This window comes from Zea mays, chromosome 10 (assembly GCF_902167145.1).
Source record: "Zea mays cultivar B73 chromosome 10, Zm-B73-REFERENCE-NAM-5.0, whole genome shotgun sequence".
Lineage (NCBI taxonomy): Eukaryota > Viridiplantae > Streptophyta > Magnoliopsida > Poales > Poaceae > Zea > Zea mays.
The window spans coordinates 111923659-111995747 of record NC_050105.1 but is presented as its reverse complement, the minus strand read 5'-3'; the positions used below and the strand labels follow the sequence as shown (position 1 = coordinate 111995747).

Below are 72089 nucleotides of genomic sequence, written 5' to 3'. Positions count from 1 at the left end.
AGCCACGTCACCAGGCCGTTGGGTTCCGACCGTTGGAGCTCTGACGTGTGGGCCCGCCTGGCTGTCCGGTGGCGCACCGGACACGTCCTGTAGACTGTCCGGTGTGCCACCCGCGTGTGCTCTGCTCCTCTGCGCGCGCTGGCGCGCATTTAATGCGTTGCAGTCGACCGTTGGCGTGAAGTAGCCGTTGCTCCGCTGGCTCACCGGACAGTCCGGTGTGCACCGGACATGTCCGGTGAATTATAGCGGAGCGGATTCCCGAAGCTGGCGAGTTCAGAGTTGCTCTCCCCTGGAGCACCGGACAGTCCGGTGAATTATAGCGGAGCCCTCTGAAAATTCCCGAAGGTGAAGAGTTGGGTGTCGAGTTCCCTGGTGCACCGGACACTGTCCGGTGGTGCACCGGACAGTCCGGTGCGCCAGACCAGGGCAGCCTTCGGTTATCCCTTGCTCTCTTTGTTGAACCCATTTCTTGTTCTTTTTATTGGCTTAGTGTGAACCTTTGGCACTTGTATAACTTATAGACTAGAGCAAACTTAGTTAGTCCAATTATTTGTGTTGGGCAATTCAACCACCAAAATCAATTAGGAGCTAGGTGTAAGCCTAATTCCCTTTCAATCTCCCCCTTTTTGGTGATTGATGCCAACACAAACCAAAGCAAATGTGTAAGTGCATAATTGAACTAGTTTGCATAATGTAAGTGCAAAGGTTACTTAGAATTGAGCCAATATAAATACTTATAAGATACACATGGATTGTTTCTTTATTTTTAACATTTTGGACCATGCTTGCACCACATGTTTTGTTTTTGCAAATTCTTTTGTAAATCCTTTTCAAAGTTCTTTTGCAAATAGTCAAAGGTAAATGAATAAGATTTTGCGAAGCATTTTCAAGATTTGAAATTTTCTCCCCCTGTTTCAAATGCTTTTCCTTTGACTATACAAAACTCCCCCTCAATGAAATCTCCTCTTAGTGTTCAAGAGGGTTTTAAGATATCAATTTTGAAAATACTACTTTCTCCCCCTTTTGAACACAATGAGATACCAAATTGAAAATCATATCAATTGAAAAACTCTTTTTAAAATTAGTGGTGGTGCAGTCCTTTTGCTTTGGGCTAATACTTTCTCCCCCTTTGGCATGAATCGCCAAAAACGGATACTTAGAATGAAATATAAGCCCTTTTAAGCTACTTTCTCCCCCTTTGGTAAAGAACATATGAGTGAAGATTATACCAAAGACGAAGAGTTGCCCGGAGCGCCGGCGAAGGATGAGTTATGGAGTGGAGTGGAAGCCTTTGTCTTCGCCGAAGACTCCAATTCCCTTTCAATACACCTATGACTTGGTTTGATATATACTTGAAAACACATTAGTCATAGCATATAAAAGAGACATGATCAAAAGTATATTAATGTGCTATGTATGCAAGACTTCAAAAGAAATTCCTAGAATCGAGGATATTTAGCTCATGCCTAAGTTTGTTAAAAGTTTGTTCATCAAGTGGCTTGGTAAAGATCTTGGCTAATTGATCTTTAGTATTGATATATGCAATCTCGATATCTCCCTTTTGTTGGTGATCCCTTAAGAAGTGATACCGAATGGCTATGTGTTTAGTGCGGCTATGCTCAACGGGATTATCCGCCATGCAGATTGCACTCTCATTATCACATAGAAGAGGAACTTTGGTTAATTTGTAACCATAGTCCCTAAGGGTTTGCCTCATCCAAAGTAGTTGTGCGCAACAATGGCCTGCGGCAATGTACTCGGCTTCGGCGGTAGAAAGAGCTACGGAATTTTGCTTCTTTGAAGCCCAAGACACCAAGGATCTTCCCAAAAACTAGCAAGTCCCTGATGTGCTCTTTCTATTAATTTTACACCCCGCCCAATCGGCATCCAAATAACCAATTAAATCAAAAGTGGATCCCCTAGGATACCAAAGCCCAAACTTAGGAGTATAAACTAAATATCTCAAGATTCGTTTTACGGCCGTAAGGTGAGCTTCCTTAGGGTCGGCTTGGAATCTTGCACACATGCATACAGAAAAGCATAATATCCGGTCGAGATGCACATAAATAGAGTAAAGAGCCAATCATCGACCGATATACCTTTTGATCGACGGATTTACCTTCCGTGTCGAGGTCGAGATGCCCATTGGTTCCCATGGGTGTCTTGATGGGTTTGGCATCCTTCATCCCAAATTTGCTTAGAATATCTTGAGTATACTTCGTTTGGCTTAGGAAGGTGCCCTCTTGGAGTTGCTTCACTTGAAATCCTAAGAAGTACTTCAACTCCCCCATCATAGACATCTCGAATTTTTGTGTCATGATCCTACTAAATTCTTCACAGGTGGACTCGTTAGTAGACCCAAATATGATATCATCAACATAAATTTGGCATACAAACAAGTCATTTTCAAGAGTTTTAGTGAATAAAGTAGGATCGGTCTTTCCGACTTTGAAGCCATTATCTATAAGGAAATCTCTAAGGCATTCATACCATGCTCTTGGGGCTTGCTTGAGCCCATAAAGTGCCTTAGAGAGTTTATAAACATGGTTAGGGTACTTACTATCTTCAAAGCCGGGAGGTTGCTCAACATAGACCTCTTCTTTGATCGGTCCATTGAGGAAGGCACTCTTCACGTCCATTTGGTAAAGCTTGAAGCCATGGTAAGTAGCATAGGCCAATAATATACGAATTGACTCAAGCCTAGCTACGGGTGCATAGGTTTCACCGAAATCCAAACCTTCGACTTGGGAGTATCCCTTGGCCACAAGTCGAGCTTTGTTCCTTGTCACCACACCATGCTCGTCTTGCTTGTTGCGGAAGACCCATTTGGTTCCTACAACATTTTGATTAGGACGTGGAACTAAATGTCATACCTCATTCCTAGTGAAGTTGTTGAGCTCCTCTTGCATCGCCACCACCCAATCCGAATCTTTAAGTGCTTCCTCTACCCTATGTGGCTCAATAGAGGAAACAAAAGAGTAATGTTCACAAAAATGTGCAACACGAGATCTAGTGGTTACCCCCTTATGAATGTCGCCGAGGATGGTGTCGACGGGGTGATCTCGTTGGATTGCTTGGTGGACTCTTGGGTGTGGCGGCCTTGGTTTATCATCCTCCTTGTCTTGATCATTTGCATCTCCCCCTTGATCAATGCCGTCATCTTGAGGTGGCTCATCTCTTTGATCTTCTCCTTCATCAACTTGAGCCTCATCCTCATTTTGAGTTGGTGGAGATGCTTGCGTGGAGGAGAATGGTTGATCTTGTGCATTTGGAGGCTCTTCGGATTCCTTAGGACACACATCCCCAATGGACATGTTCCTTAGCGCGATGCACGGAGCCTCTTCATCACCTATATCATCAAGATCAACTTGCTCTACTTGAGAGCCGTTAGTCTCATCAAACACAACGTCACAAGAAACTTCAACTTTTCCAGAGGACTTGTTAAAGACTCTATATGCCCTTGTGTTTGAACCATATCCTAGTAAAAAGCCTTCTACAGTCTTAGGAGCAAATTTAGATTTTCTACCTCTTTTAACAAGTATAAAGCATTTGCTACCAAAGACTCTAAAATATGAAATATTTGGCTTTTTATCGGTTAGGAGTTCGTATGATGTCTTCTTGAGGATTCGGTGTAGATATAACCGGTTCATGGCGTAGCAAGTGGTGTTGACCGCCTCGGCCCAAAACCGATCCGAAGTCTTGTATTCATCAAGCATGGTTCTTGCCATGTCCAATAGAGTTCTATTCTTCCTCTCCACTACACCATTTTGTTGTGGGGTGTAGGGAGAAGAGAACTCATGCTTGATGCCCTCCTCCTCAAGGAAGCATTCGATTTGTGAGTTCTTGAACTCCGTCCCGTTATCGCTTCTAACTTTCTTGATCCTTAAGCCGAACTCATTTTGAGCCCGTCTCAAGAATCCTTTTAAGGTCTCTTGGGTATGAGATTTTTCCTGCAAAAAGAATACCCAAGTGAAGCGAGAGTAATCATCCACAATAACTAGACGGTACTTACTCTCGCCGATGCTTATGTAAGCAATCGGGCCGAATAGGTCCATGTGTAGGAGCTCCAGCGGCCTGTCAGTCGTCATGATGTTCTTGTGTGGATGATGAGCACCAACTTGCTTTCCTACTTGGCATGCGCTACAAATCCTGTCTTTCTCAAAATGAACATTTGTTAATCCTAAAATGTGCTCTCCCTTTAGAAGCTTATGAAGATTCTTCATTCCAACATGGGCTAGTCGGCGGTGCCAGAGCCAACCCATATTAGTATTAGCAATTAAGCAGGTGTCGAGTTCAGCTCTATCAAAATCTACTAAGTATAGCTGACCCTCTAACACTCCCTTAAATGCTATTGAATCATCACTTCTTCTAAAGACAGTGACACCTATATCAGTAAAAAGACAGTTGTAGCCCATTTGACATAATTGAGATACGAAAAGCAAATTGTAATCTAATAAATCAACAAGAAAAACATTGGAAATGGAATGGTCAGGTGAAATAGCAATTTTACCCAATCCTTTGACCAAACCTTGATTTCCATCCCCGAATGTGATAGCTCGTTGGGGATCTTGGTTTTTCTCGTAGGAGGAGAACATCTTTTTCTCCCCTGTCATGTGGTTTGTGCACCCGCTGTCGATGATCCAACTTGAGCCCCCGGATGCATAAACCTACAAAACAAGTTTAGTTCTTGACTTTAGGTACCCAAATGGTTTTGGGTCCTTTGGCATTAGACATAATAACTTTGGGTACCCAAACACAAGTCTTTGATCCCTTGTGTTTACCCCCAACATACTTGGCAACTACCTTGCCGGATTTGTTAGTTAACACATAGGATGCATCAAAAGTTTTAAATGAAATGCTATGTTCATTTGATGCACTAGGAGTTTTCTTCTTAGACAACTTAGCACGGGTTGGTTGCCTAGAACTAGATGTCTCACCCTTATACATAAAAGCATGGTTAGGGCCAGAGTGAGACTTCCTAGAATGAATTCTCCTAATTTTGCTCTCGGGGTAACCGGCAGGGTACAAAATGTAACCCTCGTTATCCTGAGGCATGGGAGCCTTGCCCTTAACAAAGTTAGACAATTTCTTAGGAGGGGCATTAAGTTTGACATTGCCTCCCTGTTGGAAGCCAATGCCATCCTTAATGCCAGGGTGTCTCCCTCTATAAAGCATACTACGAGCAAACTTAAATTTTTCATTTTCTAATTCATGCTCGGCAATTTTAGCATCTAATTTTGCTATATGATCATTTTGTTGCATAATTAATACCATATGATCATGAATAGCATCAATATCAACATCTCTACATCTAGTGCAAATAGTGACATGCTCAGTGGTGGATGTAGAGGATTTGCAAGAATTAAGTTCAACAATCTTAGCACGCAATATATCATTTTTATCTCTAAGATCGGAAATTGTAACATTGCAAACATCTAGTTCTTTAGCCTTAGCAATTAATTTTTCATTTTCATTTCTAAGGCTAGCAAGAGACATGTTCAATTCTTCAATCTTAGCAAGCAAATCATCATTATTTTTTCTAAGATTGGGAATTGGAACATCACAAGCATTTGAATCAACCTTAGCTAACAAATTAGCATTCTCATTTCTAAGGTTGTCTATAGTCTCATGGCAAGTGCTTAGCTCACTAGATAGTTTTTCACATTTTTCTACTTCTAGAGCATAAGCATTTTTACCTTAACATGCTTTCTGTTTTCTTTAATAAGGAAGTCCTCTTGAGAGTCCAAGAGATCATCCTTTTCATGGATAGCACTAATAAATTCATTTAATTTTTCCTTTTGTTGCATGTTTAGGTTGGCAAAAAGAGTACGCAAATTATCTTCCTCATCACTAGCATTTTCTTCATCACTAGAGGATTCATATCTAGTGGAGGATTTAGATTTAGCCTTCTTCTTTTTGCCGTCCTTTGCCATGAGGCACTTGTGACCGACGTTGGGAAAGAGAAGTCCCTTGGTGACGGCGATGTTGGCGGCGTCCTCGTCGAAGGAGGAGTCGCTAGAGCTTTCGTCGGAGTCCCACTCGCGACATACATGGGCATCGCCGCCCTTCTTCTTGTAGTATCTCTTCTTCTCCTTTCTTCTCCCCTTCTTGTCGTCGCCCCTGTCACTATCACTAGATAATGGACATTTTGTGATAAAATGACCGGGCTTACCACATTTGTAGCAAACCTTCTTGGAGCAGGGTTTGTAATCTTTCCCCCTCCTTTGCTTGAGGATTTGGCGGAAGCTCTTGATGACGAGCGCCATTTCCTCATTGTCGAGCTTTGAGGCATCGATTGGTTGTCTACTTGATGTAGACTCCTCCTTCTTTTCCTCCGTTGCCTTGAATGCAACCGGTTGTGCTTCGGATGTTGAGGGATCATCTAGCTCATTGATTTTCTTTGAGCCCTTGATCATATACTCAAAGCTCACAAAATTCCCGATTACTTCCTCGGGAGTCATTAGTGTATATCTAGGATTACCACGAATTAATTGAACTTGAGTAGGGTTAAGGAAAATAAGTGATCTAAGAATAACCTTAACCATCTCGTGGTCATCCCACTTTTTGCTCCCGAGGTTGCGCACTTGGTTCACCAATGTTTTGAGCCGGTTGTACATGTCTTGTGGCTCTTCCCCTTTGTGAAGCCGGAAGCGACCGAGCTCCCCCTCGATTGTCTCCCGCTTGGTGATCTTGGTTAGCTCATCTCCTTCGTGCGCAGTTTTGAGCACGTCCCAAATTTCCTTGGCGCTCTTTAATCCTTGCACCTTGTTATACTCCTCTCTACTTAAAGAGGCGAGGAGTATGGTTGTGGCTTGGGAGTTGAAGTGCTCGATTTGGGCCACTTCGTCCTCATCATAGTCTTCATCCCCTACGGATGGTACCTGTACACCAAACTCAACAACATTCCACATACTTTTGTGGAGTGAGGTTAGGTGAAATCGCATCAAATCGCTCCACCTAGCATAATCTTCACCATCAAATGTTGGCGGTTTGCCTAATGGGACGGAAAGTAAAGGTGTATGTTTAGGAATGCGAGGGTAGCGTAGGGGGATCTTACTAAACTTCTTGCGCTCATGGCGCTTAGAAGTTATGGAGGGCGCGTCGGAGTCGGAGGTGGAAGGTGATGAAGTATCGGTCTCGTAGTAGACCACCTTCCTCATCTTCTTTTTCTTGTCGCCACTCCGATGCGACTTGTGGGAAGAGGCTTTCTTCTCCTTTCCCTTCCCTTTGTTGCGGGACTCTTCCGATGTAGCCTTCCCGTGGCTTGTAGTAGGCTTTTCGCCGGTCTCCATCTCCTTCTTGGCGTGATCTCCCGACATCACTTCGAGCGGTTAAGCTCTAATGAAGCACCGGGCTCTGATACCAATTGAAAGTCGCCTAGAGGGGGGTGAATAGGGCGAAACTGAAATTTACAAAATTAATCACAACTACAAGCCGAGTTAGCGTTAGAAATATAATCGAGTCCGCGAGAGAGGGTGCAAAACAAATCGCAAGATAATAAAGAGTGTGACACGCGGATTTGTTTTACCGAGGTTCGGTTCTCGCAAACCTACTCCCCGTTGAGGTGGTCACAAAGACCGGGTCTCTTTCAACCCTTTCCCTCTCTCAAATGGTCCCTCGGACCGAGTGAGCTTCTCTTCTCAAATCAATTGGGAACCAAACTTTCCGCAAGGACCACCACACGATTGGTGTCTCTTGCCTTGCTTACAAATGAGATGATCGCAAGAAAGAATGAAAGAAGGAAGCAATCCAAGCGCAAGAGCTCAAAAGAACACAACAAATCTCTCTCACTTAACACTAAAGCTTTTGTGGAATTGGGAGAGGATTTGATCACTTTGGGTGTGTCTAGAATTGAATGCTAGAGCTCTTGTAAGTAGTTGGAAGGTGGGAAACTTGGATGACTTGAATGTGAGGTGGTTGGGGGTATTTATAACCCCAACCACCAAACTAGCCGTTTGGTGGAGGCTGCTGTCGCATGGCGCACCGGACAGTCCGGTGCGCCACCGGACAGTGTCCGGTGCGCCAGCCACGTCACCAGGCCGTTGGGTTCCGACCGTTGGAGCTCTGACATGTGGGCCCACCTGGCTGTCCGGTGGCGCACCGGACACGTCCTGTAGACTGTCCGGTGTGCCACCCGCGCGTGCTCTACTCCTCTGCGCGCGCTGGCGCGCATTTAATGCGTTGCAGTCGACCGTTGGCGCGAAGTAGCCGTTGCTCCGCTAGCTCACCAGACAGTCCGGTGTGCACCGGACATTTCCGGTGAATTATAGCGGAGCGGATTCCCGAAGCTGGCGAGTTCAGAGTTGCTCTCCCCTGGAGCACCGGACACTGTCCGGTGGTGCACCAGACAGTCCAGTGAATTATAGCGGAGCCCCCTGAAAATTCCCGAAGGTGAAGAGTTGGGCGTCGAGTTCCCTGGTGCATCGGACACTGTCCGATGGTGCACCGGACACTGTCCGGTGGCACACCGGACAGTCCGGTGCGCCAGATCAGGGCAGCCTTCGGTTATCCCTTGCTCTCTTTGTTGAACCCATTTCTTGTTCTTTTTATTGGCTTAGTGTGAACCTTTGGCACCTGTATAACTTATAGACTAGAGCAAACTTAGTTAGTCCAATTATTTGTGTTGGGCAATTCAACCACCAAAATCAATTAGGAGCTAGGTGTAAGCCTAATTCCCTTTCACCTACTCCATGTTGTGGTGACCTCCTTCGGTCAAGGATTGCACTCAATCCCTCTCAAGTGATCCAACGATCAAACTTGAGTACCACGGTTTTCTTCCTTTTATCTAGTGTTTCCCTTTGTGAGGAATCTCCACAAGTTGGAGCCTCTCACCCTTACAAGATTGATCACAATTAAACCACAAGGGTAATGGAGGGAATAGAAACACACACAAGAGCTAGAGTCATAGCAACGACATGCACACAAGTCAAGAAACAAGCACACGAAACAACGCAGTGAAGTCACAACTCAAAAAAGTGCTCAAATCTCAATTGCAATGAACCAAATGCATGCTTGCGGTGTCTAGGCGTCTTAGGATGTTCAATGAAGGCTTGGTGTGCCGCTCCATGCACCTAGGGGTCCCTTTTATAGCCCCAAGAGAGCTACGAGCCGTTGGAGCTCCATTTAGAAGGCCATTGTTGCCTTCTGTCCGCTAGCGCACCGGACTGTCCGGTGTGCACCGGACAATGAACAGAACACGCACGAGACGCGACAAAGAATCCTCTGATTGGCTAGTTTCGGATTCTGGGGGGCACCGGACTGTCCAGTGCGTCTATTGACCGTTGGCCAGCGCTGACGTGGCCACTAGCCGTTGCGCGACTGGAGCACTGGATTGTCTGGCGCCACGTACGGACTGTCCGATCAATTTTAGTCGACGTAGGCTAAAAATGCGAGAGCAGCGAGTTTGGCCGGACCATGCACCGGACTGTCTCGTGCACACCGGACTGTCCGGTGGGTGGCACCGGACCATCCGATGCTACGCAGTCCAGCAGCTTTTCCCTGTTTCTTCTTTTGTCTTCTTTTGTTTCTTTCGGACTTGACTTAGCCGAGTCCCTGGCACTTAGACAAATATGATTAGCACACAAATCAATTGACTCAGTGTCTAGAACATACCTTTTTGCTTGAACCATATAGATTTTTTTACTAAGTCCTCTTCCGAGCTCATTTTGCCTCAAACACTTTTGCTCAACATCATGTTAGTTCAAATATAATGTGTTGTGCATCTAATCACCAAAACAATATAGAAATGGCACAAGGGCACATTTCCCTTTCAAAAAGGAAATGGAGAAAAACATCGAGGAAAAAACTAGGCATGGTAGTGGGTAAGATACCCATACAAAGCCATATACATACCCACTAGAGAAAGAATGATCCATTCCTATACCTCACTACCCATTATGGGTACAAAATTATGCCCTACTCATACCCACCATGGGTAGCGGGTACCCATACCATTAACATTACAGTAGATGTGGTCATTTGAATCGCAAAAGTAAGTACATGTTGAAATCCCATACCTCACTAAGACTGTCTCCAGTGGGTAATGTAAAATAGGGGAGATGGCACTATTTACAGAGTGAAGTTTGAAATAGGGGATGAGATAGGGGATGTGATTAGAGACATGTTGGAGATAGCCTAATATTGAAAGATGCTAACATAACATATTACCTTTGTGCAAGTATGACAAATTCATCGAAACCAACACAATTTTATCACAAGTTCAACAACATTAAACATTAAATGGCAACATCATACCATCAAATTACACAAAATACATGAAACACCTTAATCCGGACCCACATGTCATATGTTAGAGAGTTTCCGATCAGGTAGCGTGTATGGGTCAAGAAGGAATATACCTATTGAGAACCAAAAGTGACATGGCGGATCGTTCGTGCGTGCGCAGAGTCAATTAGGGTTTCGGTTTTCTTGCAGGATTTGTTAGCTAAACCTGCGGGATTAACTCGAGAACCGACTTGTAACGGGTCCAGACCTCCTCCCTTTATGTAGATGAAGGGCTACGGCCGATTGAACCCCCATAATCGATCAAATCTAATCTACTTATTGTTTTACCTTATGCATTAGGAGTAGCTCTAGTTTAGCCCTAGTTTAGCCTCCCTCTACCTCAAATCTTCACCTCTCTTCGGCTCTACGTTGACTAGAGGTGCCTTGAGTGGCCTACCGATGCCAAGACACACCATAGGATCTCTCCTCCCCGACAGGGTCCCTCTCGGGAGGTGAGATCTAGGTCTGCTGTGAAGAAGACCCTCTGCACCATCGCAGACCCCCCGAGCCCCAGGCGTGGACCGTCCGGATGTACGCATAGGAGGAGATGCTCTTGCGCAAGTCACAGATCGTCCAGCCTTGGGCCATGGACTGTCCGCGCCTCCACAGAGAGCACTGACAGGCGGTTCATCTCTAGTGTTTGGCGCTCAGATCGGTGCCAACACACTTTTTGGCGACTCCGCTGGGGACAGGTGTCTAGATCTACTAAAAATCAGGCCCTCAAATGGTCAGTTCTAAAGATCACACCGATATCTCCCCGAACAATATCCTGAAGTCGGTTGTTGAAAGTCTGACAACCGAGGGGCAACAACATTATGAAGACTACATGCGTCAAGTGAAGGAGAAATTCTTGTCACAATACACGATGGATCGCCACTAGAAGGTTATCAAACATGGAGAGACCGACGTCACATATCTTCTATCTTCGCTTCAAGTCCCCAACGTAAGTAAACCCAACGGCATCCAATATATTAAACATTATGTAGATCAACATCAAGATCAAATTAAATAGCAGATTGGAGGGTTAGAAGAATCAATTAGAAAATTAACACGTGCGTTGGAGAAATATGCTGCTCCTATTTTTCCATCATATGAAACTAGTAATAGGATATCTATGTCTAATACATCGTCAACAAATGGGGATTCACAGCCCCAGCCATTATATGGTATGCCGATGAACTCATATCTAGGACAAATACCACCAATGTCGTCTTTGCTTGGCAGATCAGCGCCCCTGGACACGGTCGGACCATCCGAGCTTTTGCTCGGACAGTCCGGCCCTTACGCGGACCGTCCGGCTTTCCCTACCAGACAGTTCGGGTCCGCACTAGGACCGCCACATGGCGCCCCAATAATAGCGAACACAACCAGACATATCGGATTTACCACCGGACAGACTGGAGACGCATATGCAGAACCTACTGTTGCACACTATGCACCAAATTATTACGTACACATCGATTACATAGATGGACATCATCACACATTGCTCAAAATAATAGAGGAAAATAGTACTTTATTATATCACGATGTCCAAGACATCCATAGAGTCATTAACATAAGTCATAATCAAAGTGTTGAACGAAACGTAGTACGATAAGGCCTTCACATGGGTTTGCCACTAAACTAATCTAGAACTCATAAAAGTCTTGAAACTCCTAAAAATCCTCCATGTTGCCTTCATCTTCTCCTGAGCATTGGTTGCAATAGAGACAACCTGGGGTTTTTGTGTTTTAAAGCAAGGGTGAGTACACATCAATGTACTCAGAAAAATGTCCTGTTTGGCTAAAGTGAACTAGCTATATGTGGAGTTAAGCTTAAAGCAGTTTCTTTTAGTTGGTCAGGTATTTATTACTAGTAGAAAGCCAAGTTTTATCAATAGTCCCAAGTTATTACCCAAATGGCACTCCCTCTAAGAGGAAATACCAAATACCATAAAGATAGTCATCATCATTAAGCATCATCATAAAAGTATCTAGAGTAACTCTAATCAAAGGAGCTCCCAAGGCTACTCATAACCGCAAGCACGACTGATATACCAGTTTCTAACACTTTGCAGAGGTTGCACACTTTACCCATGAGTCGTGATCCCTTCCCAGCCTGGGTTATACAGACCCGATCTTCACTACCGAGGTGAATGGCCAGGGATTGTAACACCTCAAAATCTCATTTTGAGAATTATGTAAAATTTTCCAAAGGTTTTGAGTTAGAATTTTTTTATCTCTTCTTTCAAAACTTTTGAAGTCACATCTCCTAAAAGTGTTTAATAATAAAGATTCAATAAAGGGATTCTTATATAAATTATCCTTTATTTAGGTTAATAGGTATTATATAAGGATAAATATTAGAGCACTCCTTAGAATTATTAGGATTCTTATTGGGTATATTCAGAAAGCCAATGTTCAAACCGAATTTAAATTTGAATTGAAGTTTTAAATTTGGAAAAGAATGGATAAAAGGAAAAAAAGGGATAAGAAACTGAGCTATGGGCCCTATTTTCCTGCTTGGCCCATGACTGAATCGCACCCCACTGGCCCATCAGCGCCCTTATCTTTTTCTCTGAGTCACTTACGCGTGGGGCCATCTTGTCATTCTCCCTCCTCATCCCTTACGCGTGGGCCACTCCTTCAGGTCGGTCTTCAACCTCACGGACTCTGCCCCAAATCTCAACTTGATGCCGACCTTCCGCTCGTGGATCTCGCTTCTCGTGCCCATGCTCGGACTTCGCTACCGGGGTATAAATCGGGCGTCGCGGTATCCTCGTTCTCCCCAACCCGATGTGTCGAGCCCTTCTCCTAGAACCTAAGCTTGTCTGTCGCCCGCACGAGCTTACGCCATGAATTCTCATCACCGCCGCCAGCCGAACCAAGCTTGACCGCAGCCTGTGCCTCGCTCTGGAATCGGGTGCGATACTTGGTACTCGACGCACTGGCCCTTCTCGCCTCCGCCGTAGCAACCATGGACGAACGGATCTCGACGTGTCAGACCACCGGTGGCCATCTCTGCGTGGGCAATAGCTTGGCTTCGGCGTGCCGGTGAGACCTCATCGGAACCATGGGAGCTCGCGCGTTGATTGCCTGACTTTGGGACCTTCTCCGGTGTGGGGATTTGCTCGCCAGAGCAATCCTTCTGCCTCGGGTCGCAGGTCACCGTGGGCGACCCAGCACTCTCCACCACTGCCGGTAAGACTACCCCTTGTGCATTCGCCATCTCCTGAGGTTTGTGTTGGGGCTCTCCGTTCCGCCCTTGGGGTACTGGATGTCGACCCAGGGCGCTAGATCACCATCACCGGCGTGCGCTCCACAGTGTTGAGCTCGGGCGCCGCCGCCCTGGGCACTCGGTGTGGAAGGCTGGACTTCAGCCGTTGATCCCCTGATGGACAGCTCTGGTAGACTCTAGGTTACCCCTTCGACCAAATTGAATCCGCGTCGTGGGATCTTGATCGGATGGCCACGGTGGTGTGTACGGGTTGTGTTTAAAGTGGGATCTAATCTGTGCCATTGGTTGTGGATCCAATGGTCCTGGCGCAGCGATACCCCTTCGTTGTGGCAGGTTAACATATGAGTCCCTCAGCTTCGTAGAAATAAACACGCAGTCCACCACGGGGGTAGCCTGTGTCTGGGGAAGTCTTGTAGTTTAGCCCCTGGCTTTTGGTTTATTTACGCGCGCAGTCCAGTAACCGAGGAAATTGAGAAAAACAATATAGAAATTGATTTTTAATACAAAAACAATTCTACAAACTTGTATAATTCATATTAAATTCATTTTAACTCCAAATTGAGTCATTCTAGTTGCAATAATTTTGTATTAAGATTGTCTATCAACTAGTAACACTATTTAGCCATGAAACTTAAATTAAAAATTGTTCATTTGGATTAATCTGTTCTAAGCACTAAATAATTTCAGAAATTCATAACTTAATAACCGTAGCTTCGAATTTAGTGGTTCTTATTTCTACGATCTCATTATGGCGAGTAGATTATTATCCCATAGTTTATTCTTATGTTTGGTGTAATGTTAATTTTTGCCTATACCATGTTTGTCTGTATTAATACGTTTAGCAGTGAGGACACGTGTCGTCTGAAGAGCAAAGTTGGTACCTGGAATCTCAAGTCCCAGGCAAGTTGTGCCCTTGATCACTTCTTTTACCCACTCATGTTCTAATTAATCATAATGATCTGCATAGGTTAATTTTGATGGGACCCAATAGGTTACCCTAGTTTGTCTATCTTTATGCCTTACCACTGAACTTTTTGGGTAGTACTTGCTAGTGCTATATGTGGTTTTGGGCATTGAGATACACATTATTCATGATTATACTTTTGTTATCCGTTGTTATTTACTGTTCATGTCAAGATCATTAATGTTAATTGGAACATAGAGCTTAACTTGAGAAACACGTGCCACCACAAGAGTTTATGGACGCCCTTGGCTGATTAATTAGGAAAGCTAGTGGAGGACTACCTTACCCGAAAGGGGCAAGGGCAGTAGGGGAGTGGTCAGTGTAGGGAGGTCCTTGGTTGATTTTGCTGCGATGGCGGTCAGGCAAGAACCCTGCATTGGAGCTTCCTATAAACTGTAGCGGGTTTTCTGAAGCTAGTGGAACTTTGTAAAGGCCTCATAGTGTTACCCTGCCTCGCCTCCTCGGTAGAGGTGTATGGGAAGTCGCGATCCCTTGGCATATGGGTAACATGACTTGTGGGTAAAGGGTACCACCTCTGCAGAGTGTAAAACTGGTATACTAGTCGAGCTCACGGTCATGAGCAGCTCAGGACTCTCTGATGATTAAATTATGGAACCTAAACTCAATTTGTCATATGCATTGCATCGCAGGTGAGGTTGTTACTTTTGTTCTACTACTTAATTGGGTTGGTATTTACTTATACTTAGTAATTGCTAATAAAATTTTGACCAACTTTAAAAGCAATGCTCAGCTCTAACCATCCTCTTTGGTAAGCCTTACACTTCACATGAACTCCCACCTTTGGCGAGTTCATTCACATTATTCCCCACAACTTGTTGAGCGATGAACGTATGTGAGCTCACTCTTGCTGTCTCACACCCCCCCCCACAGGTCAAGAACAGGTACCGCAGGATGAGGCGCATGGAGGATGCTGCGATGAGTTTGTGAGAGATCTAGGTCGTCGTCTCCCAGTCAACTTTGGGTTGTTGGACCGTTGTCTCCTTATAATGTAATTATTTATTTATTTTGTATAGAACTCCTGATATATAGTAAAGATGTGACATTCGACCCTGTGCCACTATGCATCATATGTGTGAGACTTGGTCCCAGCACACCTGGTGTTTATGTTCGCACCCGGGTTTTGGACCCCTAAAATCCGGGTGTGACAGAAGTGGTATCAGAGGAATGTTGACTATAGGACGAAACCTAGATAGAACTGGACAACCATTGTCTACTTACCTTTGCTACTCTGATTCTTTCTGAACTTTTCTTAATCTTTTCTCATCTATTTCCGCTTTACTCTGATTATTCTTACCTTTTCTTTCTAAAGACAAACTTGGATTTCACACTTTGAAGTCCTGTATCTAAAGTAACTTTTAGGAGTAGGAGACCTATTCCTAGGAACCAAAAAAAACACAACTATTTTTTATATAGATATCTATGAACTTGAATGCTTGTTCTTATGATACTTGTCTGATTTGGATCTTTGATTGAGTGTGATGGGTTGTGGAGTGATGTCCACAATTACATCTGCATATACATATAGGCATAAATATAAATAAAAAAAATTATAAGATGACTATACAAACTAAGAATACCTCATTAAATACATCTAGCTTCATAAGATCCATCTTATCTTCAAAGATACTTCATTAACTTAGTAGATTCATCTTATCTTGAAAAGATTTATCTCATCCTAATAGATCTAACTGACCTCAAAAGATTCTACCTTATGCTTATGGATTCATCTTGCCCTAATTAGCATATTTATCCCACTCTAGTTTAACAACCATGATCTAATGCAAATTAATTAGATCTTATCTAGTCAAACTAGTCACACCAATCTAACATAGATCTGATCTAATCTAAAGTGACTTACTAAACATGTTAGATAATACTTGTGAAATAGATTAGACCCTCTCCACATGTTTTAACTTAGTTCACCCTACACTAAATAAAGAATGAGAAACCAACCCAACCAATAGAGTCTTGATGGATTGCATGACCTGCCTATCCCCACCTAACATCAAACAAACGTTTGACCTACATCATGTAGTCTATCTCATCCATACCTATCTTAACCATATTCCCCAGCCCAATAATATACACTAACTCCTAATCAATGAGACAAGACCGAAGAAGATGATCAACTTCATCAAGAAAGGATGAGCACCAACTCAAGTCTTCAAGGATCAAGTGAGGTCACCAAGATGAGTCAAGATCCACAATCGTGGATGGAGTCTTTCTTTACCCCACTCTTTCTTGCCCAAACCTATATAGGCTTTAAAAGATATCTTTTATCCTGCATAATAAAGTGTCTATAACCATATATACCTATGCTCTCCTAATAACTAACTAATAAAAAAAGGACTCTTGATTTTTGAACTAACTAGAAACTGAAATCTAGACTACAAGCTAAATTTGTTGTATCATGTTCCTTACAAATCTCGAGGACGAGATTTTTGTTAAGGGGGTAGGATTTGTAACACCTCAAAATCTCATTTTGAGAATTATGTAAAATTTTCCAAAGGTTTTGAGTTAGAATTTTTTTATCTCTTCTTTCAAAACTTTTGAAGTCACATCTCCTAAAAGTGTTTAATAATAAAGATTCAATAAAGGGATTCTTATATAAATTATCCTTTATTTAGGTTAATAGGTATTATATAAGGATAAATATTAGAGCACTCCTTAGAATTATTAGGATTCTTATTGGGTATATTCAGAAAGCCAATGTTCAAACCGGATTTAAATTTGAATTGAAGTTTTAAATTTGGAAAAGAATGGATAAAAGGAAAAAAAGGGATAAGAAACTGAGCTATGGGCCCTATTTTCCTGCTTGGCCCATGACTGAATCGCACCCCACTGGCCCATCAGCGCCCTTATCTTTTTCTCTGAGTCACTTACGCGTGGGGCCATCTTGCCATTCTCCCTCCTCATCCCTTACGCGTGGGCCACTCCTTCAGGTCGGTCTTCAACCTCACGGACTCTGCCCCAAATCTCAACTTGATGTCGACCTTCCACCCGTGGATCTCGCTTCTCGTGCCCATGCTCGGACTTCGCTACCGGGGTATAAATCGGGCGTCGCGGTATCCTCGTTCTCCCCAACCCGATGTGTCGAGCCCTTCTCCTAGAACCTAAGCTTGTCTGTCGCCCGCACGAGCTTACGCCATGAATTCTCATCACCGCCGCCAGCCGAACCAAGCTTGACCGCAGCCTGTGCCTCGCTCTGGAATCGGGTGCGATACTTGGTACTCGACGCACTGGCCCTTCTCGCCTCCGCCGTAGCAACCATGGACGAACGGATCTCGACGTGTCAGACCACCGGTGGCCATCTCTGCGTGGGCAATAGCTTGGCTTCGGCGTGCCGGTGAGACCTCATCGGAACCACGGGAGCTCGCGCGTTGATTGCCTGACTTTGGGACCTTCTCCGGTGTGGGGATTTGCTCGCCGGAGCAATCCTTCCGCCTCGGGTCGCAGGTCACCGTGGGTGACCCAGCACTCTCCACCACTGCCGGTAAGACTACCCCTTGTGCATTCGCCATCTCCTGAGGTTTGTGTTGGGGCTCTCCGTTCCGCCCTTGGGGTACTGGATGTCGACCCAGGGCGCTAGATCACCATCACCGGCGTGCGCTCCACCGTGTTGAGCTCGGGCGCCGCCGCCCTGGGCACTCGGTGTGGAAGGCTGGACTTCAGCCGTTGATCCTCTGATGGACAGCTCTGGTAGACTCTAGGTTACCCCTTCGACCAAATTGAATCCGCGCCGTGGGATCTTGATCGGATGGCCACGGTGGTGTGTACGGGTTGTGTTTAAAGTGGGATCTAATCTGTGCCATTGGTTGTGGATCCAATGGTCCTGGCGCAGCGATACCCCTTCGTTGTGGCAGGTTAACATATGAGTCCCTGAGCTTCGTAGAAATAAACCCGCAGTCCACCACGGGGGTAGCCTGTGTCTGGGGAAGTCTTGTAGTTTAGCCCCTGGCTTTTGGTTTATTTACGCGCGCAGTCCAGTAACCGAGGAAATTGAGAAAAACAATATAGAAATTGATTTTTAATACAAAAACAATTCTACAAACTTGTATAATTCATATTAAATTCATTTTAACTCCAAATTGAGTCATTCTAGTTGCAATAATTTTGTATTAAGATTGTCTATCAACTAGTAACACTATTTAGCCATGAAACTTAAATTAAAAATTGTTCATTTGGATTAATCTGTTCTAAGCACTAAATAATTTCGGAAATTCATAACTTAATAACCGTAGCTTCGAATTTAGTGGTTCTTATTTCTACGATCTCATTATGGCGAGTAGATTATTATCCCATAGTTTATTCTTATGTTTGGTGTAATGTTAATTTTTGCCTATACCATGTTTGTCTGTATTGATACGTTTAGCAGTGAGGACACGTGTCGTCTGAAGAGCAAAGTTGGTACCTGGAATCTCAAGTCCCAGGCAAGTTGTGCCCTTGATCACTTCTTTTACCCACTCATGTTCTAATTAATCATAATGATCTGCATAGGTTAATTTTGATGGGACCCAATAGGTTACCCTAGTTTGTCTATCTTTATGCCTTACCACTGAACTTTTTGGGTAGTACTTGCTAGTGCTATATGTGGTTTTGGGCATTGAGATACACATTATTCATGATTATACTTTTGTTATCTGTTGTTATTTACTGTTCATGTCAAGATCATTAATGTTAATTGGAACATAGAGCTTAACTTGAGAAACACGTGCCACCACAAGGGTTTATGGACGCCCTTGGCTGATTAATTAGGAAAGCTAGTGGAGGACTACCTTACCCGAAAGGGGCAAGGGCAGTAGGGGAGTGGTCAGTGTAGGGAGGTCCTTGGTTGATTTTGCTGCGATGGCGGTCAGGCAAGAACCCTGCATTGGAGCTTCCTATAAACTGTAGCGGGTTTTCTGAAGCTAGTGGAACTTTGTAAAGGCCTCGTAGTGTTACCCTGCCTCGCCTCCTCGGTAGAGGTGTATGGGAAGTCGCGATCCCTTGGCAGATGGGTAACATGACTTGTGGGTAAAGGGTACCACCTCTGCAGAGTGTAAAACTGGTATACTAGCCGAGCTCACGGTCATGAGCAGCTCAGGACTCTCTGATGATTAAATTATGGAACCTAAACTCAATTTGTCATATGCATTGCATCGTAGGTGAGGTTGTTACTTTTGTTCTACTACTTAATTGGGTTGGTATTTACTTATACTTAGTAATTGCTAATAAAATTTTGACCAACTTTAAAAGCAATGCTCAGCTCTAACCATCCTCTTTGGTAAGCCTTACACTTCACATGAACTCCCACCTTTGGCGAGTTCATTCACATTATTCCCCACAACTTGTTGAGCGATGAACGTATGTGAGCTCACTCTTGCTGTCTCACACCCCCCCCCATAGGTCAAGAACAGGTACCGCAGGATGAGGCGCATGGAGGATGCTGCGATGAGTTCGTGAGAGATCTAGGCCGTCGTCTCCCAGTCAACTTTGGGTTGCTGGACCGTTGTCTCCTTATAATGTAATTATTTATTTATTTTGTACAGAACTCCTGATATATAGTAAAGATGTGACATTCGACCCTGTGCCACTATGCATCATATGTGTGAGACTTGGTCCCAGCACACCTGGTGTTTATGTTCGCACCCGAGTTTTGGACCCCTAAAATCCGGGTGTGACAGGGATACACTACGTAGCCTTACAAAGATTCCCCTGGTGTGTAGTCACTCGTTAGGTTTCGCTAGTCGTACAAACACAGTACTCCTCCCTAAGGTGGGTGACTAAAAAACCAAATCGAATGAACCTCGACACCCACCCTTAGCAGAGCAAGCACTATGCCTCGACCCCCATTGACGGCACTAAGGCGAAGCTAACTACACCCCAAGTTCCTCTAATTAATTAGCTAAGGGCGTACCATTCCACCCTCATGGTTGTATTGTTTTCCTGTGTGGTCATCCAACGAATAGGTCCTTTCGGAGAGGTACTCAAGAAACAACCCGAGCCCCCTAAAATATCACATGTTCATCATCATAATCAAGATATCGTCAACGTATCATAAATGTTCTCATCATGTTCATTGATTAAAGCAAAACAGTAGCATAATACTAATCATAGTGACCAATTCCCAAAGGGTAAACAAGGACAGGAAAATAAAATACTAGTCAATCTTTAGGATGTTCATGGTATGCAGGACAATGAATTATAAAGTAAATAGGACATAATGGGTCAGAGGACACTTGCCTTCACAAGGTTGCTGCTCAGGGAAGTCTCCTGCAACACACTCGGAAAGCTCGGACTGCTCGTTGTCTAAGAAAAACAATCATTCATTCAACACACTTGGGAAATGACAAAGGAACAATACACCAATCATATGCAACAGAGTAAACACTGGTTCAGTGGAAAAGTACAAACACACAAGTGAATCTCTAGGTTCTAAGGTAGGTTAATATACCTAGTGGTATGTTGTTCTCCAACTACTTCCTATCTTAGTAGATTAACTACCTAACTATGTCTATCCTAATGAGTTACTTATTTAGATAAAGTTATTCCCGAGATGGGATTACATTAACTGAGATTAAAATCTACAAATTTAGGCACATGGAAATTCACTAGGGTCCTACCTTTTATTTTAACCTTAATAAATATTCTACCACTTTAAGTTAACCTAGAGTCTAGTCACAAAATTGAGACATGCAATAGTGAATGAATATAATTTAAACAGATAGAGAATAACATTATGAACATTTTACAATTTGAACCACCCAGTTTGGAGTTCATATGCAAAAGATATAAAATTTACAAGTTTTATAATTCAAAACACTAAACTAAACCTATTCCTGTGATTAAAATAAAGTTAGGGGTCTCTTTGCAAGGAACCAGGGACTCGGGCACAAGAAAACTGGACTGCGGTTCTAATTCTAGGGAACCGTGGGTTTATTATACAAAACAACCAATCGAAGGGGTATCGGGCTCCCTCGACTGTTAGATCTCGAATCAACAACCGAGATTAGATCGACGAGCGAGCGCGCGGGCGCACATGGCTGATAGGTTGGCGAGGGCGGGCAACAGCCTAGGGTTAGCGGGGCTGACAGGCCAGGCCCGACGGCAGGGGAACAGGTGAGGGGAAATCCGAGCGGCCAGATCCCAAGCGAGCGGTTAGGATCAGGTTTGATTTAATTAAACCTGGGCCGCCTGATCCCAAGCGGGCGCCATCTGAGATCTAACGGCCAGCTCGGGGTCAGACTCCTTGGCCACCAGTGGTGGCTCGCTCGTGTCCATGGAGGAGACCCGCCAGAGACAAGGGCGCGTTGGGGGCCCTGGGGCGCCGGGAAGGGCTCTAGGAGGTTTAGGGCAACGTGGCGAACATGGGCGTGGGCATGGCGACAACGCAGAGGCCCCGGAAGGTAGCTGCTCACGAAGGGATGGCTCGACGGCGGCACAACCTTGCTCCGGCGAGCAATTGCGCACACCGAGGAAAAGAAAGGGGAAATTGGGGGCAGGGGAAGGTTGGTTACCTTGAGAGATGACTCTGGGACCCTTGAACGGCGGCAGGGATACGACGAGGGCTCGGGTCGACGACGATGGCACTCCGGCTGCACGGTGAAGGTCCAGTGAGCACGGGCAGAGAGAACCGGAGGGGGAGAGGATAAGTTGAGGCACGTCTCGAGTTGCGGATGTCAAAGCGGAACTCACCGAGGCAACGAGCACGGCGAGACCTCGATGGTGACAGCAGAACGAGCACGCGGACTCGGCGGACGGTGACAACGTTTCTCTTGCGCTCGCGCGGTGAGAGGTGGGTGCAGGAGCTCTACATGGGGTGCGACTAAGGGAGGGGGAGTGAGTGGGGGTGCGGGACGCTAGAAATGGCCGGGGTTGGGCAGTCGTAGCCTCAGCGTGCGTCGTGGAAGCGGAGTCCACGACGTGCACCGAGTCGTGCGCGCGGACGGTTGGGAGGGGGACGAGACTGACAGGTGAGGCCCACGGGTCAGCGGGAGGGAGCGCGTGAACGAGCGAGCAGCGCTGACAGGGGGGGCCCACCGGACAGAGAGAGAAAAGGGGAAGCGGGCGCGCGCGAGCGAGTAGATCGGCACCGACAGGTGGGACCCACGTGTAGAGTGATAGATTGGGCAACGAGTGCACGAGCACGGCTTGGCTGGCGTCGACAGGACAGGGCCGCTTGGCAGAGGGAGAGGGCGGGCAGGCGCGTGGGGTAGGCTAGGCCAAATGGGTCGAAAGGCCAAGGGAGAGGGAGGTTTGAGCTGCTTTCTGTTTTTCTTTTTCTTCTGAATTTTCTATTCCTTTTCTTTTTATTTTCTATTTTGAATTCAAATAAAATCAAACCACAAATTCAAATTTAAATATTTCAAACATGTGCATCACCAAAAACAAAGTTTGAGCTCAGCATGATGCAACAATTCATGTCTCCCGTAGGTTTTAATATTCTAAAGAAATAACACACCTCTCAAATAAATACCTAAAATTCTATTAAAAGGAAGAGAAAGGAAATCTATAGAGATGAGAAAAGGAGTAGCACCTAAACTTGGTAGATATTAGAGAATAAATTTTATACCCCCAAATTCAGGGTGTTACAGTAGCAGTACGTTCCACCCCTACATATTTAAACCACAACGCACCGTATGATCACAGGCTGATCAACATCATCGATCGATCATGGCAAGAAGGTCGGTATAGCAATACACGACTGAATGAGCCCCACATCCTAGGGTTCGGTGGTCTGCCACCGGGCGCAATGGAGAAAATTAGGGAAGAGATGACTGAACTATTTCGCGATAGGCTCGGAGTTAGTGCAGTCAGAGTAGGGCAGTCATATCAAAAGTCATATGATTACTGGTTTGACACTGTCCCATATTCACAAGGGGCAATGATTCCAAAGTTTTCTGGTGAAAATGGTAGAAGCACACACGAACATATAGGCCAGTTCCTAGCACACCTAGGCGAATTGGCCGATGGGGAAGCTTTTCGTGTTCGTTTATTTTCTTTATACCTTACCGGTACTGCTTTTGCATGGTACACCGCCCTGTCTCCTAATTCCATTAATTACTGGAATGATTTAGAGAGTAAATTTCATGAACATTTCTTTTTCGGGGAATATGAATTAGGGTTAGATGATTTAGCCTCAGTCCGACAGGGACGCGAAGAATCGGTTAATGATTGTATCCGGAGGTTCCGAGACACTAAAAACCGACGTTTTCGAATCAATGTCGCAGACAAAGAGTTAGAAGGGCTGACTTTTAATGGGTTGCTATCCTACTTAAGAGACAAATTATATGGTACCTAGTTCTTTTCAATTGCTCAGCTATATCAGCGGGCTTTGGCCTATGAAAGCCGATTTAAAGAGACATCAAACTCGACTGCCCATATTATACATCTTGTATAACATGATAGTTCAGATGATGAATCCATAGATGTATATACCGCTGATCTTGTTTGGCCAACAAATGCCAAATCTTCTACATGTTCTTATTTACAACAGGTTAAAAGGAATCGACAAGAAGAGGTTAAGTTTACATCTAATGTTGCCAAATACGATAAAATATTTTATGAGCTACTAAAATGACAACATTAAATTAATTCATACTATTCCTCCTATGGATGAATTAAAGAGACGTGCTTATTGCAAGTGTCATAATTCTTTTTCCCATGGCACCAATGATAGTAATGATTTTCATCGACAGATACAATCGGCCATAAATGAGGGTTGGTTGGCTTTTCAGGAGATGCAAGTGGACACACAACCATTCTCTATCAATACAATAGAACCCACAAGCAAAAGGGTCTTGGTTCAGCCCGAAGTAGCCGATAAAGGCAAAGGCAAAAACATCGTCATTGGCGATTCTCGCATGTCGAATATATCACAAGAAGAGATTGCTCGGAAAGCTCCGGACAGAAAGACTAACAAGCCCGAAGATGCCGGGGGCAGACTCAATCAAGCAGTTGAGCAAAGCTCCCTGACTCGAGCATCGCGGACTGTCTGGCACCTGCACGCGGACAGTCCGGTGCGCATGCAGATGGTCCGGCTGACTCACCCGGACAGTCCGCCGATGGCCAGGGGCGTCAGCCTCCACACAAAGCGAGAAAAGAGACACGGGGGCAAAGCAAACATAACGCACATGGTCGGATGGTAAAAGTCGGCCCTACTTTCAATCAATTGCTCGCCAAATATGCTGGCAAGAAGACCGTTCTACACGATCGGCCATCAAAGAAAACGACCGAACAAAACGTTCCGAAAGGCGACGCAACAAGCATCCCCTATTCATTCGGTGATGCCAGGATACTTTCCACCCTCCTACTTATCGTTGATATATTATCCTTTTCAAATATGGAATGGTACGACGATGAACCCTTGGTACATGCATAGTTTCTTTGCCTATTCAGGCTAGGGGCACCTCCATTTTATACCTTTTGATGCATTGATCAGATGATCATGGTCGATAAAGATGCAATCTGAAACGACCTTTATGCATTAGAGCTCTATTGAATAATCACCCTATTGGCTTGAAAAGTCGGTGACTTGCATCAGGTTTAGCTCTTACTTCGGGAATAAAGTGACTTGTGAGATCTAGTATTTCCCCAAGGATGCTAGTAGTACATATGCTTTTGGTTCGTCAACCTCCACCAAAAGGCAGAGGCATATGATGATAATCGAAAGTGGCATGGTGGATGGTCTGGCCCTAAGGCCGGACGATCCGCGGTCCGGACGGTCCGCCGTAGTGGCGCGGACCGTCCGCGCGTGCGCAGAGTCAGTTAGGGTTCCGATTTTCTTGTGAGATTTGTTAGTTAAACCTGTAGGATTATCTCGAGAACCGACTTGTAACGGGTCCAGACCTCCTCCCTTTATATAGATGAAGGGCTACGACTAATTGAACCACCACAATCGATTAAATCGAATCTACTTATCGTTTTACTTAATGCATTAGGAATAACTCTAGTTTAGTCCTAGTTTAGCCTCCCTCTACCTCAAATATCCACCTCTCTTCGGCTCTACGTCGACTAGAGGCGTCTTAGGTGTCCTGCCGACCCAAGACACACCCTAGAATCTCTCCTCCCCGACGGGATCCCTCCCGGGAGGCGAGATCTAGGTCTGCTGTGAAGAAGATGATCCTCTGCGCCATCGCGAACCGTCTGAGCCCCAGTCGCGGACCGTCCGGACGTACGCAGAGGAAGAGACGCTGCTGCGCACAGGTCACGGACCGTCCAACCCTGTGCCGCGGATCGTCCGCATCTCCATAGAGAGCACCGCTGGGCGGTTCATCTCTAGTGTTTGGTGTCTAGATCGACGCCAACAATACCCACACCCACCATACTCGATGGATGTAACAAAATGACCAACAAAATATCTGTGTATTAAAATTTGTCATACCCGTGTTTTAAAAGAGTTTTTACCATCTCATATTTGGGTACCCATTGTCATCCAAAGAAACAACCAGAGGAGTCCGATTTTGTGCGACGAGGAAGCAGCTGTGTGCGATTTTACAGTTGATGGAGAAAAAAAAATCATCTTTACAATAGTTGAGGAGGATAAAATGGATTTTTTCCTAGTAATAGCAGTTGGGTCTGGTCCATCAAGGAAGAGAGTACTTGGGCTTCGGCGACCTGTGTCGGCTCATACTGGGCTCGGAAAGCGCTTTGGCATCATGCAACAGTGGCCAGGCCCATACTGCCAGTAGTGGAGTAACAGCTACTTGCTCCGCGGTCTGGAAAGGTATTTTCTCGCCTTCTCGGCGCGCTACGCCTACGACTGAGCTGAAAGAAGCGGTAGATCGGCGTTAGCGGCGAGCTAGGGTTCCGGCGAGTGCACCCAATGGCATCGGAGGCGGCGCGGCGGCGGCAGGAGATGGCAGAGGAGGGGCAACGGCACCTGGAGGAGACTATCGCAGCCTCGTTCCAGATCCTCGTATCGATGAACGACGAGCTCTGCAACGCCGGCCTTTGGTCCTCCTCATCCGTCTCGGCCACCGCTGCGGCTGGCTACCAGCACCATCACTCTGCTACTCTTCCGACCCCACACTCTGTAGATTCCGACGCCGCCGACGCAGGGGGCGCGCCCAGCCCCGGCGGGTCGCTCGACGAGGCGAGGCACCGCTACAAGTCAGCCGTGGCGGCGCTGCGGGCATCTATCTCTGCCGTGTCGTCCTGCGCTCAGGTTTGACCTTGATGCAACTTATGCTCCTGGCGCTCATGCGGAAAAGTGTTTTAGGCACATTCTTCTGTGATGAAAGATAGCACTTGCTGTAAAAAAAAGCAGGGCATTTTCATGTAGGGGAGCCCAAAGCAAATTCTTGAGACTGCTAGATATTTGCAATGCTAACGATTCCTGTAATGCTTTAGTGGCCATTGGTGTGGAGGGACCGAGGGAGCCAACAAATTTCCATTTCCAAAGCTGGCAATTTTTTATTTTCATAGAGAGATCCATATTTGGTGGCACTGGCACAATTATAAAGATAAAAATATTGACGTGAACTCGAGAAGTATGTAGTGCTATGTTAGACAATCGGGAGTGTTTGAATGCACTAGAGCTAATAGTTAGCTGCTAAAATTAGCTGAAGACATCCAAACACTTTAGCTAATAGTTCAGCTATTAGCTATTTTTAGCAAATTAGTTGATAGATAGCTAGCTAATTCTACTAGTAGTTTTTTAGCCAACTAACTATTAGCTCTAGTGCATTCAAACATCCCCGATATTTTTGAGAAAACAATCTTGTCTTCCTAAAAAGAACATCATTGGCAACCTAGGATTGACTATTCTCTGTTTTTTTTTTGAAGAAACATGATTACTGCATGGACTTTGATACTGTCTCCATCCATTCGTTTTGAGTGTGTTTCATCTCAAGGCATGTACCTAGGATCCAATCAAAATGAATCATTTACCAGTCAAGCTTAAATTACTGGTTGATGAACCTCTTCCCACCGGACCAACTTAGGAGTCTGCTGCATTCATGCATGTCAAAGCACGGGGTACTATCGACCAAAATTTTAAAACGTGCCTGGGGAGAACCAATTAATATGCCTAAGGCTTCTGGACAAAAGGAGAAGCGAAAGGTGTCTAGGAAAATGGGCAAAGGGAGAATTATTAAGGACAAAGCCAACTAGTAAATAGCAACAAACATGGATTTTAGTTAACCAGAACTTGCTTTTCACATTATATGTAGAAGACTTTACCTTACCTTAAAAGAAGAAGGTTAATATTATCCCATCATATTCCTAATTGGTCAAGCCTGATTTTTGCTCACTGTTCAAGATAAAATTAGTTTGTCAATGCTAGTTGAAATTGATCTAGGTTTCTTATCCTTCCCACTGTCCCACGTATGACTTCTCTAAGAATTCATGCATACTCAATTTGTCAGGACATTGGATCAACAGAATCTGAAGCTGACCATGCAGAGATTGAGAGATTGGAAGAGCATGCTTCTGCTTTGAGAAAGGTGCTACCCTGTAATTTCTCTAGTTAGTTTAATCTAGTCTACTATATTATATTACTCTCAAAGTTTGGACAGCTGTGTGAATTATATTTGCCCATTTGCAATCCAAGCCGTGTCTTCCTGTTATCTTCAGGCGGCAAGTTCTTTTATGTTCTATTCATAAGTAGTTAAGTACAGAGTGAGGAAATACTGTTTTTCTATCCTTTTCCAGCATTTTTTCAATCTTTTTTTGTGATTTGAAGAGTATAGTTCTATGTGTCGCTATCAATTTAGTTTTGGATTTCATCTATGGTAGCATATGCTGTATTTAGAAATCGAAAGAAACATGATTTTTGTCAACTTCTGATATACACTTCTTTTATCAAGCTAATTTAACACACATTTGACAGATAAATTCATATCTTTCTAACATTGAGATCTAATGCAGGAAATTGAAAGCAAAAACAAGCAAGTAAAACTCCTCATTGATCAGCTCCGTGACCTAATAGCTGACATAGCAATGTGGCAGAGCCCTTGCTCAGTGTGAAGTGTCGAAGTTAGAGACCGTAGCCTGGACGTCTGGTATAGGCATACTGTGCATGTTGGTTAACTGACCACTTGGAAGGGAGCAATAGATGGAATATGACTGGGCTGCACGGGAAAAGAAAATGAAGCTGTCCAATGCAGATAGGGATGTAATATGTTGGACATGAATGTTATTTTGGACACGACTGTAGATACACGTATCTTTTTGAAACGTGTGGATTTTCGCTGTGACGAAAGTCCTGTAATGTTTTCTTGTGTTTCCTTGAGAAAAACAATCTAGAATGATATTTGGATTCTCACATGCAATGCACATTATTTCTGTTAACTGAAAAAGGAAGAAAGATTGCAATGTGCGCGTTTAACAGTCTGAAGTTGCGTTTTGCCAGTCATATAATGACTTCATACAATGATTATATTAGATTCTTGAATGATGAAAGGAATACTTCGATTGATCTGTCGTCTATGTACAAGCCTTGGGAAACAATATCTTACAAGTACGTGATAAAAAAAGGTCATATTAGGAGCCACCGTATGACATGAATGGTCTGTATTAGTTTTAACAGCATTATTGAAGTATTCCTTTACTAACAACATTAACATTATTGAGGTATTCCTTCAACTGTAATTAGTACTCCCTCAGTCTCTCAGAGGTTGGTTATGTTACCTCTGTTCTCTAATATTTGTCGTTGGCTAATTTATTTTTAAACTAAATCATGACAAATAAAAAAGAATAGAGAGAATACCTTATATACATGGGATAGAGGGAGTAATAAAAACGTCTCTAGTTGAAGGGAACGTATCTGATGCTTAAAGGGGTATGATGCTCATATGCACATTTTAAATTTAGTGTATCCATTTTATATCTAACAGTATATCTAACAGCAGCACCAATTTTGTGAAGCACCCTTTCCACCTTCCTCCCCTGGTGAAAGGGGTTTTTTTGTAAAATTAGCTGGTGTCATTGAATGTAAAATGAATGCACCAAATTTAAAATATGTATATGAGCAACATACCCTTTTGAGCATCAGATACGTTTCCCTAGTACCCCTTTGAGCACCAGATACGTTCCCCTAGCTGAATGGGTTAAGTGATTAAGTGGGACCCTTAGGTCGTCCTAAGTTTGACTCATAGAAGTGATTTTTTTAATACAATGTCTCATGCTGTCTTTTTTTTAACAGCATTATGAAGTTCTGCCATTGTTGAGAAACTGATTTTTTCCAAACTGGCGAAGCCAACAACCCATAAAAAATATACTTAATTGATCTGCCATTGTCAAAATATACCTAAATACAGAAAGTGAAAATACATCGTGGCAGAAATAATCTACTTTCGATTTCGCTAACACTGTACAATTAGACGGCCAATTAGTAGCAACTGGAACACATTCCCTAAATACTTAATTTATGTCATTGATGGGTGCTGGCAGATCTCGAGACATAAATGCTCCTTACATGAAGTCGTTGATCCCTAATAAGTAATAACTCTAAATCACTGTCAAATATTGATGTTACTTCATTTGATCCTTCCAATTCTGCATGCATTTACAAGAAGCATCTGATTAGTGATTAGTCATAACATGAAGATTGGAATTGATGAAAAGAGAGCAAAACTAGATGCACTTTAATGGCTGTTCTGGATTCTCTAATTCTGTTTATATGTGTATCGAGTTGACATTTAAACTGATTAACCTAGCATTACTGTACATGTCCCCTCAAAAAGAGAATAATGCCTCGATAGTCAGCGGCTGTCACTCGAGCAAGTTTGTCCTAAATTTGCTTTCAAGTACTCTGAACTAATTTCCTTCAGCAACATGACCTATGATGATAAAACTGCTTAACTTGTATAGTTTACCATAACTTCTTACAGCTGCCCTCCTTTATTGAAATGGCACTGCACATTACGAGGTGAAAGAACTTACAGTTGCCTGGCGAAATTCCTCAAGCATTCGCCGGTATTGCATCCTCGCTTCTGTAGAGTCTACCATGGACAACACTCTTGACACAGCCTCCTTTACAGCTTGATCGACCTTCTGCCGGCGAAAGATCTTGACTGCTTCGTCATCATCGAAGTCATCATCCTCCTCATCATCTTCCTCTATTGCTTCGACCATTGATTGCTGCTCAGCTCGGAAGCCACGGAGGCCATGACCTTTACGGCGCCACCTAAGTATTACTTTCTCTAGCACACTGACAGTGCTTACAATTGTTCTGTATTTCTTTCTCACTTGATGGCCTCTTACATGAGCCTGTACAAAGAGAGACCTTTAGCATAAACAAAGCACAAATAAACATGCCAGATACCATATACGTATTCATATGCCCATGAATTCAACTTGAAGGAGGCTATCAAATAAAAAATCTTATGGATACCTATTCCCCTTACCTGTATTTTAACTGCATTTCTTCTCATGTTGAGAAAATGTTTGCGACCTTTCCAACCTTTGTATTTCTTCTGAATTGAAACAGCTGCTTTATCATAAAACTGACCATTCGAAGCATGAGCTTGGTGGTAGGACCTTGATGCAGCGGCAAGTTGATCTATATCCTCTTGGGTCATTCCATATTCATCCCTAAGTCGAGCAGTCTTCTGCTGTCTTTTCCTGAAAGAAAAGGCACGGAAAGCATTCTGGATGTGAGCTGCTGCTTGCGCTGCATTCCTCACTGCTGCCAAAGAGTCCTTCATTGAGAGCTCATCTTCTGTGCCACCATGCAGCTGGACACTCCTCTGAGATATGCTTTCCACAGCTCTCTCTGCTTCAACTTCAGCTGATCCTTTTGAGACATCACTTTCTTCTATAGTGAGTGATGCAAGATAGCTCGTCAGCGACACTTCTGAAAGATAGCCTGCAAGGCCCGTATGCCCTTGTTCAGAAGCCAGGAAAGCTGCTGTTTTACCCACTGGGTCTTGTGCAGTGGGATCAGTAACTGCTGTTGCCGATGCACCAGCAGCAAGAAGTGCAGCAACCATCTTTTCCCTGCAATAAAATCGACATATTGTTAGCTTGCTAGTTCCAAGCCAGTCAATAACACTACGTACCACACTACCACTTTAAAAGGCAATTAGGTCATCTCCAGCAGATTCCCTATCGCATCTCCTATTTCATCCACTATTTCAAACTTCACTATACAAATAGTGTAATATACAGTGTTACATCCCCTATTTTAGGAGATCTACTGGAGACAGTCTTACAAAGAAAGAAAAGCTGTAATGGAACACTACCATTTCACAAGAAAAGAACTATGTTGATATATTCATTGCAAAATTGACTCCAGTACTAGTCCAAAACAGTCTGAATGGCCATGTACATCTTTTATCTACTGTATCCATTGTTAATGTTAAACCGGCTATTTTTCCAGGTTCTTCGAATGGGTATTACCTAATTAGGTTGTTCACAGCAATATCGGGTAAATAGGGGATTCACACTGTAGAAGTGTAGATTACAATATTACATTGTTTACATAGTGAAGTTTAAAATAGGGATGAGATAGGAGATGTGATATAATAGCTGTTGGAGACATCCTTACCAAGCTAGCAAGGTAGCCCAAACTACTTGATTTTACCAGAAGGAAACAGTTCGTTGATTAAGATTTATAACTTCTCTACTTAATTTAAGAAGCATACTTACTTTATGTGGCTCTAGATTTTTTTTTTCAACTGGCAATTGCTTGGTTACCAACTTAACAGTAGTACAACACAATGGTATACAAAAATAATTTCTTGAGTGAACAAAAGGATGCCTTTCTTTGCAACTATTCTGTTCTGTCCATGAAAACTGCTAGGGAGAAAATGTAGCAAGAAAAAATGGAATGTACCAGCTCTATGATATAAACTTTGATTACCTTCCAAAATAAGCAGCCCAATGAAGAGCAGTCCATCCATTTGAATCACGAAAATTTAGACCAACACCAACACTGAGAACTGAAGACAATGCCCACTCATAGCCTAGGGCAGAGATTAAGTGTATAATACCCTGGTCATGCTTGGATATAGAATCCGTTCCATTGAATCCTCTGAGCTTCACAGATAACCACTTTTGTAATTTACTTTTCAGCAGTTCCTCCAAAATCCAATCAACCGAGCTTAATGGACTTTCACACCCTACTTTGAGTTCTTCAATCAACCTATCCCAGAGCCCTTCATCCATCTTAAGTTTTGGACACTGTCCAGATTGGGGATCACCATCTGGAACTTCAGGGTTTCCATTCCCAGACAAAAGCATTCTAGCAAATTTTGCAAGAATTAGTAACTCTTCACTGGATTTCAGATGTCTAGAAGATGGTGCGATGTCTGTGAAACTAGAAGAGGGTTTTGAGCGGAACTCAAAGTCTTTGAATTCACTGCAAACTTCTCTGTTTCCCGAAGTAATGCAGATTCTGAGATTTCCACTGCAGTGCAGTGGCGTGTGGCAGAGAAGAACACCTGGCTGGACTACTTTAGCAGGTACCTCACTATCACCAAACATCACAGCCCAACCCAAATTCGATGGATTACATAGAAAATCTCCAGTAATGATGACCTGAATAAATGAGATGGCGAGAAAAGCCTCGGTAAATGGGAACATTTGGTGTTATGGTGTAAAAAAAGCAAAAACTTCACGATTTACCTTGGTGATCTCATATGAAAATGCCCATTCTGGAGAGATCTCACGAATATTAAACTTGTTTGTCTGTCCTAAAGAAAATGTTGTATCTTCTCTGGAGTAGTGTTCAAAATGACCATGGTCAAACAACTCCGTTATTTCAGAGCCCTGAGAATTGCTTTGAAATGTTAATGCTGTTTTTGTTTGCCAATCTGGGTTCAGAGAGCTTCCAAATCTACTGTCATAAGCTGAAATAGTATCAGTTACACAGTTCGCTCTATTTCTCAGCACAGAGTTCAAAGATGGTGAGTCAACGGTGGCTTCTGGTCCTAAAAGAAACTTTTTAGCAGCAGCAAGTTGTATGCGTAAATCACTGCTGTCCAGGCGTTCTGGTGGATGGTATTCTGAATTTTTCTGATACTCGACATCCGATTGCTGTGCAAAAATGCAAGTCATTGATACAGTTCAGTGAGAGTATAAGCATGCAAAGACATTTATGAAAAAATTGAACACAAGAGGTATAATCTAGATATGGAGAGAACAAGACATTTAAGTACACTTTGTTAAATGTACTTTAAAAGATTATCTTCAAACACCAAATGTTAAAAAAATACATATTGAATGAGGAACACTTCAAGGCGTCCCACCTAAGAATCTTTGAAAAGACTATCATAGATTGTTTTCACAATTCCACATGCATCAGTTTTTTGTGTTCTACAAGGAAGAAGAATCCCAAGTTACGATTTCCTCACCTGGTATATGGATGAAATTGGTAAACCTGAACTGGACTGCAGTACATCTTCCCATGATGGCGCTATATTCCTACTTAAACCTTTCTGTGTTCCTTCTTGTTGAATATGTTTTACTTGGTTGTCGCCTGAATAAGGCCAGTAAACCAATTTGACTTTATTAACAAAAATTGAACTGTCAGCAAGTTCGACACCTAACAGCATGATGCTTTGTATATACGTTTGCCAGAAGGCCACAAGTAGGTGCATCACTTGTGCATCAAAAATGTATTGATTGATATAATCATAGAAATAATAGAAGCAAACTTGGCCCTACACATCATACTATCACAGGACAGGTTGCAATTGGCCTCACAGAGAGAAGAGGGAAAAATGAAACTTTAACAAAAAAATTGACACCATCCTAATCCTGACAGATTTCACTCTAGTACAAAACACTAATCTTTTTTCCTTTCATCAAATTCAGCTATTATGAAGTTTTCCTAAGTTACACATATAACAAGCCTGTGAACTTGACATCCTTTTTTTTAAAAAAATCTCTTACATACAACTAGCATACTCCTGCAAGAAAAATAAAACAACTAGCATCAAACACTATACTGCGTGCATAAAATATTTTTTGAATTTTGCCTCCTATGGATCTAAAAAGAAATGCAGGAATAAACAAAAACATTTTCTAGTTTTACCTCCCACAGAATGAGCTTGATTTGAGAAAATATAGTCATCATCATCTTCACCCAAACTTAACTGCTCAGCTATCTTCTTTAAAGCAATATTAAGCCCAGATTTATTTTTCGAGTTACCATTATCAGTCCGATTTTGTTGCAGACAAGTGTGTCCAACCTCCGGTATGCTCAGTAAACCGCCATCATTTTTGGTGTACTCTTTGTTACCGGAATAGGAACTTACTTCAGTTACAGAACTCAAATTAGAATAGCTCTGATGGGACTCACTACACTCGCTAGCGCCAGAAGAGGAGCTGTGGTATTGGTTTCCACAGATGGCATTTGGATATCCCAAGGATGAAAGAGGTTCTGGGAGGCCATTTGACAGTTGTGATGAATAATTTCTAACCTGGGAGATGAAAGAAGCGATTGCACAAACATTAGTTACAGACTTATAGGAAGAGCTAATGTATTTTAAATAAATAATAAAACCAAAGAATCTCTTATTATAATAGAATGGGATTATATAATTCACTAAAAACTTAGTTTCATATTTTCACAATTTTTTTTGGAATAGCAAGAAAATATTCTCTGTAACTGTCCAAGGATAAAACATGAAAGGCATGATCAGATTATAGCAAGTGGCATTCTGTGTATTGATAACTCAGTAGGTCATCTGAGTCAATCTGGTCAGTATTTATTCGCAGAGCCGATGATCATGTCAAACAACACCAGAAAAAAATACATGAAAGTATAACAAGGCAATGTTAATATTACATACCACATCAACCTCTCTATATTGTACCAGCACAATGTGTTCGTATGCACTGCAAAAGTAGAGAATAAGACAAATCAATGAAGTTGAAAGTTGCAACCACTGTTTTTTGTTTCTTAAGGACAGATGTTAGAAACAATTCAATGTATACCTAAAGTAACAAATTACACAGTAATTCAGCACAATTGTGACTTACTACTTAAATGTGCCATAGATCATAATTTCACAGATTTGAGCTAACTGAATGAAAAAATAATCTTACGGTTCCAGCATCCAGAAACACCGTCTCTGGAAACTTGGATTTTGCTCCCCGTGAGCGTAATAGCAGCTCAAAGCATCAACATTTCCAACCTGCAATAGTGAGAAAATATCAGATATGAGACAGAGGACGCTGATCAATAACCGACTTCTAAATTTTATGATCTGTAACAAACTAGTGAGATAAAGGAACCTCTTTCATTTGAGTCCTATAAATTCCTACAAGATTCTTAATTCCTAATAAAATCTCATATCAATAGAGAGAGAGAAATCCTGCAACCATGATCTGGTGATACCTGATCTCTCACTCGCGCTAACACACTAGGAATAGAGAAAAACTAGAAACAAACGGTCCTGTTCAACAATCAGGAAACCATCAATCTACCAAAGGCCAGGGTTATTAAGCTAACGACCTGACCAAAAGCTCCTAGAGCACCATAATATGCATTCATCTGTGACAGCCTGAAGCAGCCATGAAACTCAACTTGTCCCACTGAGACGCAAGTCCGAGCATCATGGCTGTGCTGCAGGCTGTCACAGATGAGGTACATCATAATTTCATAATGTAATTGCCAAAGATTCTCCTAGCCACCCATGCTCATAATATAATCTTTATTTTTTTGTCTTCACTATAAAAACACAAACCTCCACACAAACATTGACTGTTAGGACAAGGCAACATAGATTGAAACCGTTTTTGGTATACACAAGCTTGCAATGCTGTTTGTAAAATCATCAGTATATGAAGGTCACTTGGACAGGCTATCATGGAAATTAAGATGGACAAAATACATACTTTGACCAAGTAAGCCGTTTTAACTTTGTCCTATTTCAATCTTCTCTAACTTCGACCCATAGTCACAATGTTCTCGGGTCGATTGGATTGAGGAATAGGGTCGCGAGTCGACACTTGAAAAAAATTTGGTACAAGGGGGTATTACCTCTATGGGACGTGAATCGGGAGTTCGGTACATGAACCCGAGTCTGATGGGTCAATGATCTTGAGTCGTTTCCATGGATCGAGGGTCGTGTTCCAAAATCTCGAAGACCATACCAGCTTAACACAACCTAACACAGTAACACCAGCCCATTATAGCAATGAAGCACTATACTTCTGCCCTAGACACATAGGAGCCATAGAGCTCACGAGGCAGAAGCGCCGCCCAGACTAGGACCTCTGCAGGAGGAGCACCGACACAGGAAGCCAGAGCGCCATCTCTTGCTAGCCACGGGAGGATCCCCGTCCTCGCCACCATACACGTCGCACTATTGTAATCTACGTGCCTTGCCCCGATCTGTGCCGTACAGTGACTCCCTAGCGTTCGGGACGATGACCCATGGTGACCCTGACCCACAATTTGGGACGATGACCCTGGGCCATGGAATGCGGCATCGACCCTGTTTCCTATGACTATGCTTTGACCATGTTTGTAAAAAAACATGCACAAAAAACTACAACATCAAACAAGATTCATTAGATACACCATGAAATATGTTTTGATAGTCCATTTATTTGATATTATATATGCTACGATAAACTCGATCAAAGTTAGGTAAGTGTGAACTAAGACAAAACCAAAACAACTTACAATTTGAAAAGTAGGAAGTATATTCAAACCACATTAGCTAAATAGGGGTGATGTCTCTCCTGAAATTTAAAGAGGAAGCTCGATAAAGCTAGATCAACCTCAAATACTTATTGCAACTCACGGGTCCATGACTGCTTAATGCTAGGTATCCAATACTGATCATTATACAATAAACGAACATGTGTGACTGATACACATTTTCTCCAATATGGATGTTGAAAGATTCGTGATAGGTGTCAACTAAATGTATTAAATTGATGAGATTGGTATGATAATTTCATTGTCATATTCAATAGTTTACATGTTGCACCGCCGAAAAGTGTTGGTAGACAACAAGGTGATTTTCCCAAAAAAAGGTGTTTTGTAATATTGCATAAAAGTTTAACAAACGCCGTTGAACTAGAATATGCAGATAAAAGTATGTAAACAACTGGAATGATTTAGTGCTATGCTGAGCCTTCTGAAATAAACCTTCAGTCGTTCATGAGCCTCTCCAACAGTTCTTCCATCCTTCTTCCGCCGCCATGTGTGACCATCTCTCCGGAAATAACGATTGACACGACGATTGTAAAGGAATAGGGAACCACCTGTAAAAGAATCAAATAGGTTGTTAAAGAAAAGCACAATTATACTAGTAAGATAAATTCCTCTAGTTAAGAGATATATGTGCTTTACTGGGCGGCTTCTTTGGTGCCTCATGGGTGATCGGGAACCTCTCGTGATTCTGCAAGATATAGTACACTTCAGAAGGCTTTAACCACCGACTCCTTGCTTCTTCACGAAGTACGTTGATGTCAAAACCTACAGCCAGATAGCATACCAAAGAATAAGCCGATAGGTGCACCGTTAGTTAATATTCTATTAAACCCCATCGGACCACAATAAAATTTTAATACTAACATGAATCTCATCATGGGATATGATTAGTTGGCGAAATCATTCCCTTCTCAATATAAAGATATCTAATAAAGTTATGAAAAGAAAAATCCTAATCTTTTCAAGTTCGTCGAATGTACTGGCCTCAGGAGGGTCAAAAGCCCAACATAAGCCATGAACCTTGCCAAGATTTGTATCTTTATAGGTGCAACATAAGGTCAATGAAATCTTAAGGCAAGACAATCCTGTAGGAGAGGGCGCACGTATGCTTCCAAAAGCTTGTAACAACATCCCATGCGTTGCAGTTGTACCAAAAGCTAAACGGTGAATTCGAGCCAGAGTCGACGGACTGGAATGAGCTCAAAAAGAATATGACAAACTCCATATTCCATCAATCACTGCAGAAATAGAAGGGCTCAAAAGAATCCGATATTTTCTTTTCTCAATTCTCTCTTTATATCGAAAAAACCATCCACTGAACAGCATCAGAAGGAATCAAAAGACCCAAGGCCAAGAAACAAGAACCACTGCTCTGATCGCCCCACCTAGGTCAACTCCCAGGAGGCAATAAAGATGATGCCTTGACCACGGCAATCAAGAATCACCAAATAAACGATGAGTAATCGCAACAAAAAGCACTCACTCTGGCTCATAGTCACTTGCAGAGATCCAGCAGCTTCCAAGCTCCCATGGAAGGAGGGAGGCGAGGAAACCCCGCACTGAATCTAAACAAATGGTCCCCAGCTCCCAACAGAAGCTCTGAGATTAGCCGCTTAACAAATACGAGTTGGAGGCACGGGTATAGTGTGGGAGGGAGAGAAGCCGTACTAAGAACTCATGTGCCCTTTATTTGCTCCAGCAGATGATACGGCAGCGCAGACATATACCTCAGGGCGAGAGAAGTCACAGATGGGTAAATCGATCGGCTGAGTCTGCTGCTTCTGCAATTCAAGACAATGACAGGAACGATCGGCACTTTAGTTGTGTTTGCTTGATGTATATAGAGGGGTGGAAGGGGTGGTTATAGTTTCTATAGCGCTTGGACGATAGTTATGTAGGAGCAAACACCGGATTAGTTTTTTTGGCGACGTGATCCAAAAAATCAAAGGGACGATGTCGTCCCCACTTTATCCTACTTTAACATCAAACCAAATATATCCTTAGTGTTTCCCGGTTGAATTACGGTAAAAAAGTAGAAGAGTAAAATATTAGTTTGGAATTACAAATAAGTATATATAAGTTGAAATAAACTAATTAATGTTATTTTATTTTAGCTTATTTATGGTTATAAAGTAATATTTTATGTTTCTATCATTACACCATAATTTAATTTATATAGAGGGTGTTTGACACTGCTTTATGTTCCACTTTCAACATGAAGTTATGGTATATAATATAAATTTAAAGGTTTTAAAAAATACTTTTAATCTAAACAAAATGAATTATCTAAATATTTTTTAAAAGTCCGTAACTTCAACTTCACGATTTTCTAAAGCTCCTACCAAATTTTATAAAGTTAAAGAAGTCCGAAAAAAGCCATAATCTAGAAGGAAAACAAACACACCCATTATCCCCTAGTTTAGAGTTTAGTCTATGTTCATAAAAATGGCTAGTTTAATACTTCATTTTTTCAAGAGATCTCTATTTTTCAAAATAAAATGAACTATTTTTTATTAAAAAAATAGAAATTCTTTAGAAAAATAGGGTGTCAAAATAGCCCTTTGTAGGAAAAGAGCAGCTGTATAGGTGGGTTGGCGAGGATAAACAATTGCAACAAGATCTTAGTGTGTAGGTGCACATGGAATTTTTGTATTGCCATGAGCAGCTTGTGCAATCCTGACTTTGATTTTTCTTTTTTCTTTTTAATTCCTGCCTTCACATCTATGAGTCTTTTTCATATGTGCTATTATTTTAATATTTCATATACATCAACTAAAAAGTTGCTGATGTGATTATGCTCGAAAAATAATAGCGTATTTTGAACTTTTCCCACCACAGTTTAACACGTCAGAGTTATTCTAACGAGTGGTATAAAAAAAGTTTAACCAATGACATTTATAACCACTCAACTTAAACTTTTCTAATGGTCTGTAGTATGAAATTTCAAACTTTTATAACGATATACAGGGGAAAAAAAATCTTTGTTTATAGATTGACTTAGACCTTGGCAGTAGAGATGATGCGAGTGAAACCATTATTCAGAGTACCACTTCCACTCCACGTCTGAATGCGAAAGCAATTGTGTGTTCTTTTCGCAAAGAGGGTTAGGTAAATTGCATGTCATCTAGAAGTCAGTGACACTGAAGGTAGTGTCGTAAAAGAATGATTCAGCATCTCGCCGAGATCCAATGTGTATTAGTTATTCTAAAGCAAGATTTCTCATCGTCACTTTGTATATTCTTTTGTGTACACTCGATCAAATCTAGGTTGATTTGACTAGAAACAAACTCTAAGGACATGTACAATCCAATTAAATAAGACATCTCTTCAGGCGCCACTAGAGGGCTAAGTGAAAAAATCAAGAGACGAGCTCTTCGTGAAGAGACTGTCTCTACACGATTATCAATACATAATATGTCTTAAATGTATTTATTATCTAGAGACTCAGAGTTGTATCATACAGTTTCTTAGTTGTCTTTTATATTTAGAAAACCGTTTCAACTTCCAAGGGCTCAGGGTTGTACATGCCTAATACTCCCTCTGTTTCTAAATTAAAATTCGCATCAAATAATTAATATATGTGTTTTCATCTATTTCAATATAGACATAGTTAAAAGATATGCTAAGGGTATATTTGTTTGGGATTATAATATATCTATATTATTGGGACGTTTGAATATACTAGATCTAATAATTAGCTGCTAAAATTAGTCAAACAATCTATCTAATATTGCTAATACCAATTCTACCGATAATTTTTAGCCAACATACTTGTTGTGGACTTGTTCTTAAATGCTATGAATTAAAAATAAGGCAACATAAAATATTAAATATCAAAGCCCTTCGTCCTTCGGAACATTATTTCCCTTCGGATATAATGAATTTCGGACGAAGGTTGTGAAAGACATACCTTCACAATCATAATAAAAGATAAAAGAGATTTATACAGAAGGCACGGAAAATAACATGATTACTTTGAACATTATTATTAATATATTTCTATTTATCTTACTTATATAAACAATAACAAATTACAAATGTACCTTCGGCTTGAAGAAAAGTAAGGGTACAAGCGTGATGCTAATGCCAAGTCAGCGTGAACAGTACGAGAGTACTGTTCATCTATTTATAGGCACGGGACGCAGCCCGTGTAAAATTACATTAATGCCCTTTACTTTTATCAATAACTCTATAGTAATTCTTCAAGGTCTAATTTGGCTTTTCATATTTAAGTCGGTTCCCCTTTTCTGCTGTCATGCCGAAGCTCTTCTGCACATAGCTTCGTGATTGTTTCATCCTTCGTCATGATTGTCTTCCATTTCAGTCAAGCTTCGTCTTGACCATGCTCTTGTATACCCGCAACCTGACTCCGAAGATACCTTCTCACATACTTGGAAAACATTGTCAAATCATGTTTTTGAGGACCTTCGAAAGCCGAAGGCCCCCAACAGTAGCCCCTCGCAATATTAATTCGCTGCAATGATAAATTCATATTGCGATATGGACGAAGGCCTTAAGCCGAAGGTCCGAAAAAACATCTTCTCTTTGCTAGAATAGCAACAGTCTTTGACAAGCGGGACCCTCCAGTTTTCAACGCACTAGGTGTATAAATAAGAGCTCATCACGAGTTTATTTGGCACGCTCTCTTGCCAACTGCTTTTACTCACCCAACTTTTAGCCTGCGCGCAACAACACTTGCTTGGCTTTTTAGATTTTAAGCTTCGGTTTCAAGAGCACACTCTCAGTGTTTGCAAGGATGTCTGAAGATAAAAAAGATGTTGGTGATTCGAAGCTAAGTCTTTATGAGGAGATGCATCTAGGCTTTCTTCAATCAATGTCGAAGACTAATACAGAGAAGATCACTAAAGAAATTTTGGAGGGTTTATCTGAAGATACTGGTGACAGTGACAGTTATGATGTGGATAGTGGTGGTGAAGACTCCGAAGATCGACCTTGGCGACCAAGCCATGCGGTTTTTGGTAAATCAAGTATTAAAGAGAATCATCTTGTCAATATGAGGGGCAGATATTTCCGGGACTTGTCCGTTGTGAGGGCTGATGAAGGAGAGAAGACTTGTCCGACTCCTGAGGAAGATGAAGTCGTGGTATTCCGAAGCTTCTTGAAAGCTGGACTACGATTTCCCTTAAGCAGTTTTGTTGTAGAAATACTGAAGATATTTGAAATCTACCTTCACCAACTTACCCCCGAAGCAATCATAAGGATGAATATCTTTGTGTGGGCCGTGAGAAGCCAAGGTTTGGAACCTAATGCGAAAAGTTTCTGCAACATACATGAATTATTGTACGAGACAAAACCCTGGGGTAAAGAACAGTATCACAACAATTTTGGCTGCCACAGTTTCGGCTCCCGGTCTGGGTCAAGCTGCCCCGTGCCGACCTTTCGAAAGAGGTGGCCCGACGACTGGATGACGGAATGGTTTTACGTGAAGAATGACTTGAAATCACGGGAAGATATAAAAAGGATCATTATGCGTCCTATCTGGCAACGCTTCGGCCTGCGGAGGCCGAAGGTGGAAATGAATGAAGCAGCCGAAGAATGCCAGAGAGCCTTCGGTGTTGTTTGCTCTTTTATTGGGACAAGGGATTTGGTCCAAGAACACATTGCCTTCAGAGTATGGCCACTTGTGGAGAAATGGGAAATGCCGAAGGAAACCATTAAAGAAACTGACGAAGGTGGACTAGTCAGGCTGAAATATACATTTAAATACGGAGATAAATTCGTTGAGCCGGATGATGACTGGTTAAATAGTATTGAGGCCATCAGTGATGAATTGCTTGGTGTATACTCAAAGGCCGAAGATACTGCATTATCAGCGGCCTTCGGAGGCCGAAAGAGGAAGAGGCTCAATCGAGTATTTGATGCAATTGGGTTTGTCTACCCCGACTACCGCTATCCAGCGCGGGGTCAAAAAAGAAAGAATCCATCCTGTTGGGGACTTGTTCTCAAATGCTATGAATTAATAACAAGGCAACATAAAATGTTAAATATTAATGCCCTTCGTCCGCCGAAGCATTATCTCCATAAGGATTTAATGAACTTCGGACGAAGGTCACGAGCATAATGTTACGAAGGTTTCACCTTCGTAATTAAACTTGTAAAGATAATACAAAGTAAAGTAAAACATTAAAGATAAATACATCGAAAATAAATGACATCATTCACATATCTTATTATATGAATTTAAGATATTTGAATACAATGTTTAGGTACATTTATACCTTTGCCTTGACAAACACTGATTCCCGAGTGATGCGTTAGCAATTACAGGAATGCGTGAACAGTAAAGGAATACTGTTCACTATTTATAGGCACAGGACACAGCCTGTGAGGAATTACAATCATGCCCCTCATAAAAGTTTACAACAATGACTCAGACCCCTATAGGCTAAAAGGTCATTCTATCTTTAAGTCGGTTCGACCCTTCATCTTCGGATATGTTATAATACCGAAGCTTCATGAATGATGCATTCGGCGTCACGTACGAGCAGCTTCAGCCGAAGCTGTTTCTTTCTGCAGGACCTTCGGCGACGAAGCATGGTCCCAACAGTAGCCCCTTCGCGGTGCTAGATCGTTGAAAGCATCTAGGCCCCTGGTTGGTTTTAGTGATTAATGACAACATAATATTACATGTGACTAACGTGTGTTTTGCAGAGACAAATGGTAAGTTAGGTCACATGTCAGGTAAAAGCACTACAATGTGAAAACAATCCCGGAGATAAGAACTCGAAGCGACGGCTAAAACGACGGAACAAAAGGTGAAGGTCTACGGAGTCCGAGTGTCAAGGAGATGTGGACACTCGCGATTTAGTTAGGTCTTTTATTCTCTTTTAGCCGTACTATAAAGAGGGGTTGTCGATGAGTAGTTTGACCAAGAGAGTTCTAGTGTAGTGTTGGTGCACAATCACACTCATATACAGTGCTAGGTGTCACTCTAGAACTCACACACAAGTTAGAACGAAAACCGATTTGAAAATCAACTGAAAAACAAGACTTAGGGTTTCTGGCTTTGGGGCACCGGACTGTCCGGTGTGCACCGGACTGTCCGGTGCACCCTCTGCCAGGTGGGGCCAGGCTGGTCCTCAGCAGTGTTTTCCCAGTCGCAGAAACCCGAGAGCGCAGCCCTCGGAGATGATTTTTAGTGGCACACCGGACACCGCACCGGACTGTCCGGTGTGCACCGGACAGTGGACTGTTCACTGTCCGGTGCGCCATGAGTCCAACGGCTAGCTGTCAGAACTAGCCGTTGGAAGTGACCGTTGGCGCACCGGTGGCGCACCGTTGGCGCACCGGTGGCGCACCGGACTGTCCGGTGCGCCATCGCGCAGCACATTGCCTGTAACGGCTAGTTGGTGGGTGAGGGCTATTTATACCCCCTCCACCCACCATATTCAATGTCTTGCACTCCACATTTATTCCAGCACCTTGGTAGAGTATTGCAAGCACCAAAAGCCTAGTGAGGAGATTAGAGAATCATAATCCGCGCTTGTTCCTCATTAGCGCTAGTGAGAGCCACCTAGAGCACACACCACTTGCATTAGGCTTCTCTTGGTCAAGCGAAAGTCTATGGCTTGTTACTCTTGGTGATCGGCATCACCTAGACGGCTTGGTGGCGTTGGGAGCTCGGTGATCACCGTGAAGATCTTGTTGGTGACCCGACTCAAGTTTGTAAGCGGTCTCGAGGGATCCACCGCGCCGGAGTGGCAAAGGATCATCTCGTAGTGAGCACTTGGTTCTTGCGAGGACCAAGGGGGAGCGATACCCTTGCGCGGGTGCTCCAACGAGGACTAGTGGAGAGTGCCGACTCTTCGATACCTCGGGAAAAATTGGAGGAGTCTTCTAAACTTTGCTTCACATTCCGCACTTAATTTAAGCTATTTACTTTGTGTATTTGTTTAGCAAGCATTTGAAGCATTGTCTTAGCTTTGTTACATTTCAAGTATTATTTTCTTAGTGCTAGTTGTTGGGGTGAAGTTGGGCTCTTGTTTAGCTCTTGCTTAGGTTTTAATTAGTGTTGATTTTTAGAAAAGCCCAATTCACCCCCCCTCTTGGGCATCGTGATCCTTTCAATTGGTATCAGAGCCTTGTTGCTCATAGATTAGCTTAACCGCTAGAGTTACGATGTCCGGTGGGGATGGACCTCCTCCCGTTTTTGATGGTGACGATTTTCCTTATTGGAAAATTCGTATGGAAGCATACTTAGAGGCTATAGACATTGGTGTCTATAAAGCCGCCACACAAGGGTTTCCCCAACCTAGAGATCCCACAAATCTTGTAGGTGATGAGTTCAATTATGAGAAATGGAATGCGAAGGCCAAAAACACCCTTTTTAGAGGCCTTTGCAAAGATGTGTTCAATAGAGTTCGGAATCATAAAAATGCTCATGATTTGTGGATGGACATTTGTGCTCTACACGAAGGAACTAGAAGTGAACGTGAGGAAAGATATCACATAGCTATGCGAAAGTTAAATTCTTTTGAAATGCTTGCTAATGAAAATGCAAACGCTATGTACTCACGACTTAATATTCTTGTAGAGGAAGTCAATGGATTGGGGCTTACTCAAATCTCACAACCGGATGTTGTGAGGAAGATTCTCAGTGTCCTCCCAATAGACAAATATGGACACATTGTCACTGTGCTACATCAAATGGATCTTTCAGTTACCACACCTACACAAATTTTGGGAAAGATCAATGCCCATGAAATGTACATGCACATCAACAAAGAAGAATCATCTTCCAAAAGAAAGGATTTGGCTCTCAAAGCAAATCATGAAAGAAAAGGAAAAGCAAAAATACAAGTTGAGGAAGAGTCCTCAAGTGATGATGACCTTGATGCAAACATTGCCTTGATGGTAAGGAAGACCACCAAGATGTTGAAGAAGCTAAATAGAGAAGGCATCAAATTTGATTCAAGAAAGAAGAAGTTCTTTTCCAACAAAAGAAAGCCCATTTCTGAGATGGACTGCTACAACTGTGGTGAGCTTGGTCATCTTGCTCATCAATGCAACAAGCCCAAAAAGAACAAGTTCAAGGGCAAGAAGGAAGATGACAACGATGATGAAAAGAAGGAAAAGAATTTTTTCAAGAGGAAGGATGGGAAGCAAAAGAGGTTCCACAAGAAGAAGAATGGAAAGGCCTATATTGTTGGCAATTGGCTCACCGACATCGAATCATCAAGTGGATCTTCTTCAAGTGAAGAAGAGGATGATGAAAAAGTTGCGGCCATCGCCGGGGACTTCTCTTCACCACCACCATCGCCATCATCCACTTCTCACCTATGCCTCATGGCTAGGGGTGAACGAAAGGTACAAAATGATATTAATATTGATGATGATAGTGATAGTGATAGTGATGAAGAATTTGCTTCACCTTCATATGATGAGTTAGCTGACTTGCTTAAAGAATATACACAAATCATTAGAAAGTCAAAAGCTAAATGTGATAGGTTGAAAAATGAAAATGAATCTTTAAATGCCAAGTATGACATAGTTATAAAGGCTAGTGATGAAATAAAGGAAGAAAATAAAACTATGTCATCAACTGTAAATGAGCTCACAAACTCCCTAAAAGATGCTAAGGAGAAGTATGACAAATTAAATGAAGCTAATAGGGAGTTGCAAAATAGACTAGTTAAGATCAAGGAAGACTATACTCAAATTAAATTTGATCATGACAATTTTCTTGTTGAAAATGAACTTTTATCTTGCAAAACACATGAGGCTATTAACCCTGTTGTTAAGCTTGATGTAGCAACCTCATGTGATGATTTGATTCAAGAAGAGCAAACTAGTCTACATGCTGAATTGACTGAAAAAGTTGAAGTCCTGACTTTAGACAACCAAAAATTGAAGAATTATTTGACTGATGCAACTACTAGAGGAAAAGTTGCTATTGAGAACAATGATTTCAACAATGAGTTGGCAGTGGATAATCAAAGGCTTAAGAATGAGGTCAAGAAACTAAAAAGTGAAAATGAACATCTTGCAACAAGTGTGCAAAAGTTCAACAAGGGTCAATACCTCCAAAATGAGCTGCTTATGAACACTGTTATGAAAAATAACAAGAGTGGTATTGGATACAATGCTTTTGTGCAAAAGAAAGCTATCACTCAATACAAGCCAAAGCAGACTCACAAGCCTATCAAATGCTTTGAGTGTGGAAATGAAGGTCATTTTGCCCACAACTGCAAAGCTAAACCACCAACTCCCTTGCCTAAGCACTCAAGACCATTTGCTTTCAATGCTCACTATGTTCTAAGAAAAGTTGCAAATGGAAAGATTAAGGTTACATTCCTAGGTCCACCAAATAAGAGTAGACCTAGACAAATCTGGGTGGCAAAGTCCTTAATTGAGAGAGTCACTGGTCCTATGCAATATAGGGCTCTCAAAACTCAAGCTTGAATTGTCTGTGAATGTAGGTGAACTACAAGACCGGTGGGAGCCATTGGGTTATTGACAGTGGATGCACACAACATATGACAGGCAACCCACGGATGTTCACCTCATTAGATGAGAATGTTGATGGTCAAGATAAAATCACATTTGGAGACAACTCAAAAGGAAAAGTACAAGGACTTGGCAAGGTGGCAATCTCAAATGACTTATCAATATCAAATGTTCTCTTAGTTGCACCTTTGAGCTTCAATTTATTATCAGTGGGACAACTCTGTGATCTTGGACTTCAATGCTTATTCACTCCTACAGAGGTTATTGTAACAAAAATGGATGATGAATCAATGGTATTCAAGGGTTTTAGATACAACAACCTCTACTTAGTGGATTTCACTTCAGAAGATGCAAACTTAAGAACTTGCCTCTTCACCAAAGCTTCTCTTGGATGGCTTTGGCATAGGAGGCTTGCACATGTTGGGATGAGCACACTCAAGAAGGTATTAAAGAAAGATATGGTTAGAGGATTAAAGGATGTGGTATTTGAAAAGGACAAGCCATGCAGTGCATGTCAAGCTGGAAAGCAGGTTGCTAATACACATCCCACTAAAGCTTTCATGTCAACATCAAGGCCACTGGAACTACTTCATATGGATTTATTTGGACCTACAAATTATGTCAGTGCCGGTGGCAACCTCTACTGTCTAGTGATTGTTGATGACTTCTCAAGATACACTTGGGTGTTCTTTCTTCATGACAAATCTGAAGTTGCATCTATATTCAAGAAGTTTGCCAAGAAAGCACAAAATGAATTTGATTGCAAGATTAAGAAGATTAGAAGCGACAATGGCAAAGAATTTGACAACACCAACATTCATGAGTACTGTGATGAAATTGGGATCAAGCATGAAGTATCTGCCACATATACACCTCAACAAAATGGAGTTGTTGAAAGGAAAAATAGGACCTTGATCACTCTTGCAAGAACAATGATTGATGAGTATAACACACCGGAGAGGTTTTGGGCCGAAGCTGTCAACACTGCTTGCTATGCATCAAACAGGCTATTTCCTCACCGGCTACTTGCGAAGACTCCTTATGAACTGCTAAATGGGAAAAAGCCAGACGTCTCTTTCTTCCGGGTATTTGGATGCAAATGCTACATCTACAAGAAACGCCATCACCTAGGGAAGTTTCAAAGACGTTGTGATATTGGTTTTCTTTTGGGTTATTCATTAAAATCCAAAGCATATCGAGTATTCAACCATGCCACTGGCGTGGTAGAAGAAACATATGATGTGGAATTTGATGAGACTAATGGCTCCCAAGGAGCACTTGAAAATCTTGATGATGTAGGTGATGAGCCACTTAGGGAAGCAATGAAGAACATGCCTATTGGAGCTATCAAACCAAAAGAAGATGAAGAAGAGGTGCAAATCATTGACAGGCCTTCTTCATCAAATGTACCACAAGATGATGAAAAAGATGAGAGGCATGCAAATGAAGATACATTTGTCTCTCATGAACAAGCAAGGGTACAAGCCGAAGATGTTGATGCTCCAGGATCTTCTTCCCAAGTGGTTGACAGGAGGAACTCATCACTACTTCAAGCTCATCCTCAAAACCAAATCATCGGGAGTCCTTCACAAGGGGTTATTACTCGATCACATAAACATGCTAATTTTATTGAACATCACTCTTTTGTTTCTTGTGTTGAGCCTACTTGTATAGATGAGGCGCTACAGGATCCGGACTGGGTGAATGCCATGCATGAAGAACTTAACAACTTCACCCGCAACGAAGTTTGGACCCTGGAGAAACCCCCACAAGATGCAAGAATCATTGGAACAAAGTGGGTGTTCAGAAACAAACAAGATGATCAAGGTGTGATTGTAAGAAACAAGGCAAGACTTGTTGCAAAGGGATTCTCTCAAGTTGAAGGCTTAGATTTTGGAGAGACCTTTGCACCGGTTGCTCGACTGGAAGCCATCCGTATCCTACTTGCATATGCATCATGCTATGACATAAAACTTTATCAAATGGATGTAAAAAGTGCATTTTTAAATGGCTTCATAAATGAACTTGTATATGTTGAGCAACCGCCTGGATTTGAAGACCCTAGATATCCTAACCATGCTTACAGGTTGTCCAAGGCGCTTTATGGGCTAAAGCAGGCTCCAAGGGCTTGGTATGAGCGTCTTCGCGACTTCCTCATCGAAAAGGGCTTCAAAATCGGGACCGTCGACACAACTCTCTTCACAAAGAAACATAACGGTGATATTTTCATTTGTCAAGTATATGTTGACGATATAATCTTTGGCTCGACAAATGACTATCATTGCAAGGAATTTGGTGAGTTGATGTCGAAGGAGTTCGAGATGTCAATGATTGGTGAGCTAACATACTTCCTCGGCTTTCAAGTCAAGCAAATGAAAGATGGTAACTTTCTCTCCCAAGAGAAGTATACCAAAGACTTGTTGAAAAGATTCAACATGGAGAAGTGCAAACCAATCAAGACCCCCATGCCTACAAATGGACATCTCGACTTAGATGAGGGAGGTAACCCGGTTAATCAAACTCTCTACCGTTCTATGATTGGTAGTTTATTATACCTTACCGCATCTAGGCCCGATATTATGTTTAGTGTCTGCATGTGTGCTAGATTTCAATCTAATCCTAAGAAAGCTCATCTTCGCGCTGTTAAGAGAATTCTTAGGTATCTCAAGCACACCACAAGCGTTGGTCTGTGGTATCCCAAAGGAGCTACTTTTGATTTAATTGGCTATTCCGATTCGGATTATGCCGGTTGCAAGATTGATAGGAAAAGTACTTCTGGGGGATGCCATCTGCTTGGTAGATCACTAGTTTCATGGTCATCCAAAAAGCAAAATAGTGTTGCCTTGTCAACTGCCGAAGCGGAATACATTGCCGCAGGTGCTTGTTGCACACAGATTTTATATATGAAACAAACTCTTCTAGACTATGGCGTAGTTCTAGAAAAGGTACCTTTGTTGTGTGATAATGAGAGTGCTGTTAAAATTGCTAATAATCCTATCCAACACTCTCGCACCAAGCACATTGATATCCGTCATCACTTCCTTAGAGATCATGTTGCTAAAGGAGATATCATTTTAGAAGGAGTGAGGTCGGAAGATCAATTAGCGGATATTTTCACCAAGCCACTTGATAAGACCCGATTTTGCATGTTGAGGAATGAACTAAATATCCTTGATCTCAGAAATTTTATGTGAAATGTCAAATGGTGTTGTCACTTGCATTGCATATTTAAATTCCTTGTCTTGCATCTAGGACTTGTCTAACCTAGTTGAGATAACCGCCAACAAAGCGAGTGAAAAAGCTTAACTTGGGTCAAACCTGACAAGTCTTAGTTTTTAAGCTTTTAGCACTTAAATTCTTACTTTTCATGCAATTATTGGTTCTTGAAATATGCATGAGGTACTGCACTTAGGGGGAGTATTCAAAACTCAAATCACTCTTGAAAACCCCTAGTGCAAGCACAAATGCAAATTTCACCATTTGCCTATTTTCTCTAAAAATTATCTAGCCTATGGCAAAATATTTTGTAAAGTATATGAGGGTGCCAATACCTATCCCAACAAGTGTTATTTTGTGTGATTATAAGTTGGGATTTGGTTTGGTTAGGAGTTAGATAGAAAAATTCAAAATTTTCCAAACTCCCCTCTGTCTGGGCTCACCGGACAGTCCGGTGTGCACCGGACACTGCACTGTGCAATGTCCGGTGCACCGGCAGCCGCGCGCAAAATTTCTCTTTTCCTGTGCGCTGTCCGGTGGTTCACCGGACAGCTACTGTGCGCTGTCCGGTGTGCACCGGACAGCCACTGTAGACTGTCCGGTGTGCCCATCTCGTGTTTTAAAAAAAGGCCTCCAGCCCGACCGGGCCAGAAGCATTCTTTTCCTGGCCGCGCGCTCTGTCTCCTCCTCTGTCTCTGGCGATTTCCCAGCGCCCGCCGGCGACCTCCTCTCACCGGCGGCCACCGTCCCCGCTGGGCTCCGGCGACCTCGCCCAAGCTCTTCCCCTCGGTGAACACTACTCCTCTTCCCTCTATCTCCCTGCTGTCTGTTGAAATGGCTCTATGGCATCCAAAGCACCACCCTTTGTATCAATTTCAAATTTCTGTGAAATCCCATGCATCCAATTGGTGGTTTGTGCTCTAATGTCTCTATTGTGTATCCCTGCTTGCTTTTAGCTCCTTCGGGACGGCATTCCTACCTAAATTGGCCATATTCCTAAAAACCCTAGCTCCCCGCACACCACGTGTTCGATGAAATGCCCAAACCAGCCAAACTTGCTCCAATTGAACCCAAATTTTTCAGGCACTTTCACCACACTTCCAGTAACCTACTTGCCAAATTTCACGCCAATCCGAGATCCCAGGCTTAAATTTCACCAAAATTCCCGTTTTGCGCGATCGTTTCCGAGCCGAGTGCCCAAAACCCTATTTCTTCGCCTAAATTCAAACCAAGCACACACTTCTCTCATATTGACCTATATAAACCTATTCGTGAAGTATCGGCTCAATCCCATATCGTTTCGTGCCTCAATTCGAATTCCAATCATCCTATGTCACTATTTGCCTGTCAAATGCCGTTTTCACGTCGTTTGACTTCTTGATCGTCCTGTCTCGTGCCATATCTCTCTGTGTATGTACTTATTCACATTTCATATGTTTATGACTATGTGACTAATACGTGCTCACCTCTTCTGTCATTTCAGTGACCTTGTGTGACCGTGTGACGTCTCCCGTCCTGCCTGGATCGTCACCTCTTGTGTGAGCTTTCCAGGTAGACATCTCACTCTTTGCTAAATCTATCAGTCACTATTTGCTCTGTGCTTAGTCTCTCTATCTCATTTGCAGACATTAGTTCAGGATGCCGCGCACGAAGAATGCGTCGGCGTCAGGGGGTGGCGATGACGAGGACCCTCGTCGCCCTTTCAGGCAGGTGAAGGGCAAGACTGTCTATTTGGAGCGGCAGGAAGGCCGCAAGAAGCGGCGTTCGGACAGAGAGGCTCGTGCAGCAGCAGCAGCTGCAGCAGCCGCTGCACAGGCAGCACTCGGAGTTCAGCCGGATGTTCCATCAGATCAGATTGCTTTCCGTGCTCGTCGTCTCGCCTCCCGGTCTCGCTCCTCTACTCACACCTCCGCTTCCACTCCGCCACCCACTCTGCCTGCTCCAGTCACTCCTATTGCTCCATCCACCTCCACCGCCATACCCACTACCAGCACTACGCCAGCCTCCACTGCTTCCCCTGCTCCCGCTCCCGCTTCAGCTCCTCCTGTCCCTCCACCTCGCTTCCGGGAGCGTGATGAGACTAAGGTCCGTCCTCTGGCTTCGGATCCTCGTCTGTTTGACCTTCAGCGCGCTACTGCAGCCCGGGTACGTCGGTTCAGGTACGTACCCGTGGAGTCTTGGCTGCCAGCTCAGAGAGACCCAGCAGCAGGTGTTCTTTTCAGCACACGGATTCAGGAGTCATTCTTCAGGGCTCAGATGTCTGCTCAGATTGCGCTGCGAGTGCACCGCCTATTGGATCTTCCTGCTTTTTTGCTAGCAGCCGGTGCTGAGTCTGAGGCGCATCTCACCTATCTGCCTGGCCTCCTGACTCTTCTGACTATCAGCGGCAGATATGTTGAGGAGTGGGTCCGCGTCTTCTATGCCTCCGTTTGGATTGACCCAGATCATCATTGGATGAGGTTCCGCTTTGAGCGCGAGGATGTCACGATCACTGCTAGTCAGATCCGTCAGCTATTTGGATTTCCTGAGTCGACGACTCGCCTTCATAGCCTCTGCTACGGCACTTCAGATCCTCCTCGTCGCCCTCACGGCGGTATTGCTCCAGGGACAGCTCACGTCGCGGCTCTGTTCCGCCCGCCTTTCACTGATGGGTCGCGACGTTCTCCAGCAGACTTTACTACAGCAGCGAAGTACTTATTTGAGCTCATCAGACGGACACTCCTGCCTAGGATGGGATACAGGGAGGCTACCACTCATATTCAGCTTTGGCTCCTTGGTGCCCTGGTATCCCACTCTGAGTTTGATATTGTGGACTTTCTGATCTGTGAGATCGAGGACACTGTTCTGGATGGGATTCGTGCTCGTCGGCAGCTACCTTATGCTCACTACTTGTGCCACATCTTTGCGCAGCTGATCCAGCCACCTCGTTTTCAGAGCACCCTTGAGGCCTCACGCCTTGTATTTGGATCTTACCGTCCTGCTCCTGAGATTCCAGTGCCAGCTTATGCTCCTGTGTTTGACTCTCAGGCCGAGGATGCAGCTCTACGTCAGTTTGACTCTCAGGGTACAGCAGCTGATGATGATGATGATGATGATGATGATTTTGGGGTTCCTCCTCCGCCTCCTATGCCTCCACGCTCACATGATCATGAGGCTGGGAGTTCCCGTGCTGCCCCTGCTCCTCCTCCAGCTTTGGACCCTGCCCTTGCTTCGATTCTTCAGACTCTCACCCAGCAGCAGCAGACTCTCACCCAGCAGCAGGCTCTCCTGGCAGCCGAGCAGGCCCGTTTATCCGACAGGATGCTCTCGATGTTTCAGAGCATGCAGGACAGACAGGATGCACTTCAGCAGCAGCTTATTCAGGATAGGGCAGAGAATAGGGCATTCATGGCCCTCATGCTTCAGCATTCTGGTATCTCAGCACCTCCGGTTCAGTCTGCTCCGCCTTCTTCGCTTCACGCTCCAGTGGTGCCTTCGATCTTGTCTGCACCCCCTGCTGTTACCTCTCCGCTCCGGCCGGTCACCTTGGCGTTCACTTCTCCGGTCCTCAGCTCTGTCTGCCCACAGCCGCTAGTGCCACCAGCATCTGCTGTTACCACTACCGCTGTGGCAGTATCTGTGACTGCTTCTGTTCCGGTAGCTCCTGCAGCGCTGCCTGCGTCCGAGTCAGTACCAGCTCCAGCTTCTACCGCAGATCCTGGATCCGAGACTGACTCTGACCCTCCGTCGGCGTTCGCTCTGCTACCTCGACCTCGACCGGATGCGCCCCCGCCGCCTCCTCCTGCTTCAGGTGTTTAGGTTCAGGTCCCTTTTGGTGTTTGACGCCAAAGGGGGAGAGATATGAGTTGTGAGAGCTAGGGGGAGTTGAGAGTTAGTAGAGAGTCAGAGTCCTTTTGATGTAATATATGTGTCTGCTACTCTCTGTACTAGCTTGATGTTTTTGGCTCACAAACTCGTCATATACTCTCGTTGCGTATGGTTGACTGTGTGTATTATGTTTTCACTTTATATCATATCACCAGTCTTCTAGCTCTTGTTTCATTAATTTACCTTCTCTTTTATATGAACAAGAAGCTTATGATGTGTATGCGCTCACTCTTATTATTATGGTACACATTCTTTCTGTCAAAGATTACTGAGTATAACTAACCATTCTTTCTATTGACAGAATCTTCAAAACAAACTACTCTCACAAAACTTGTAGGGTTGTCATCAATCACCAAAAAGGGGGAGATTGAAAGCATCTAGGCCCCTGGTTGGTTTTAGTGATTAATGACAACATAATATTACATGTGACTAACGTGTGTTTTGCAGAGACAAATGGTAAGTTAGGTCACATGTCAGGTAAAAGCACTACAATGTGAAAACAATCCCGGAGATAAGAACTCGAAGCGACGGCTAAAACGACGGAACAAAAGGTGAAGGTCTACGGAGTCCGAGTGTCAAGGAGATGTGGACACTCGCGATTTAGTTAGGTCTTTTATTCTCTTTTAGCCGTACTATAAAGAGGGGTTGTCGATGAGTAGTTTGACCAAGAGAGTTCTAGTGTAGTGTTGGTGCACAATCACACTCATATACAGTGCTAGGTGTCACTCTAGAACTCACACACAAGTTAGAACGAAAACCGATTTGAAAATCAACTGAAAAACAAGACTTAGGGTTTCTGGCTTTGGGGCACCGGACTGTCCGGTGTGCACCGGACTGTCCGGTGCACCCTCTGCCAGGTGGGGCCAGGCTGGTCCTCAGCAGTGTTTTCCCAGTCGCAGAAACCCGAGAGCGCAGCCCTCGGAGATGATTTTTAGTGGCACACCGGACACCGCACCGGACTGTCCGGTGTGCACCGGACAGTGGACTGTTCACTGTCCGGTGCGCCATGAGTCCAACGGCTAGCTGTCAGAACTAGCCGTTGGAAGTGACCGTTGGCGCACCGGTGGCGCACCGTTGGCGCACCGGTGGCGCACCGGACTGTCCGGTGCGCCATCGCGCAGCACATTGCCTGTAACGGCTAGTTGGTGGGTGAGGGCTATTTATACCCCCTCCACCCACCATATTCAATGTCTTGCACTCCACATTTATTCCAGCACCTTGGTAGAGTATTGCAAGCACCAAAAGCCTAGTGAGGAGATTAGAGAATCATAATCCGCGCTTGTTCCTCATTAGCGCTAGTGAGAGCCACCTAGAGCACACACCACTTGCATTAGGCTTCTCTTGGTCAAGCGAAAGTCTATGGCTTGTTACTCTTGGTGATCGGCATCACCTAGACGGCTTGGTGGCGTTGGGAGCTCGGTGATCACCGTGAAGATCTTGTTGGTGACCCGACTCAAGTTTGTAAGCGGTCTCGAGGGATCCACCGCGCCGGAGTGGCAAAGGATCATCTCGTAGTGAGCATTTGGTTCTTGCGAGGACCAAGGGGGAGCGATACCCTTGCGCGGGTGCTCCAACGAGGACTAGTGGAGAGTGCCGACTCTTCGATACCTCGGGAAAAATTGGAGGAGTCTTCTAAACTTTGCTTCACATTCCGCACTTAATTTAAGCTATTTACTTTGTGTATTTGTTTAGCAAGCATTTGAAGCATTGTCTTAGCTTTGTTACATTTCAAGTATTATTTTCTTAGTGCTAGTTGTTGGGGTGAAGTTGGGCTCTTGTTTAGCTCTTGCTTAGGTTTTAATTAGTGTTGATTTTTAGAAAAGCCCAATTCACCCCCCCTCTTGGGCATCGTGATCCTTTCAATCGTTTTTCGTAACGAGCTTGATCCGTGAAAAAAGTCTCTTAGGCTTCAGGAAGCCGAAGGTCCGAAAAACACCTTCCCTGAGCTCGTTGTCGAGAAACGATACAGTTTTCGAGCGCGTAGCGGTCCCACCATGCAGGTTCACTATTCTGGTTTTTGCGGCCCACCGTTCAGCGGGTGCGAGCAACTGTTTGCCTGGTGTAAAAATCCTGACGATTCACCTTCTTACCCGCAGCACTATATAAACAGACGGGTAGGTGTAAAGTTACCACAACATTCATTGCTATTGCACTGTTTTGCTGCCAAAATTTTTAACCATAGCCGAAGCTTGACTTTCGCATTCAAACGAAGCTCCAGTTTAGCGTCTGCTTCGTCAGAAGAAGGGCTTCGGGAGAAAGGTTATTAATTCCGAGCAATTTTCAAGAAATTCAAAATCAAATGGCCAGAGTGCGCTCTACTGCTAGAGCTGAGCGTGAAGGAGACGAAGCCGAAGCTGCGGAAACTGTCCCTATCTCGGAAGCAATGAGGCGATCTGGGTTGGTGACATCGGAAAACACCCCTGCTGCCGAATTAGAACAAGCAGATATTGAAGAGACTGATTCTGAAGATGATCACAATATCACAATACCAAGCAAGCCTAGCCACCTGGATTTCGAAAAGTCAACCATCTCCAAGGTTGATTTTCCGAAGATGGTAAAGTCAGGCTACTTTAGCGAAGATGAGAAAAAGCTGATTCGCTTCGGTGGAGAAGCGAAGCCACAGAAAGATGAAATAGTGATTTTCAAGTGTTTCCTCAAAGCTGGTTTGAGATTTCCTTTGAATAGGATGATTGCCGATGTGCTAAAGAAGTTTGGTATCTATTTTCATCAACTAACTCCTAATGCTATTGTTAGGCTTAGTGTTTATATTTGGGCTCTCCGAAGCCAGGGGTGGAGCCATTTGCCGAAGGTTTCTGCCGGGTACACGAGCTACATTATCAAACTAAGGCCAGAAAGGATGGGTTACATGAAAATTTTGGTTGTTATAATTTTGCCTATCGGAAGACTACAAAATTTCCTGTGATCAGCTACCGAAGCAAGTGGCCGGCAGGCTGGAAATCGGAATGGTTCTACGTCAAAGTTGACGATGACAAGGAGAAGCTGGTACAGAGTCCGCTTGAACTGATCTTCGGAGAGACCAGACCCCAATGCAGTATGACACCAGAAGGTCCAACTCAAATCGCGTTGGCTGAATTCAGGATTATTGCTGAGCACATTGGCACTAGAGATCTAGTGCAGGAATTTCTGTCGTTCAAAATATTTCCAACTATGAAGGAATGGGCTATGCCGAAGCTCGAAAGAGAGAAGAAAGAGGGGGAACTTGTCCGCCTGCCCTACCACTATAAGTTCAAGAAGTATTTTAAAGCACCCTGCCAAGAATGGCTCGAAACAATCGAAGTAATGAGTACTGAAATTCTTGGGAATTATTCTAAAAAAGAAGATCAATTGATGACAGCAGCCTTCGGCACCCGGCCGAAACGAAGGCTAAACAGAGTGCTTGATGCTATAGGCTTTGAATACCCTGACTACGAGCGGCTAGACAAGGGTGCCGAAGGGCAGAAAAGAAAAAGAGTGGCTAGCACTTTAATTAAAGACGATGAAGATCAACCAAAAAAGAAGAAAGAAAAGCTTGAACCGAAGGTAGTTGCTCCAAGAAAGAGAAAAGCTACATCTCCAAAGTCTGCATCTCCAGAACCAGAGAGATTGGTCCGAGATGAGGAAGTGTCTGCGACACCTTCTGCTGCCGAAGTAGAAGAAATTTTGAAGGTAATGACTGAATCTTTGTCTGTCAAGCTAAGTCCGCTAGCACCGGAACTTACAAAGTTTTTTCAGAAGGACAAAAAAACTTCGGCAGCAGAAAGTCCTGCGAAGCCGAAAAAATGGAGAATCATTCAAGTGACAGATGTGATCCACAGACGCCGCCACCGGCGACGGTGTCAAAAATTGTCTTTGCCGAGACTGCCGAAGCCGAAGGCGCCGCAGCCGAAGCTACCGGAGTGGAAACCACTGAAGCTGAAACCGGCGAAGCCGAAGCTACCGGGGCCGAAACCGGGACCACCGAAGAGTCGAACCTGGAAACCACACTTGAGGTTATTGACAATATACTCCTGAAAATGGCTGAAGAAGAAGCTGCTGTGGCTGCGGTGAACACGACAACTGAAAAGGGGAAAGAGCAGATTGATGAAATTTCGGAGGAAGGAGATTTTAACTTTCAAGATTTGCTTGGACAAGAGTTAACAGACGCCGAAAAAGAAGAGTTGAAAAAATATGCCATATCTTGCGGATATAAATCAGGGGCTATGCTATTTGGTGGGGTCAACGAAGGGAAGCTAAGATGCCTTCGGAACCGCACCGAGGCCAAAATTGTTAGAACCCTCTCCAAAAGCGTTGGCTTGCCGAAGATAGAAGCAGACCTCTGCAGGTACCAGCGACATCATGTCGCTGGCAGCTTGCTCTATGCGAATTTTAAGGTAAAAATATTATTATTATTTTATTATTATTATTTTTTATGTCTTTCTCTGACAAAGGTTGTTTTGGCAGAGTATATTATTAAGTAAAGTGCTGAAAATGCAACAAGATCTTGAAGAGGAGAAGAACAAAGCTATCATCAAAGATTTAGAAGAAAAAGTTGAAAACTACGAAGCTGTTCTGAAGAAGAAGGACTTCGCCATTCAAGATCTTGAAATTATGGCTAAAGAACACGAAGGTGCTTTAGAAAAGAAAGACTTTATTATTCAGTCTATGGAAGGCTCCTTGGCTGAGGTCCAAGCCGAAAATGACAGTTTAAAGAATGAATTACTCAAAAAGTCAGAAAAATATGAGCAAGAAAAGGAGAAGCTTGAAGCAAGTCTCAAGACTGAGGTCGAGAAAAATTCAAATTTGCAAAAATCATTGAAGGATCTCCAAGAGAAATGTCTAAATTTCGGCAGCCGATGCGTGCAGCGGCTGAAGGAAGTATTTCACTCTATCGGAGCCAGTTCTGAAAAATTTTCACCTTCAGCCGAAAACCTGCCCAACACCTTGGAACATATTGAAGGCGAGGTTGATGCTCTTGACGAAGTTATTGGTGGGCATGCCGATTTCTGCGCCCTGGTAGCTTCTCGAGGCACAGCTGCCGCTTTTCTGAAGGCTGGCTGTACTCATGGAAAAATTGTGAATAGACCAAACTTCAGCTTGTCAGCAGCAGACTTGATTGTTATCCCGAGCCTAGCCCGAAGCATCGAAAATAGATTTATGACCCAGATTTGGGTAAATAGCGGGCGAAGGATGGCTGGTGACGAAGCTCAAAGTCACCTTAAGCCGGTAAGAAACTTATATTTGTTACTTTTACCTTCTCCTTGAAATTTGCACCTTTCTTATTCTGCTCTTTAATATTTGCAGGATGACGAAGCTGAAGTATGACGAAGCTGAAGTATGACGACCTGAAGCTTGATAGTTGCTATAATAGACTTTTCTACAAAAAATTCTGAAGGGATCTTTGTAATATAATTATGGAAAAAACTTATGTAAATCTGTACATACCTTGTAATATATTCTGTCTCTTTTATCCGTGTACAATCTGCTTTGCTGTGGATGAAACTTCTGTTTTTTGAGCCGAAGGCAAAAACACCTTCCCTTCTTTTCGTACACAACGAAGCATGAAAAAATTTCTCTTTCTTCGGAATTTTTGCTCATTGCCGAAGCATCTGTCTTTTTTGTGTGGTATAATGATGATTCTATATATGTCTAAATGAATGTTTATGAATGCAAATGACATGATGTAATGTATCGTGCAAATGAATATCGAAAGACATATTCAAAAACCATAATCATAGCCCTTCATCCCCTTGGGAATGATTCAAATCTTTTGGCCGTTTACTTTTCGGCTTCACCGTTTACTTTTCGGTGTATCAACGTTGACTTTTTGCTGTAAGCCTCCCTTAGGAGCTTCTTCGCCTTTTACTTTCAGCGGAATCAGCGTTTATTTTTCGCTGTAAGCCTCCCTTAGGAGCTTCTTCGCCTTTTACTTTCGGCGGAATCAGCGTTTATTTTTCGCTGTAAGCTCTGCATTCCCTTAGGAACGACTTTGGAGCTTCTCCCTGTTTTCTTTTCTTTTTCCTTTGCATTTACATTTACATTTTTGGGGGATATCACTCTTATAGAATTAAAATAAGGAAAATTACATGTTGTGGCCCCATTAAAAACCTTTCTCCCCCTTTGGAAAGGAAAAGGGTGCCACAAAAAAGAATAGAAAAAGAAAATTACATCGAGCTAAACATGATATCGCCGAAGCTCATCCGCATTCCATGATCTAGGAATGTCGTTGCCGTCCATATCCTTCAATCTGTAGGAACCGGGCCTTGACGAAGATGCTACCAAAAAAGGTCCTTCCCACTTCAGCTGTAATTTGCCTACTGTTTCAGGGTTGGCTATTCTTCGAAGCACCAAGTGTCCTGGCTCAATGTTCTTCAGCCTAACCTTTCTGTCACGCCATTTTATTGTTTCAGCTTGATATTTGTTGATGTTTTCCACAGCTTGAAGCCTTATCCCTTCTATGGCATCTTTTTCCACAGAGTGATCAACTGCATCTTCTCCTTCTGCCGAAGCTACTATTCTTATTGATCCTGCTTTAGCTTCTTCCGGGGTTATTGCTTCGTCACCAAACAATAGTTTGAATGGCGTAAAACCTGTTGATCTTGACACTGTTGTGTTATGGCTCCACACCACTTTGATTAATTCTTCTGGCCATTTTCCCCTGGGCTGATTGAAAATTAGCTTCATTATCCCTGTCATTATGATCCCATTAGCTCTTTCAACAAGTTCGTTTGACTCCGGATGTCGAACTGATGCAAAATGGATCTTCGTGCCAATTTGATCGCAAAATTCTCTGAAAGCTTCAGAATCAAACTGTGTCCCATTATCTACAGTAATGGCCTTCGGCACTCCGAAGCGACAAACAATATTTTGCTAGAAAAACATTTGAACAGTAACCGAAGTTATTGTGGCTAAAGGCTTTGCCTCAATCCACTTAGAAAAATATTCCACTGCCACTACAACATATCTTAAGTTCCCCTGTGCTGGTGGTAATGGACCTAGCAAATCAAGGCCCCACCTTTGCAACGGCCAAGTGGGTTGTATTAGTTGAGTTAAAGACGAAGGTTGTTTTTGATCTCTTGCACATTTCTGACAACCTTCGCACTTTTGAACTAAATCCGCTGCATCTGAAGCTGCCTTTGGCCAATAAAATCCTTGACGAAAAACTTTTCCGAGCAAAGGCCTAGATCCAATGTGAGATCCACACAGGACTGCGTGTATTTCCTTCATCAATTCTATGCCTTCGGCTCTGGATAAACACTTGAGTAACGGGGAACATACCCCTCGCTTGTATAATTCCCCTTCTATTATGACATATGGTCGAGCTCTTGCTTCTACCCTCCTGTTATAAGCTTCGTCATCTGAAAGAAAATTGCCCTGAATGAAAGAGATGATCTCAGTTCTCCAATCTTCACTATAAACAGGGGATATGTTAAGGACTGCTCTTTCAAGAAGCTCGACCGAAGGTGCTTTTATTGTTTCGAAAAATACTTCCGAAGGTAAGGGCAGCCCCTGTGCTGCTGACTTGGCTAATAGATCAGCATATTCATTTTCTCCACGAGGAATATTTTTAACAGAGAATCTTTCAAAGGAAGCCTCAATCCTTCGGACTGTATCTAAATATTTTTCAAGCTTCGGATATCTTGCTTTGTAGCTTTTGTCAATATGACCAGAAATAACTTGGGAATCAGTTTTAAGAATAGCCCTTCTGATTCCCATTGCCTTTAACTTCCAAAGACCCAAGAGCAGAGCTTCGTACTCAGCAATATTGTTTGTGCAACTGAAATCAAGTCTTGTCGCATAACAAGTTTTAACTTTGGAAGATGAAACCAACACAGCAGTTGCTCCTGCTCCGAAGGTTCCCCAAGACCCATCGCAAAACACTGTCCATACTTCGGCATCTTTATTCATTTCTTCCTCTTGAGCCCCTGGCGTCCAGTCAGCAATGAAGTCTGCCAACGCTTGGGATTGAATCGAAGACCTATGCACATAATCAATGCAAAATTCATTGAGCTCTGCAGCCCATTTTCCAATCCTTCCAGTAGCTTCTCGATTTCTCATGATGTCCTTCAATGGTTGTGAAGAAGGAACAACTATATTGTAAGCTTGAAAATAATGCCGAAACTTCCTGGAAGCCATCAAAACAGCATACAGTACTTTCTCCAATTCCGTATAATTTTTCTTTGATAGGCTAAGAACTTTCGATACGAAGTATATTGGGGCTTGCTTTTTGACTTGGCCTTCAAGCTTCTCCCGGACGAGTGCTGCACTTACCGCTGAGTGCGAAGCTGCCACATATAATAACAGAGGAGCCCCTGGCGTTGGTGGAGTTAGTGTTGTTAGGTCTATCAAATATTGCTTCAGCTCTTTGAAGGCTTTCTACTGAACTGATCCCCATTGAAAAACTTCAGCTGATTTCAGTACTTCGAAAAATGGTAAGTTTCTCCCTGCTGATCTAGATATAAATCTGTTGAGAGATGCCAGTCTTCCTGTCAATCTTTGAGCCCCCTTCTTTGTACTTGGTGGCTCCATTCGAAGGATAGCTTCGATTTTGTTTGGATTAGCTTCAATCCCTTTTGTTGAGACTAGACAGCCAAGAAATTTCCCTTTCTTCACTCAGAAGACACATTTTTCTGGGTTCAACTTTAAACCAGCCTGTCTAAAATTGGCGAAAGTCTCCTGCAGATCAGCAATTTGATTATCTTGCTTCGTTTTTTTTACAATGATATCATCAACATAAGTTAGCACATTTCTGCCTATCTGGGAATGAAGAACCTTCGCTGTCATTCTGCTGAAGCTTCCTCCAGCATTCTTAAGCCCCTCAGGCATCCGAAGGTAACAATATGTTCCACTAGGAGTTATGAAGCTGGTTTTCGGTTCATCCTACTTCTTCATCCAAATTTGGTGATAGCCTGAATAACAATCCAACAGACTCATAAGCTCTGATGAAGCTGCTGCATCAACTAGGGAATCTATCCTTGGCAATGGAAACTCGTCCTTCGGACAGGCCTTATTGAGATCAGTAAAATCGATACACATTCTCCATTTACCATTGGCCTTCTTTACCATAACAGTGTTAGCCAACCATTCTGGGTATTTTACCTCTCTGATAACTCCGGCACTGAGGAGTCTTTTCACTTCATTCCGAGCACCTTCGGCCTTGTCATCAGACATCTTCCGAAGCCTCTGCTTTCTGGGTCTGAAGGATGGATCAACATTGAGCGAGTGCTCAATAACATCCCTGTTAACTCCGCAAAGATCATTAGCTGACCAAGCAAAAACATCTTTATTGTTGAACAAAAACCTTATCAAGGTTTTCTCCTGTTCTTCGGACAGTTGAGATCCCAATAGCACCTTCTGCTCTGCTATGTCCTCACATAAGAGCATGGGCTTCGACTGATCAGCCGAAGCAGCTTCTTCCCTTCTGAACTTGTATTGCTCACAAGCTTCAGCTCCATCTATATTATGGATTTCTTTTGAGTCTGTCCAATTTCCTTCGGCCCTTCTGGCAGCTTCCTGACTTCCATGAATAGCAATAGGCCCTTGATCCGAAGGTATTTTCATGCAAAGATAAGCTGGATGAAGAATTGCTTCGAAGGCGTTGAGAGTACCACGACCAATGATTGCATTGTAAGGGTATTTCATGTCAACAATATCAAACACAACTTGTTCAGTCCTTGTGTTGTTGATACATCCGAAGGTCACTGGCATTGTGATTTTGCCGAGTGCTACAATCTGCCTTCCTCCGAAGCCACAAAGGGGATGTGTAGCATCATGAATTTTGTCTTCGGGCTCTTGCATCTATCTGAAGGCCTTAGCAAATATGATATCAGCTGCGCTGCCTGTATCAACCAAAACATTGTGGACCAGAAATCCTTTGATCACACAAGAGATAACCATAGCATCGTTGTGTGGGTAATCCTTGAGTTGAAGGTCCTCTTGGGAGAAGGTAATTGGAATGTGAGACCATCTTGACTTGATGAAGGGTCCCTGCACCCCGACATGTTGTACCCTTCTCTGTGCCTCCTTCTTCTGTTTCTTGTTGGCTGGCTCTGAGCATGAACCGCCTGTTATCGGGAGTGCCAGCTTCAGAGCCGAAGCAGCTCCAGCTTGATTGTTGAACGAAGCCATCATCTCAAAAAAGTGGAAGTGAGTTCACCGAAGGTGGGCGCCAATGTTGGGGACTTGTTCTCAAATGCTATGAATTAATAACAAGGCAACATAAAATGTTAAATATTAATGCCCTTCGTCCGCCGAAGCATTATCTCCATAAGGATTTAATGAACTTCGGACGAAGGTCACGAGCATAATGTTACGAAGGTTTCACCTTCGTAATTAAACTTGTAAAGATAATACAAAGTAGAGTAAAACATTAAAGATAAATACATCGAAAATAAATGACATCATTCACATATCTTATTATATGAATTTAAGATATTTGAATACAACGTTTAGGTACATTTATACCTTTGCCTTGACAAACACTGATTCCCGAGTGATGCGTTAGCAATTACAGGAATGCGTGAACAGTAAAAGAATACTGTTCACTATTTATAGGCACAGGACACAGCCTGTGAGGAATTACAATCATGTCCCTCATAAAAGTTTACAACAATGACTCAGACCCCTATGGGCTAAAAGGTCATTCTATCTTTAAGTCGGTTCGACCCTTCATCTTCGGATATGTTATAATACCGAAGCTTCATGAATGATGCCTTCGGCGTCACGTACGAGCAGCTTCAGCCGAAGCTGTTTCTTTCTGCAGGACCTTCGGCGACGAAGCATGGTCCCAACACATCCTCTGCGAAGGAAACTGCTTCAGCCGCTCCAAGTGAGCCAGCGCCGAAGAGGAAAAGGGTAAAGGTTCTCACACACCGGCCACGTTATATTGAACCAGCCACAGTGCCTGAATTTGCCGGTGAGACCTCTTCGGCCACCGAAGCTAAAGAGCCAACCCCCCTATCAAATGTTGAAGTGCTGGCCGAGGTGCCAACGACTGAAAAAATAGAAGAACCGAGAGCTGAAGAAATAAAGACATCAGAAATCTTGAGTCCTTCGGCAGAAACTGAGACGACAAAAAACCATAAGGGTCCAGCAGTGACCCCTAAAAGAAGAAGGATGGTTAATGTGCTAGATGTTTTAGAGACAATCAAATCTTCAAGCACACCTCCAAAGAAAATTGTTAAAACTTCTGAAGTACATACTGAAGCCTTTGTCGCCGAAGCTTCAAAGCAACAGTCTGAAATTGAAGCCGGGCCTTCAGAGCCTGCCAAGGTGAAATCCTTGGAAGCCGAAAAAACAAAAATAGCAGAACAAATTTTGGCTGAAGAAACTGGCGCTGCTGCCCCCGAAGCATCTTCCAAAGTACCTGATTATATTATACGACATGCTTCGGGGAAAAAATTATCTGAAGAAGAAATTTTTGAAGCTAATCACTATGCCCGAGAACTGAAGTATCCGAAAGGGGCCTTAGTATTCAACGGCACAGATGAAGATGACTTCTTATACTGCCTCCCAGACAACAAAGAATTATCTGTCTGCCGGGAGATGGCTAGAAGTATGGGGTTCCCGAAGCTTGAAGCTGGGCTCTGCGCTATGACGAAGGACGATCTTGCGGATAGCCTTGCATACAATAGTCTGAAGGTATGAGAATTGTATTTTTGGAAATTTGTAATTTTTGAATCATTCTTTTATTCTTATACTAATTCTTTTTTCATATAGGGTTTAATACTGAGCAACGCTTTGAGAGCGCAAAAGAATGCCGAAGACGAGAGCTATAATATTGCTTTCAACAACCTACGAACAGAAGTTATTAAGCTAAGGAACGAAGCTTTGGAAAAAGATAAAATTCTGCTTACATTGTTGGATAAAATAAAGGAAGACGAAGCTACCTCCAAGGCTCAAGCTGAAGCCCAAAAACGCGAAATTCAGGATCTTCGGAAACAACTGGCCAGAGCTAAAGAAGAACGTATACTTGAAGAAACAAAACGATAACTTAGTGATCAATGGGCAAATCATTTGGAAATAAATGTTGAAGAGCTTCGTGCATCCAAGAAAAGGTGCTATGACAAATCCATAGAGTGTGTTAAGAAGGTAAAATCCTGCTTCGCCAGCGTTGGTGCATTCTCTAGCGAAGAAAATTTCACAAGGGGAATCTAGAAGGCCCGATTGAATGGATCAGTCACGAAGCCGAGGCCTTCGAGGAAATCTTGAATAGCCGCGGAGACATATGTGCTTTTTCAGGCGCCAGGGGGATTGCTACTGTTTTGGAAAGAAAAGGCTGCGATCATGTGAAATCTTTAGCGCAATCCGAAACTGCCTTGTCTTCCGAAGATATAAAAGACCCCTCGGCCGAAGCAAGCCTGGTTGGTGGAAAATTTTTCACCGACATCTGGGACAATGGCGGCCGAGAAATGGCCCAAGAAATCATTCAAAAAAGCGAAAAAGGCATCCATGATGCTAGGAAGGTAGCAGAGGCTGCTGAGAAAAGCGCAGAGCCCGAAGGGCAAATAGGTATTAATTAGTGATAACTGACTCTTCGTTGTAACTTTTTGATTTCGAACTTGTTCATCGTTTGTAATAGTAATATATCTGTATCTTCTCTTCCCTCAGAACCTGCTGAGCTATCACCAGGCCCCCACACGAAGGGGGATGACGAAATTAAACAAATGGTCGAAGCCATCATGGATAGAGTTGTTGATCAGCTTCTAAATGAAGCTGCAGAAGTAGTCTTAAAGGAAGATTAAATGCTGCTGTAAAAACATTTAGATTGTAATGCTTGTTGAGTATCATGTGTAATATTGTGTAACTTTGGATATAGCATTTTAGTTGTTTATAATTCTATTTTTGACGATGCATGAAACATCACATACGTACCATTTTTGAGCCTTCGGCGAAAAAAACACCTTCCCTTCTTTTCATGCTTCATAAAAATCAATGATCAATCCTTGTAAAATCAATAATCAATAGGTCCTTCCATTTTAGAGTTTGACGATGGTATAACTTTTCAACGGCTATTTTTTGTGCCTTGTCACTATTTCTTCAAAACAATCTTCGAATGCCAATATCGAGACCCCCCTTCTTGCGTTGTTGATGCACTATGATGTATGATGTTATGCTATGCAAATGATGTAATGATGTAATGCTGTGCAAAATGATATTTGCCGAAGGTTGACATTAATTTTTCTCTGTAAGCCTCCCTTAGGAGCTTCTTCGCCTTTTACTTCAGCGGAATCAGCGTTTATTTTTCGCTGTAAGCCTCCCTTAGGAGCTTCTTCGCCTTTTACTTTCAGCGGAATCGGCGTTTATTTTTCGCTGTAAGCCTCCCTTAGGAGCTTCTTCGCCTTTTACTTTCAGCGGAATCAGCGCTTATTTTTTGCTGTAGGCTCAGAAAACTTACACCACGCTCCCTTAGGAACGACTTTTTGCTGCTTCGAAAAAATTGTGTTGCGTTCCTTAGAACAAATTTTTGATGATTCGAAGGTCCTCCTTGCCATCATAAATTCTCATGCTTCGGCAACTTAGGCCTATGGAGAAGATATATTTTCATTATGGTAAAAAGCAAAACTATTACAAAAAATTGAAAGACGATAAAAGACATTTAGACTCTCCATAATTGTTCCTTATTAAAAAGAAAATAATACTGAATGTGAAAATGCGAAAAGCTGCTGTCGAGGTAGGATATTTTCAGTAAATGTGCTTCGACTCTGGCACAGTGCTATTGACTGTGCGAGCTTCGGACTCCTCTCTGAAGTCCCGCTGAGGATGAGTGTGCTGACTCCCTTCTGGCTGCTGACCTCGTTGTGTTGGTGGTGGCGGTAGAGGCTGTTGCCAAGATGCTTGGGGTTGGCTTGCCGAAGCAACAGAAGCTGCAGAGTGATTGCCTACATATTCTGGAATGTAAGGCGAATGGTACGAAGCAGTATGCATGACCTGCTTCGGCTGACTCTGTTGTGCTGCAGCTTCTGCTATCTCCTTTTGCTTCTGGATGGTAACATGGCACATCCTAGTGGTATGGCCCTTGTCTTCACCATAGAATAGGCAATAGATTTTTCTTGGCTGATCCCCAAATCTTCCCCCGAAACCCCTGGCGCCTCTGCCCCTTGGCACTGGCGGCCGAAAAGAGTTGTGCTGCTGCCCCGAAGCTTGCGAGGAGTATTGTGGCCTTTGCTGTTGGCTCCCTTTATCATCATTCTGAGTGGAGTTATGAATTGACCTGACGTGCCTCGGATGAAATCTTCCTCCGAAGCCCCTGGTCATTTCAGAGAACCTGAGTGTCTACTCCCTTCTTTGGCGGAAGTCATTGTCAGCTCGGATATACTCGTCCATCTTCTGAAGCAGCTTCTCCAAAGTTTGTGGTGGCTTCCTGGCAAAGTATTGCGCTGAAGGTCCCGACCGAAGTCCCTTAATCATGGCCTCAATGACAATTTCATTGGGCACTGTTGGCGCCTGTGCCCTCAGACGCAGAAACCTTCGGACATACGCCTAAAGGTATTCTTCGTGGTCCTGGGTACACTGGAATAAAGCTTGAGCAGTAACTGGCTTCGTCTGAAACCCTTGGAAGCTGGTTATCAACATATCCTTCAGCTTCTGTCATGAGGTGATTGTCCCTGGCCGAAGAGAGGAGTACCAGGTTTGAGCGACACTCTTGACGGCCATGACAAAAGACTTTGCCATGACTGCAGCATTGCCACCATACGAAGATATGATTCCTTCATAGCTCATCAAGAATTGCTTCGGGTCTGAATGACCGTCGTACATGGGGAGCTGGGGTGGCTTGTAAGACTGGGGCCATGGTGTAGCCTGCAATTCTGTTAATAGAGGAGAAGCATCATCAAAAGCAAAATTTCCATGATGGAAATCTTCATACCAGACGTCCTCATTGTAGAAGCCCCCCTGATGAAGCTCTCTGCGCGGAGGCCTTCGGTTCTGGTCATCTTGAGCAAGATGACGAACCTCTTCCGAAGCTTCATCTATCTGCCTCTGAAGGTCAGCTAGACGAGTCATCTTCTCCTTCTTTCGTTGCACCTGTTGATGGAGCATCTCCAGGTTTTGGATTTCCTGGTCCAAGTCGTCCTCCGGAGGCGTTGGACTGGTGGCCTTCCTCTTCTGGCTTCGGGCCTCCCTAAGAGAAAGGACGTCCTGATTGGGGTCCAGCGGCTACAGAGTGGCAGCCCCTGTCGCTGAAGCTTTTTTTGGCGGCATGACGAAGGTGATGCTTGCCGAAGGTGTTCAAAGCTCAAGAAATGGAAGTGAGTTCACCGGAGGTGGGCGCCAATGTTGTGGACTTGTTCTCAAATGCTTTGAATTAAGAACAAGGCAACATAAAATGTTAAATATCAAAGCCCTTCGTCCTTCGGAACATTATTTCCCTTCGGATATAATGAATTTCGGACGAAGGTTGTAAAAGACATACCTTCACAATCATAATAAAAGATAAGAGAGATTTATACAGAAGGCACGGAAAATAACATGATTACTTTGAATATTATTATTAATATATTTCTATTTATCTTACTTATATAAACAATAACAAATTACAAATGTACCTTCGGCTTGAAGGAAAGTAAGAGTACAAGTGTGATGCTAATGCCAAGTCAGCGTGAACAGTACGGGAGTACTATTCATCTATTTATAGGCACGGGACGCAGCCTGTATAAAATTACATTAATGCCCTTTACTTTTATCAATAACTCTATAGTAATTCTTCGAGGTCTAATTTGGCTTTTCATCTTTAAGTCGGTTCCCCTTTTCTGCTGTCATGTCGAAGCTCTTCTGCACATAGCTTCGTGATTGTTTCATCCTTCGTCATGATTGTCTTCCATTTCAGTCAAGCTTCGTCTTTACCATGCTCTTATATACCTGCAACCTGACTCCGAAGATACCTGCTCACATACTTAGAAAATATTGTGAAATCATGTTTTTGAGGACCTTCGAAAGACGAAGGCCTCCAACAATAATATTTTCTCGAGTGCATTTAAACATTCTCTATATAAATATAATCTAATTTATTTTGAACTAATAGATTAAACAAACATACCGAGTTTTTTTAAGCGCCGCTGTACCGAGCGCAAAGTCACGGAACATAATTAATGTGCTCGCGTGGCGCTGCCGTGCTGGTGCAAGCGTTTGAGTTGTTTCATTCACGGCACATGCCCGCACCGCACCAACGACCGGGTTCCGCCACGCAGGAACAGGAAACGGCATGATCAAAACGTGCTCGCGGGCAAGACTGTTCGTTGGCCACATGTTGTGGACCGACGAATCTTGGGATTCCGTGCATAGGAATGTAAATGGCTGGAAAAAAAAATCCCGTTCTATTCCGCTCGATTTTTATATTTATCGAGCTCGAACTCGTATTTTCGGATAAATATAAAAACGGTAAAAATATGATAAAAATAAAAATGAAACGAAAACAGTTTAGATCATGCCTTGACCATTTTTCGTTTATCCCATACTAATATAGGATTATAAATTATGATATATCTCGTTTTAACATTGTTAGTCGGCCCACTGCTCTATCTATGGTGTATTCTGTATTTCTATATGTAAAATTATATCATGTATTTATGTAGGCAAAATAATAGGATGACAATAACATAGAGGGAGGACTAGATGCAGGATGATTTTTTATCTTCGGTTACTGTTGAAAGAAAAATGGACTTAATCATTTTCTATAATCGATTTTGGTGGTTGACGTCCGTCACAAACCACATGGACTAACTAATTTGTCTAGATGTCTGTTATCTCAGGTGCATAATGTTCAACATAAACCAAGAAAGAAACTAAGTTGGGGACTCAACAAAGTTTGGAGCAAAGAACTTGAGAGTGTGCTGCCAGTGGCGACCGTCCTGTTGAAAGGAAAATGGTTTTAATCATTTCCTATAATCGATTTTGGTGGTTGACGTCCATCACAAACCACGTGGACTAACAAGTTTGCCTAGATGTTTGTTATCTCAGGTGCATAAGGTTCAACATAAACCAAGAAATAAACTAAGTTGGAGATTCAACAAAGTTTGGAGCAAAGAACTTGAGAGTGTGCTGCCAGTGGCGCACCGGACAGCCCAGGCCAAGCACCAAGCGAACTGCTCACTCTCGGGGTTTTCTAAGGCACGGTCCGCTATAATTTACCCAACTGCCCGGTGTGCACCGGACATGTCCGGTGAGCCAACTGAGCAACGGTAACCTGCGCTCAACGTCGACTGCGTGAACAGTAAAAGCGCACAGTGCAGAAGTCAGATGTCAGGCTGCAAAGTCAGAACACACCGGACATGTCTGGTGTGCCACCGGACTGTCCGGTGCAGCTACAGGACAAAGGGCTTCAACGGTCAACCACTCCAAACACCAACGGCGTGCTGACGTGGCATGCACCGGACAGTGAATAGTGCTATGTCCGGTGCACCACCGGACTGTCTGTTGTGCCCATCAACAACAAACTCAACCAACGGCTAGGAATTGGTTGGAGGCTATAAATATCCCCCA

At 43.2% G+C, this 72089-nt stretch overlaps 2 protein-coding genes across 4 annotated transcripts; one reads left to right on the top strand and one right to left on the bottom strand.

Annotated features, from left to right (window-relative positions):
- Positions 1 to 26184: 26184 nt before the first annotated feature.
- On the top strand, positions 26185 to 28761 carry LOC100279078 (Mediator of RNA polymerase II transcription subunit 30). The gene is given in 3 exon segments (NM_001152128.1): positions 26185 to 26633; positions 27835 to 27912; positions 28337 to 28761. Coding segments are annotated over 3 exon segments (519 nt in total). The 5' UTR covers positions 26185 to 26291; the 3' UTR covers positions 28436 to 28761.
- A 909-nt stretch (positions 28762 to 29670) lies between these two features.
- Positions 29671 to 39034, bottom strand: LOC103642708 (calmodulin-binding transcription activator 4). 3 transcript variants are annotated; one of them, XM_035963460.1, is made up of 12 exons: positions 38813 to 39034; positions 37725 to 37850; positions 37521 to 37636; positions 35465 to 35553; positions 35209 to 35254; positions 34449 to 34836; positions 33766 to 33890; positions 33038 to 33448; positions 32274 to 32950; positions 30817 to 31408; positions 30353 to 30679; positions 29671 to 29965 (listed from the first exon to the last, which is right to left on the bottom strand). In XM_035963460.1, the coding sequence occupies exons 4-12, from the start codon at positions 35473 to 35475 to the stop codon at positions 29942 to 29944; spliced, it is 2601 nt and encodes an 866-aa protein (XP_035819353.1). In that variant the 5' UTR covers positions 35476 to 35553; positions 37521 to 37636; positions 37725 to 37850; positions 38813 to 39034; the 3' UTR covers positions 29671 to 29941. The 3 variants fall into 3 exon arrangements, with proteins under 3 accessions (XP_035819353.1, XP_035819352.1, XP_023156968.1); XM_035963459.1 differs by having other exon boundaries at positions 38754 to 38913; XM_023301200.2 differs by having other exon boundaries at positions 38569 to 38906.
- Between the last annotated feature and the right edge of the window lie 33055 nt (positions 39035 to 72089).

Coding starts and splice junctions, on each gene's coding strand:
- LOC103642708 (XM_023301200.2), bottom strand. Junction 32,951..33,037: donor TTTCATATGAGATCACCAAG/GTAAATCGTGAA, acceptor TCATTTATTCAG/GTCATCATTACTGGAGATTT. Junction 30,680..30,816: donor GAAATGCAGTTAAAATACAG/GTAAGGGGAATA, acceptor CTCTTTGTACAG/GCTCATGTAAGAGGCCATCA.